Source organism: Salvelinus fontinalis, chromosome 8 (assembly GCF_029448725.1).
Source record: "Salvelinus fontinalis isolate EN_2023a chromosome 8, ASM2944872v1, whole genome shotgun sequence".
In the NCBI taxonomy this organism is placed as follows: domain Eukaryota; kingdom Metazoa; phylum Chordata; class Actinopteri; order Salmoniformes; family Salmonidae; genus Salvelinus; species Salvelinus fontinalis.
In genome coordinates this window covers 41,854,448-41,915,395 of record NC_074672.1, presented here as the reverse complement: position 1 = coordinate 41,915,395, position 60,948 = coordinate 41,854,448, and the positions used below count along the sequence as shown (strand labels likewise).

The 60,948-nt window shown below is 43.6% G+C and overlaps 3 protein-coding genes across 4 annotated transcripts; all 3 read right to left on the bottom strand.

Moving 5' to 3' along the window:
• Nucleotides 1-296: 296 nt before the first annotated feature.
• LOC129861265 (partitioning defective 6 homolog beta-like) lies at nucleotides 297-29,400 on the bottom strand. Its single transcript, XM_055932527.1, has 3 exons — nucleotides 28,810-29,400; nucleotides 23,529-23,751; nucleotides 297-4,113 (listed from the first exon to the last, which is right to left on the bottom strand). The coding sequence occupies exons 1-3, from the start codon at nucleotides 28,870-28,872 to the stop codon at nucleotides 3,233-3,235; spliced, it is 1,167 nt and encodes a 388-aa protein (XP_055788502.1). The 5' UTR covers nucleotides 28,873-29,400; the 3' UTR covers nucleotides 297-3,232.
• Nucleotides 29,401-32,489: 3,089 nt separating this feature from the next.
• Nucleotides 32,490-40,142, bottom strand: LOC129861259 (activity-dependent neuroprotector homeobox protein-like). Of its 2 annotated transcripts, none has more exons than XM_055932517.1 (4): nucleotides 39,724-40,142; nucleotides 37,230-37,346; nucleotides 36,838-36,936; nucleotides 32,490-36,628 (listed from the first exon to the last, which is right to left on the bottom strand). In XM_055932517.1, the coding sequence occupies exons 2-4, from the start codon at nucleotides 37,335-37,337 to the stop codon at nucleotides 33,563-33,565; spliced, it is 3,273 nt and encodes a 1,090-aa protein (XP_055788492.1). In that variant the 5' UTR covers nucleotides 37,338-37,346; nucleotides 39,724-40,142; the 3' UTR covers nucleotides 32,490-33,562. The 2 variants fall into 2 exon arrangements, with proteins under 2 accessions (XP_055788492.1, XP_055788493.1); XM_055932518.1 differs by lacking the exon at nucleotides 39,724-40,142 and adding an exon at nucleotides 39,168-39,338.
• Nucleotides 40,143-41,182: 1,040 nt separating this feature from the next.
• On the bottom strand, nucleotides 41,183-44,485 carry LOC129861261 (dolichol-phosphate mannosyltransferase subunit 1-like). Its single transcript, XM_055932522.1, has 9 exons — nucleotides 44,304-44,485; nucleotides 43,630-43,729; nucleotides 43,398-43,431; nucleotides 43,202-43,278; nucleotides 42,914-42,939; nucleotides 42,680-42,775; nucleotides 42,447-42,515; nucleotides 41,966-42,080; nucleotides 41,183-41,852 (listed from the first exon to the last, which is right to left on the bottom strand). Exons 1-9 carry the CDS (start codon nucleotides 44,432-44,434, stop codon nucleotides 41,748-41,750), a joined length of 753 nt encoding a protein of 250 aa, XP_055788497.1. The 5' UTR covers nucleotides 44,435-44,485; the 3' UTR covers nucleotides 41,183-41,747.
• Nucleotides 44,486-60,948: the final 16,463 nt, after the last annotated feature.

Sequence of the window (60,948 nt, the reverse complement as noted above, 5' to 3'; positions counted from 1 at the left end):
AACTTCTTCCTGGAGACTAGGTTCTATAACAGTCTCATCCATCCTGTCTGACTGGCTTCTGTAACATTAATCCCATCTAGCCTGTCTGACTGGGTTCTGTAACATTAGTCCCATCATACTCTGACTGATATACGAACTTACACATTTTCTGTTCATTTTGGTTGTTGAAAAATTTGTCAAGTTATTTAAATGCATGTTTTTGTATTTTCGAGTCATTAAACAAAACTTATAAAACAAACGCGGCAATCACTGAATATATTTCCAGCTCATGGAATCAACAATTATACAAGTGCATCTAAATTCATACATTTCTTTATTACTTTTTCATTAAAATGTGATAAAAATGTACATCATATACTATCAATAAGAAAATACTGACAATTTTCAGTACAAATCTATACCTTGATTTATCTGACAAACAAAAATCATTGCTCATTATCTGTCAAAACAAAGGTACAGACACAAAACAAATTCCGAAGCCTGTTTAGTGTTCTCTGAAACATGCAGGTCTCTCCCAGGAATAGAGAAATTCACAGTACAGGAAAAGTGTCATAATCTGCACCTCTAGAAGCTGCTTGTACAGAAAAAAAACAACAAAATCACTTTAAAAAAAAAGAAAAAAGGAACAGATTAGAAAATGAAATGAAACCATTAATTAACACAGTGGATCAGTTATAACGCATTAAAATGTTTACTGACTTAGCAATGAAAAGGAATATACTGAAACGTGATTATAAAATAAATAGTTGTTGTGGTTATGATCCCCATGTCCTGTGTAGTTAAAACAATAATAAATTAACATATATAAAAAGAAAAAATGTCCATTCTAAAATGTGACTCATCGTGCCGTGAATGTTCCAGAACTGTTTGGAATGAGAGGGAGAGAGAGAAAGCAATCCCAACTCTTCTACACCCTGTACCATAATAGAGAATAGAGTAGTACTGTACCTCACAGTATGAAAAGGAGGGGGAGTTGAGTTCCCATGATACCCTACTCTGAGTAGATGGCATGTCTGATAGGGAGAGGGGAGTTGAGTTCCCATGATACCCTACTCTGAGTAGACGGCATGTCTGATTACAGTGATCCAGTGTTTCTGATTTTCATCAGGTATTTCTGCAGGTAAGACCCATTGCAGTCAGACTGAGGAGGGGCGAGAGTGAGGCAACTGTTCCCAGTACATTTTGCTTCCCCATCAGAGTGTATTGCAAAAAGCAATAAGAGAAATGATGGACATCAATGCACTATCTGCTCTCAGTAGAGTCTGTTAGCTTCTATTAATGTTTACATGTTGAGTACAGACTTAGTCTAAATTCCCATTATACTTCACAACAGCTCCCTGTCAACTAAACACACAGAATAAAACTACAATCTATTGGAATGAGGATGTTCTGCAGTGCAGTACTATCCTGTCTAGTGTTTTGGGGAAGTCTGTTGACTCTACACTCCTGACATTCTAATGAACTTGCTGGTGTTGACCTTCCTGAACAGGTAGGTACAGTCATCAGGTGATATCATGTGACCAGGAACAAGTGGGAATAGACCTGTACTCACCTGATACAAGTCATAATGCATAGCACTAGACAAACTCCACCTTACTCAAACACAGAGACGGTATGTGTGAGAGCGTGTGCAAGACAAAATAATCTAACTTCTTCCTGCAGACAGGGATCTATAACAGTCCCATCCATCCTCGCTGGGTTCATTAGTGTCCTAGCTCTAAGTTACGTAACATCTGTGTCGTACTTAGTGTCACGGTCCAACTATTCATCTATACCAGTATCACATTCTGTTGAAGATCGGATTGAGGGTTACTCCAAAAAAATATACAATGAAATAGTGAATAAATACTGTACATGAAGTGAGGACACTCTTCAAATGTGAATGAGTCAGGCCACATCCAAGTGAACTCAGAGATGGAAAACTAGGAAAGCCACCATCTGTTGTTAAAGATACATCCTCCCAAACCAGACAGATGAGAGAGCCAGCGAGAGAGAGAGATAACATGCTGAGATGAGTGAAGCGTCATAGTTCTCAGGGAATCACATTTACAATCACATTCTGTCACACTATGTACACAAAGTGGGGAAATAGCCCTTGTCGTGAGGAAAGAGAAGTTCGATGAAAAATAAGACCGATCTTCATCCAGGCAGTGACAGCACACCTGTCAGATGAGGTGTTGGTCCGTGACGGTCAATTGAGATATTTATTTTCAACTAAATAAAAAAAAATCATACAGTGAAACAGTTTAGATTTAAATAAAACAGTAAAAGAAATCGCATGAAAATATTTAAAGCGGCAATCTGCGGTTCAAACAAAACTGACTCCCCGCCACTATCTTGGTAGATGGCTGAAGGATGGGGTTTAGAGAAATGAAACCACTCTCAAACCCATAGACAGATCTACGGATACAAGGAATGACAATCCATGATAACAAAATTATAGTTCTAACAATGGAGAGATTTTGCAAGTTCAGTTGCTTCGCATAAATTGCTTCTAGTTTTTTCTCTCGTGATTATCAACATTAAAAGCTTGGGGAGAGAACACAGGAATAGTGGTTAATCATGTCAAGGTCCATGAAGAGAGACCCATATATACATTGTTTCTCCTCAGACTAAAATCTGAGTATTATTGCAGGCCTCTACTCTGTTAGTTAGTATGGTAACATGTAGGATAGAAGCCATTACTTTTGTTCCCAAATCACAAGCTGTAATCGCCTAGGGGAGTGGTTGTTGTCATTTGCAAAGTGACAAGGCAAATGCAGATTGTGAAATGTAGTTTCCTCTATCAAACAAACCAGGGTAGAATAGCTAGGGAAAGGTCAGAACCTAAAGATATCTGCAATCATTCATTCATTTTGTTCAGTCATTAAAATCAGTATTTTCCTATGGTTCACAAAATTGAAAAAACAACAGTGTAGCATCTCATTGCTGCCCTCAAGTGGAAGACCATAGAAACACAGTCTCCACCTCACCAAATAGAAACAAGTGCTTTTTCTGGTTGTCAATGAGAAGTCGGAGGCCTTTCTCCGAGGCAGAGTCACTTTCCTCCTCCACACAAAACACCATGGTAATCAATGTGTCTGTCAGACAGCATAGGGAGGGCGGTGTCGATACTATGGCACGCATGTGTGGATGTTGTCGTTCTTTGTGTATGCATGAGGGTGCGCTTCAGTGTATGTAAGACTATGTGTTTGCGTTCCCGTAAATACTGTGCAACCTCGACAGCGTGTGTTTACAGTGTAATGACGGTGCCTTCCTCCTCTAAGCTCCTTCCCTCCAGGCCCCTGTCGGCAGTGCTGAGCGTGCCCAGTGAGCCGGAGCGGTTGTGGGAGGCCAGGGCTCCGTTGGTGGTGCGGAGGTCCAGATGAGGCACGTAGCGAGGAATGAAGGGTATGGTACAGCTGGCCGAGGAGGTCCGTGGGATGGGCATGGCCTCTCCGTCCACCTCTATCACCAGGTCCTCATCATCCTCATCACTCTCCAGCTCCTCTGGATGGAAGTTCTGGATGATGTGTGCCGGAGTCGTGGCCACGGCAGTGCCCGGGGAGGAGTAGCCGTAGAAACTGGTGCCGCTGTCGGACGAGTGCCCAGAGCTCCCGGACGCTGCCCCGCCCCCTCCGCCACTCCTTACAATGTTGTTGCGCTGGTTGGCCGGTTTCACAGTCACGATGAGGTTGTGGCTGTTGGCGATCATCATGTCTGTCACCTGGTCCAGAGACTTGCCTTGCACCTCGATGCCGTTGACCTCCAGAACCTCGTCGTTGACAGCCAGCAGGCCAGTGCTCTCAGCCAGGCCCCCAGGCACCATGCGGGAGATGAAGATCCCAGGAACCTTCTCCAGGCCCTGGGGCGTGACCCGGACGCTGGAGCCGTCTCGGATGTAGAAGCCCAGCGGTTTCTCCTGGCCGTGCTTGTAGAGGCGAACCCGGCGGTGTGTCTCAGGGAGGATATCCACATCAATGATGGAGGAGACGGGCCTGAAATCCCTGGGCAGGCTGATGATCACAAGGGGCTTCTTCCGGTTGGCATCAGGCCGTAGCAACATGGCCGCTAGGACCGTCTTCTTGGGACGGGTCAGAGAGTCCAGACCAAACGCAGAGTAGTCGGCTTCCTCTGGGGGAGGGAAGAGAACAATGCATCAGAACCCTATCAATATCACATGATACAGGATCTAATCTCATACCGTAAATGCGCACTGATCATTATGGTGGAACTATAAATCATTACTGACATTCTACCTCACACTATACTGTAGTTATGCAAAAGCGATGGTGTTGCTCCAAGCCTGAGGCCTAGGGTTTCTTTATCTTGTCTTATCTCCCTCGCCTTGTTACAGGGCTTTCCCCATCTCTTCCCTGGGCTTATTCTTCATGTGTAGTAAATGTTAACGTCGACTCCGGTCTCTCATGGTAGGGCTTTTGGAATTCTTCAGAGGCTTACTCACAGTAACTGTGCTGCTCTGAGACATACCTGGACTTTCACCTGAGCATGGCTTAGAGCAGGGACAGGGATCAAGACTCGATCAAAGGTCTAAGAGGAGCGAGAAGCAGGGCCATGGCTCTCTAATGGTTAACCACCAGCATACGGATGTCAAACATTAATATCATAACGTTCAATTCCCTCCTGGGTTGTGCCCCAGTCCCCCCCCGGTGTGTTGTAGTGTATGTATGTTCTAGAATGAATGACGTGTTCTCGTATCCCACAGTGTGTTGTAGTGTATGTATGTTCTAGAATGAATGACGTGTTCTCGTATCCCACGGTGTGTTGTAGTGTATGTATGTTCTAGAATGAATGACGTGTTCTCGTATCCCACAGTGTGTTGTAGTGTATGTATGTTCTAGAATGAATGACGTGTTCTCGTATCCCACAGTGTGTTGTAGTGTATGTATGCTCTAGAATGAATGACGTGTTCTCGTATCCCACGGTGTGTTGTAGTGTATGAATGTTCTAGAATGAATGACGTGTTCTCGTATCCCACAGTGTGTTGTAGTGTATGTATGTTCTAGAATGAATGACGTGTTCTCGTATCCCACGGTGTGTTGTAGTGTATGTATGCTCTAGAATGAATGACGTGTTCTCGTATCCCACGGTGTGTTGTAGTGTATGTATGTTCTAGAATGAATGACGTGTTCTCGTATCCCACAGTGTGTTGTAGTGTATGTATGTTCTAGAATGAATGACGTGTTCTCGTATCCCACAGTGTGTTGTAGTGTATGTATGCTCTAGAATGAATGACGTGTTCTCGTATCCCACGGTGTGTTGTAGTGTATGTATGTTCTAGAATGAATGACGTGTTCTCGTATCCCACGGTGTGTTGTAGTGTATGTATGTTCTAGAATGAATGACGTGTTCTCGTATCCCACGGTGTGTTGTAGTGTATGTATGTTCTAGAATGAATGACGTGTTCTCGTATCCCACGGTGTGTTGTAGTGTATGTATGTTCTAGAATGAATGACGTGTTCTCGTATCCCACGGTGTGTTGTAGTGTATGTATGTTCTAGAATGAATGACGTGTTCTCGTATCCCACGGTGTGTTGTAGTGTATGTATGTTCTAGAATGAATGACGTGTTCTCGTATCCCACGGTGTGTTGTAGTGTATGTATGTTCTAGAATGAATGACGTGTTCTCGTATCCCACGGTGTGTTGTAGTGTATGTATGTTCTAGAATGAATGACGTGTTCTCGTATCCCACAGTGTGTTGTAGTGTATGTATGTTCTAGAATGAATGACGTGTTCTCGTATCCCACAGTGTGTTGTAGTGTATGTATGTTCTAGAATGAATGACGTGTTCTCGTATCCCACGGTGTGTTGTAGTGTATGTATGTTCTAGAATGAATGACGTGTTCTCGTATCCCACAGTGTGTTGTAGTGTATGTATGTTCTAGAATGAATGACATTTTTATTTCACCTTTATTTAACCAGGTAGGACAGTTGAGAACAAGCTCTCATTTACAACTGCGACCTGGCTAAGATAAAGCAAAGCAGTGTGACACAAACAACAACACAGAGTTACACATTCGATAAACAAACGTATAGTCAATAACACAATAGAAAAATCTGTATACAGTGTGTGCAAATGTAGTAAGATTAGGGAGGTAAGGCAATAAATAGGCCATAGTGACAAAATAATTACAATTTAGCAATTGACACGAGTGATAAATGTGCAGATGATGAATGGGCAAGTAGAGATACTGGGGTGCAAAGGAGAATATATTATTTTTTTTACACAGGGATGAGGTAGTTGGGTGGGCTATTTACAGGTGCAATGATGGTTAAGCTGCTCTGACAGCTGATGCTTATAGTTAGTGAGGGAGATATGAGTCTCCAGCTTCATTGATTTTTACAATTCGTTCCAGTCATTGGCAGCAGAGAACTGGAAGTAAAGGTGGCCAAAGGAGGAGTTGGCTTTGAGGATGCCCAGTGAGATATACCTGCTGGAGCGCGTGCTACGAGTGCGTGCTGCTATGGTGACCAGTGAGCTGAGATAAGGCGGGGCTTTACCTAGCAAAGACTTGTAGATGACCTGGAGACAGTGGGTTTGGCGACGAATATGAAGCCAGGGCCAGCCAACGAGAACATACAGGTCGCAGTGGTGGGTAGTATATGGGGCTTTGGTGACCAAATGGATGGCACTGTGATAGACTGCATCCAATTTGCTAAATAGAGTGTTGGAGGCTATTTTGTAAATGACATCGCTGAAGTCAAGGATTGGTAGGATAGTCAGTTTTACGAGGGTATGTTTGGCAGCATGAGTGAAGGATGCTTTTGTTGCAAAATAGGAAGCCGATTCTAGATTTAATTTTGGATTGGAGATGCTTAATGTGAGTCTGGAAGGAGAGTTCACAGTCTAACCAGACACCTAGGTATTTATAGTTGTCCACATATTCTAAGTCAGAACCGTCCAGAGTAGTGATGCTGGACGGGCGGGCGGGTGCAGGCAGCAATAGTTTGAAGAGCATGCATTTAGTTTTACTTGCATTTAAGAGCAGTTGGAGGCCATGGAAGGAGTGTTGTATGGCACTGAAGCTCATCTGGAGGTTAGTTAACACAGTGTCCAAAGAAGGGCCAGAGGTATACAGAATGGTGTCGCCTGTGTAGAGGTGGATCAGAAAATCACCAGCAGCAAGAGCGACATCATTGATGTATACAGAGAAGAGAGTCGGTCTGAGAATTGAACCCTGTGGGCACCACTATAGAGACTGCTTGAGGTCCGGACAACAGGCCCTCCAATTTGACACACTGAACTCTATCAGAGAAGTAGTTTGTGAACCAGGCTAGGCAGTCATTTGAGAGACCAAGGCTATTGAGAGTCTGCCCGATGAGAATGCAGTGATTGATAGAGTCGAAAACCCTGGCCAGGTCGTGGTGTGTTGTAGTGTATGTACACACTGTGCAGTTTGCTCAGGTGATGTGGATAAACTCTTTGGACCTAAGCATCATCAGTAATTGTCTCTCTCTGTGTGTGTGTGTGTGTGTGTGTGTGTGTGTGTGTGTGTGTGTGTGTGTGTGTGTGTGTGTGTGTGTGTGTGTGTGTGTGTGTGTGTGTTCTGGGATAGGGTGCAGGCAGGTTGTCGATAAGGATTCCAGCCCTCAGGTTGACAGATATACCCCCCTCCCCTCAACCAGAAAAACAAAGGATCAAGTGTAGAGGAGTATCCCATTTCAGTTCTCATGAAACATAAGTTCATTGCCTCCTTACTGTCTGGACATTACAACTGTATGCATACAAAATATAGGTTTACATTTTCACAAAAACACACACTGATATGTTAATCCAAACTCAGCTAATCTGTATGATGTAATCACAGAGGAAGCCTGCAGGGCATTCATAAATTATCACACTGATTTGACTTTTCACACATTTTCTTGTGTTACGAAGTGGGATTCAAATGGATTTAATTGTAATTTTTTGGGGTCAAAGATTTACTGTGTCAAAGTGGAAGTAAAATTATAATATTTGTAAAAAAATGTATGTAAAATAAAAACACTAACATGTCTTGATTAGAGAAGTTTTCACACCCTTGAGTCAATACATGTTAGAATCACCTTTGGCAGCGATTACAGCTGTGAGTCTTTCTGGGTAATTCTCTAAGAGCTTTCCACACCTGGATTGTGCAACATTTTGCCATTATTATTAAAACAATTCTTCAAGCTCTGTCAAATTGGTTGTTGATCATTGCTAGCCAACCATTTTCCAGGTTTTGCAAAAGATTTTCAAGCAGATTTAAATTGAGACTAACTCGGCCACTCATGAACATTCACTGCCTTCTTGGTAAGCAACTCCAGTGTAGATTTGGCCTTGTGTTTGTTGGAAAGCAGACTGAACCAGGTTTTCCACTAGGATTTTGCCTATGCTTAGCTCCATTCTGTTTCATTTTTATCCTGAAAAACTCCCCAGTCCTTAACGATGACAAGCATACAGATAACATGATGCATCCACCACTATGCTTGAAAATATGTAGAGTGGTACTCAGTGATGTGTCGTGTTGGATTTGCCCCAAACATAACACCTTCTATTCAGGACAAAAAGTTAGTAGCTTTGCCTCATTCTTTTGAAGTTTTACTTTAGTGACTTGTTGCAAACAGGTCACTAAAGATACAAGATACAAACAATATTTGTATCTTGCACAGGCTCTCTTCTTTTCACTCTGTCAGTTAGGTTAGTATTGTGGAGTAACTACAATGTTGTTGATCCATCCTCAGATTTCTCCTATCACAGCTATTAAATTCTGACTGCTTTAAAGTCACCTTTGGCTCATGGCAACTGAGTCAGGAAAGACGCCTGTATCTTTGTAGTGACTGGGTGTATTGATACACCATCCAAAGTGTAATGAATTAATTCACCATGCTCAAAGGGATACTTGATTTTGACCCATCTACCAATCGGTGCCCTTCTTTGCGAGGCGTTGGAAAACCTCCCTTGTCTTTGTGGTTGAATCTGTTTGAAAATCACTGCTCGACTGAAGGACTTTACAGATAATTGTTTGAGTGTGGGTTACAGAGATGAGGTAGTCATTCAAAAATCATGTTAAACAACATTAATTCAACTTATGTGACTTGTTAAGCAAATTTTTACTCCTGAATCTATTTAGGCTTGCCATAATAAAGGGGTTGAATACTTATTGACTAAAGACATTTCAGATTTTCATTTTGGGGTATTGTGTGTTGGCCAGTGACAAAACAACATTTAATACATTCAGGCTATAGCAACAAAACGTGGAAAAGGGGAGTGAAAACTGGGTGGTAGCATAGCAGTTAAGAGGTTGGGGCAGTAACCGAAAGGTTGCTAGTTCCAATTCCAGAGCTAGGTGCAATCTGGTGATGTGCCCTTGAGCAAGGTTTTCAGTCTCATTAGAGCAGCTAGCAAGGTTTTCAGTCTCATTAGAGCAGCTAGCAAGGCTTTCAGTCTCAATACAGCAGCTAGCAAGGCTTTCAGTCTCATTAGAGCAGCTAGCAAGGCTTTCAGTCTCATTAGAGCAGCTAGCAAGGCTTTCAGTCTCATTAGAGCAGCTAGCAAGGCTTTCAGTCTCATTAGAGCAGCTAGCAAGGCTTTCAGTCTCATTAGAGCAGCTAGCAAGGCTTTCAGTCTCATTAGAGCAGCTAGCAAGGCTTTCAGTCTCATTAGAGCAGCTAGCAAGGCTTTCAGTCTCATTAGAGCAGCTAGCAAGGCTTTCAGTCTCATTAGAGCAGCTAGCAAGGCTTTCAGTCTCATTAGAGCAGCTAGCAAGGCTTTCAGTCTCATTAGAGCAGCTAGCAAGGCTTTCAGTCTCATTAGAGCAGCTAGCAAGGCTTTCAGTCTCATTAGAGCAGCTAGCAAGGCTTTCAGTCTCATTAGAGCAGCTAGCAAGGCTTTCAGTCTCATTAGAGCAGCTAGCAAGGCTTTCAGTCTCATTAGAGCAGCTAGCAAGGCTTTCAGTCTCAATACAGCAGCTAGCAAGGCTTTCAGTCTCATTAGAGCAGCTAGCAAGGCTTTCAGTCTCATTAGAGCAGCTAGCAAGGCTTTCAGTCTCATTAGAGCAGCTAGCAAGGCTTTCAGTCTCAATACAGCAGCTAGCAAGGCTTTCAGTCTCATTAGAGCAGCTAGCAAGGCTTTCAGTCTCATTAGAGCAGCTAGCAAGGCTTTCAGTCTCATTACAGCAGCTAGCAAGGCTTTCAGTCTCACAGTAGCTAGCAAGGCTTTCAGTCTCATTAGAGCAGCTAGCAAGGCTTTCAGTCTCATTAGAGCAGCTAGCAAGGCTTTCAGTCTCAATACAGCAGCTAGCAAGGCTTTCAGTCTCACAGTAGCTAGCAAGGCTTTCAGTCTCATTAGAGCAGCTAGCAAGGCTTTCAGTCTCACAGTAGCTAGCAAGGCTTTCAGTCTCAATACAGCAGCTAGCAAGGCTTTCAGTCTCAATACAGCAGCTAGCAAGGCTTTCAGTCTCACAGTAGCTAGCAAGGCTTTCAGTCTCATTAGAGCAGCTAGCAAGGCTTTCAGTCTCATTAGAGCAGCTAGCAAGGCTTTCTGTCTCATTAGAGCAGCTAGCAAGGCTTTAAAGTGTAATTTCTAATCTTTTACACACACACACACCCCTGATCAAAAAGTAGACCTTCCCTAAATGTTATCCCTCCAACCCGCCACCACGGGTTTCCTATGGTCGATAAAGCAAGCGTAAATAGTCAATACTATGGAGCTAATGCCTCAGGACCCAGACTAATAATCTGTGACTGTCTTGGTGTGTCCCTTTGGGGGTCAGTGTCATAATATCACAGTTACCTCTGGGCCGGGCCACCGGGGTCACCATCACACTCTGTGTCTTGAGACAGTTGATCAGTCTCTCCACATTTTGTTCAACGGTTGGCTGATAAACTACACATCTCACCTGTATATATGAGTTCACCTTTATGCTCAAGGTGACTCAAACTTCAGTAATGCAATTGAGTAAGTTAGCATATGCGAGTTAATAATTAATCCAACCAATCAGTGATAACTGTGTAGGAAGTAAACCCTCTCACCAGGGTGAGAGTTAGGGTCGGGTACAAGTCCCCCAGGGTGAGAGTTAGGGTCGGGTACAAGGCCCCCAGGGTGAGAGTTAGGGTCGGGTACAAGGCCCCCAGGGTGAGAGTTAGGGTCGGGTACAAGGCCTCCAGGGTGAGAGTTATGTGTATGTGACCAATAGCATCTGCTAGCCGCGTGACCAATAGCATCTGCTAGCCGCGTGACCAATAGCATCTGCTAGCCGCGTGACCAATAGCATCTGCTAGCCGCGTGACCAATAGCATCTGCTAGCCGCGTGACCAATAGCATCTGCTAGCCGCGTGACCAATAGCATCTGCTAGCCGCGTGACCAATAGCATCTGCTAGCCGCGTGACCAATAGCATCTGCTAGCCGCGTGACCAATAGCATCTGCTAGCCGCGTGACCAATAGCATCTGCTAGCCGCGTGACCAATAGCATCTGCTAGCCGCGTGACCAATAACATCTGCTAGCCGCGTGACCAATAACATCTGCTAGCCATGTGTCTGTGACCAATAACATCTGCTAGCCATGTGTATGTGACCAATAACATCTGCTAGCCACGTGACCAATAACATCTGCTAGCCATGTGTCTGTGACCAATAACATCTGCTAGCCATGTGTATGTGACCAATAACATCTGCTAGCCATGTGTATGTGACCAATAACATCTGCTAGCCATGTGTATGTGACCAATAACATCTGCTAGCCATGTGTATGTGACCAATAACATCTGCTAGCCATGTGTATGTGACCAATAACATCTGCTAGCCATGTGTATGTGACCAATAACATCTGCTAGCCATGTGTATGTGACCAATAACATCTGCTAGCCATGTGTATGTGACCAATAACATCTGCTAGCCATGTGTATGTGACCAATAACATCTGCTAGCCATGTGTATGTGACCAATAACATCTGCTAGCCATGTGTATGTGACCAATAACATCTGATTTGAATAGTCAGTAGAGAAAGGATGGTAAAGACAGGAGCAGAATGAACACACATGTACTGTGAACGGAATATACTATTGCATTTCCAACCCCCACAGGGTGTTTAAAGTAGGGACTCTGCTCTCAGTTCAGGAGTTCAAACTCAGTCCACCTCCATTCCCCAACCGACCACGTGGTCTGTTCTACCCAAACACATAAAACCTACTGACCACAGTCTGTTCTACCCAAACACATAAAACCTACTGACCGCACGGTCTGTTGTACCCAAACACATAAAACCTACTGACCACGTGGTCTGTTGTACCCAAACACATAAAACCTACTGACCACGTGGTCTGTTGTACCCAAACACACAAAACCTACTGACCACGGTCTGTTCTACCCAAACACATAAAACCTACTGACCACGGTCTGTTCTACCCAAACACATAAAACCTACTGACCGCACGGTCTGTTCTACCCAAACACATAAAACCTACTGACCACGTGGTCTGTTGTACCCAAACACACAAAACCTACTGACCACGGTCTGTTCTACCCAAACACATAAAACCTACTGACCGCACGGTCTGTTCTACCCAAACACATAAAACCTACTGACGACGGTCTGTTCCACCCAAACACATAAAACCTACTGACCACAGTCTGTTCTACCCAAACACATAAAACCTACTGACCGCACGGTCTGTTCTACCCAAAGACACAAAACGTAATGACTGCATGGTCTGTTCTACCCAAACACATAAACTCACTATTTAGGTCAAAATCCTCTCAGAGTAGAAATGCTGAGTTGGAATCAATTTAGCCTGTCAGACAATAAGATTATATGGACAGGATAATAGATCAGCACTCCTACTGTACTCTGAGGCGCTTCATAAATACGGGGCCAGGAGTGTTTATCCTAAATCAGGTCATGTGATCAGCTCCTAGCCCTTAGATAGGGCCTTGTGTTTTGAGCAAACTAGTGACATGCCCGGATTTAAACATGTTATTTAAATCTTTTTCATCAAACTGTCCCATTTTCATTTGATGTCAGATGGTCCAGCAACATCCTTAGACAATTGCTCAAAATTTTTGTGTAATTCAAATTTCTGGATGATGCTTAAAGTACAGGATAACATTTTGCTATGTCACATGATTGCGCAAAACACAGGGCCCTATGTCAGTCAGATATTAAGTCTAAATCGTATTTCCAAAAAGCTACCGTTACAATATCTATATCTCAGGAAAAGGAGGGTCCTAGCACTGAACACCGCGCTGCCCAGTGACATTATCCCTGGAGGAGCCATCGGACATCCTGTGTGTTGCTAGGTCACAGACAAAGCAGAGGGCCATGTCAGAGTTAATGGGACACCATGATCAGGTGACAACAAATACCTTCACATAACAACAGGACTGTCAATCACCCAGAGCCCAGAGCCATACATTCTAAATCTACTGTTCTGTCATGACCATCAGAACATTGGGAGTTAATGAAGCTAAAACAACCAATGTGTCAGGCATCCAAATGTAGATCTGGAATAAGGATGCAGTGACTGCGCACGTCAGTGAGGATGCAGTGACTGCGCACGTCAGTGAGGATGCAGTGACTGCGCACGTCAGTGAGGATGCAGTGACTGCGCACGTCAATGAGGATGCAGTGACTGTGCACGTCAATGAGGATGCAGTGACTGTACACGTCAATGAGGATGCAGTGACTGTACACGTCAATGAGGATGCAGTGACTGTACACGTCAATGAGGATGCAGTGACTGTACACGTCAATGAGGATGCAGTGACTGTACACGTCAATGAGGATGCAGTGACTGTACACGTCAATGAGGATGCAGTGACTGTACACGTCAATGAGGATGCAGTGACTGTACACGTCAATGAGGATGCAGTGACTGTACACGTCAGTGAGGATGCAGTGACTGTACACGTCAGTGAGGATGCAGTGACTGTACACGTCAGTGAGGATGCAGTGACTGTACACGTCAGTGAGGATGCAGTGACTGTACACGTCAGTGAGGATGCAGTGACTGTACACGTCAGTGAGGATGCAGTGACTGTACACGTCAATGAGGATGCAGTGACTGTACACGTCAATGAGGATGCAGTGACTGTACACGTCAATGAGGATGCAGTGACTGTACACGTCAATGAGGATGCAGTGACTGTACACGTCAATGAGGATGCAGTGACTGTACACATCAATGAGGATATAGTGACTGTACATTTTAATATTGTATGACTAGGTTTGTGTTGAACTCTAGGGAATAATGTTCTGTATCTGTTCTGCTCTGGACTGAATGTTGCTCAAAAATAACTGCTCTGGAAACGGTCTCATAAGTTGACGACAGGCCTGGATATCCCACACATGGTGAGTACCATGGTGTTCCAGGCACAAAGCGATAAAAACGGGGGAGGGAGTGCGTGGGGATGAGGGAGGGACGGTGCTTATTAAAATAATGAAAAGAAGGGGGAGGGGTGAAAAAAAGTGTTTATATTCTGTGAGTAATGAACATACCTCCCTGGTACAGCTGAGATATAATGAGTGGTACGCTGATAAGAGAGGGAACAGAGAACAGGAGAGAAGAGGGAAGAGGAGAGAAGAGGGAACAGGAGAGAAGAGGAGAGAAGAGGGAAGAGGAGAGAAGAGGGAAGAGGAGAGAAGAGGGAAGAGGAGAGAAGAGGGAACAGGAGAGAACAGGAGAGGGAAAGGGGATACTCTAAGCATTAAATGTAAATGTGTCTTCTGCATTTAACCCAACCCCTCAATCAGAGGTGCGGGGGGCTGCACTAATCAAAGTTCTCCATATCGGCGCCTTGGGAGCAGTTGTTGGGGGTTAACTGTCTTGCTCAAGGGCAGAACGGATGTTATTTCCACCTTGCCGGCTTTCGGTTACTGGCTCAATGCTCTTAACCGCGAGGCTACCTGCCCCTCCAGGGGAGAGTGTGTGAGAGGGGGGGGGGGAGCAATGGGGAGAATGAGAGGGAGAGAGCAAGAGAGGGGGAAGCCAGGTCTATGGCAAAGGGAAGTAGGGAGCACAGACCAGAGGATGGACAAAATAACACTGACTAAGCTTAAGCTCCAATGATATATTTCATATCATGTTGTACAACAACACATTCATGAGCCAAAAGTTGCCCAGTAACATTCACAAACTCCAAATGAATCTTAAATCAATTAGCAGGTCATCACTCTTCAACTGTTCACATCTCCAGCATTATTACAGTACTGTAGTGTAGAGTGATCTTTCTGCACTGCTTAGTCTTCTAAGAGGTGCACAGGCAATGCATTCCGTTCTTTAATTAGACTTTATTGTGTAAGACAGACTGACAAAGAACAGACTTTCTCCCTCTGTCCCTTGTTATCACTGTAACATACTGTACTTCATTAATTTCACTTCTGCTGACCAAGCTCCCTCCCTCTCCACCCCACTGCCCCTTTCTCTCTGTCCTTCCCTCAGTCTCGCCCTGCCTCTTGCTGTCTCTGCTTCGCCCTCTGTCCCCTTTCATGCAGACTGGCTTGGTTCTCTCTGCCCTGTCTCTCTCCGCTGTCTGATGGGGACTGATGATGATGCTGCTGCTGGGCCATGCCTGTGCTGAATTTCAGCTTCCTGCTGCGGCCTGTACACACAGCCTCCAAGGCGAGGGGTAAGGAGGGGGGAGACAGAAGGGAGGAAGGGGGGGAGGAGCAGGCACGTGGGCTCGTAATTCCCTTCCCTATCCGGGCAACCCTGTCGCTCATTCTCCTGAACAAAGACTTTACTGGTGATGCAGCCTGGCTCAGAACACCTCGGTCTCCCTCACGACATCGCTCATCCTCCTGGGGTTCTGCAGAGACAGGGAGCCCAGTTGTCACTTTGATCTGGGCTCTGAGGGACAGGTTAGTGTATAAATCACATAAACATTTTATACTGCAGACAAATATCCCTGTCACATCCTGGATAACAATATGATGAATGTGACCAAGTCAATTAGCATTTATCTATATGAATAAGGTGTATTCCTATGTGACCATGGTCATGTGGCACATCAACAGCCTCCATTTGATAAGATTAGCTCCAAACTTAACTTCACCATGGTAGTCTGCAGTATGTGGAGAAAAAGTGTCAATATCAGGAAATGATGAAATCATATTTCCAACATTCATATCACGATGAGGATAAGGCCCAGCCCTACAGCGAGATAATGTCAGCTAGGAGGAAATCTCTCATCACTAAGTTACAGTAGTACAACGCATAAAAGGCATTGCCCTTTGACCAACATGGTAAACAATACCACCTGTACGTCCCTTTGGCATTTTGTTTCCCGTTCCCTCCCTCCTTCCTGCTGTCTTCCCCCTCTCCACTGGCCCTCAGTAGCTCAGCACTAGTTCCCCCTCTCTCCCTCGTCCCTTTATCTCCCTCTCCCCTGCTGTCTTCCCCCTCTCCACTGGCCCTCAGTAGGTCAGCACTAGTTCCCCCCCTCGTCCCTTTATCTCCCTCTGCCCTGCTGTCTTCCCCCTCTCCACTGGCCCTCAGTAGGTCAGCACTAGTTCCCTCTCTCTCCCTCGTCCCTTTATCTCCCTCTGCCCTGCTGTCTTCCCCCTCTCCACTGGCCCTCAGTAGGTCAGCACTAGTTCCCCCTCTCTCCCTCGTCCCTTTATCTCCCTCTCCCCTGCTGTCTTCCCCCTCTCCACTGGCCCTCAGTAGGTCAGCACTAGTTCCCTCTCTTCGTCCCTGGCGGGGCAGCCCAGCTAACTTCTGGCCCATGACTCCAGTGTTGTGTGGCCTACTGTCCAGTTTAATCTACCCAGCAGCGGTGATCAGAGGCTAGCCACATTCCACTCAATGAAACCCCCTCCTCCAGCTCCCCATCCCCCATCTAGGGCCTCACTCTGCATTCTTCACTCTCTTCCGTTACGTCTCCCTGCCTCAATATCATGACGTCTACTCGGTAACTCTTAAAACCCACAGTTATCGTGCTTCAAATGATTGCTTTACTGTGTGGGTAGAGAGGATGGCTTACTAAAACACTATGTGGTGCTGTTCTCCCTTTATGAGGCACGGTTACTAATTCTATTCGCCCTCATAAAAACACTTGTGCTTTTCACAACTGAAACTATGACGGTGATGACATCATTAGATCAACAAAACACACCCACCCAGATTCCCTGACTAACGACTGGGTTCAATCAGTATTTAAACCCTGGACAGTCTCATGCTGCGAGGAGGTGGAGGAGGGAGGAGTGTTCTGCTCTGTATGACAGATACCAGTTAAGATGATGTCATACCACAACGGAATTCTCTTTTGACAAACCCTGTGTTCCACTTGTCCAACACACGTCACCTGTACACCACACCATCCACGTGACAACACGCCTTACCCGCTGTACCTGAGAGGAGTAGAATTGATGAGAACAGCTCTCATTCTCTGGCTGACCACAATAAACAGCGTGTTACACTGACCTCAGCAGAACCCGTGTGCCTGTGGGGCATGGGGGAGGTACGGGAAAAGGCACAGTGCTCTCGTGCTCGTCCCATTCAGTACAACTAAATAAAAACAAATGAATTTAGAGCATACTGCACTGGGACCAGATGCAGCAGATAGACAACTGGACTTTGCAAACAGCAACCAAGATGTCACGCGAAGGAGAAACACAGTGCATCATTCAGAACACTTGAAGTTCACACATTGAGTAAACCTCAAAACCAAAAAGGTTTAAAACTATTGTTTGTGTGTGTGTGTGGGGGGGGGGGGGTATTTCCCCCCGCAGGCTTTGCAGCTCCCATCAGCCCTAAACAATACCCATTAAACCAATGGGCCTCTTCAGGGCTACCATGGTAACAGGTAAACAGGCGTGGGACTGGTGGCACTGCCCTGCAGCCATCCAGACATTGTGTTTGTGTCCAAATGATTTCAGTGTGACAAACTACTGATAGAGAAATTACCTAGTGATTCACACACACACACACACACACACACACACAGCCCGAAATGCTGTCAAACATAGGACTGGCATAATTACTGTGGAATCGTGTAACCGACAATAATGGGGGAACACCTTCATTAAAATAAACGTACATGTATTTATTTTTTGGAACGAACAGGTGACTGAAGATTTGAAGGCCGTGCGTTTCAGTGGTAACGTGGACTATTTACAACGTGAAACTTGACGCCCTTTGCTGAAACAAGCAAGGTGTTGTAGCAAACGATGCTGGTTGCCTGGGCAACTCCCCTCTTCCTGCAGTCAGGAGCAGAGGAGAAAACTGTGCATCTTAAAAATAAACTATATATATATATATATATATTTAAAAAAATAACTCTTCAAACGATTATATTGGTGACCGCAGTCATTTGGCTGACCAATAACTTGCATTCAAAATTTCACAGCTCGTCACAGCTCTAGTCATACATTACCATCAGCAGTGACAACTATCTTGTCCAAAAACAAATATTTCCCACATCATGACACCCACAGAAGGGGCACGTGTACACAAAGAGCATGTTTCATTCAGATTATGTGAATACCACTGCGTGTTTAGCAGAAGTGCGTTGCCAATGTATTGAGTCCATACACAGTCCACAGAAGATGTACAATATTCCACATCAACAGATTATCAGTAAAGCATTCCACACAGCAATACCATGACAACTGTATTCTTCAAATCTGCCCATGGAGAAAGATAACTTTAGGCCTACTTCCACAGGGACAATGTCAGCCATGGCTGGAGGGAAAACATTCTTGTTAAACACATATAGCGTTCTTCACCTCTCAAACAAACGTATAAAATCTAGACACAAATCTGCAGAACACAACAGATAGGAAGTAAAGACAGGGACAAGCTGGTTTTTACATTCTAAAAACAGGAAGAACCCTGACACCATTTAGCCTAACTCTACATAACCCATTAGTACAAGGAGACAATATGTGTACCCACATCAAGACAAGTCCCTAAGGCTAGGCAGTTAGAGCTAACTGCTCCCGACACTTTTGTGGAAAGGTAGCGGGTAAAAATGTAAAGTGTGTGTGTGGTTGGAAGGGGGGGGGGGGCTGCAGCCACAGAGACCCAGCATGACGTTAGTGTCTAGCGTGTAATTGAAACCCAGGACCTACACGGTGTTACACAGAGACCCAGCATGACGTTAGTGTCTAGCGTGTAATTGAAACCCAGGACCTACACGGTGTTACACAGAGACCCAGCATGACGTTAGTGTCTAGCGTGTAATTGAAACCCAGGACCTACACGGTGTTACACAGAGACCCAGCATGACGTTAGTGTGTAGCGTGTAATTGAAACCCAGGACCTACACGGTGTTACACAGAGACCCAGCATGACGTTAGTGTGTAGCGTGTAATTGAAACCCAGGACCTACACGGTGTTACACAGAGACCCAGCATGACGTTAGTGTGTAATTGAAACCCAGGACCTACACGGTGTTACACAGAGACCACTGTAATCCCCTCCTGACAAAGTGGCTTAGCATCTATAGGTCATACGGCACAGCAAGACAGCTTAGACTCACAGACAACAGCCCAGTGCCTTTGGATTCAACAGATCGCACTAAACATTTAATAAAGAACGGGGCATTTGAAACTATTTAACTATTCAAATAATGTCATGCCATTTTTTCAGATATTCAAGATACTCTAAAATAAATATTGTTATTGTCGGAATTAGTATTTATATATATATTTTTTTAGACTTGGTCAAATAACAAGCATATATTGGTCACTTCTTTTCTAATTTTGCACACAAACTAGAGGCTGTGACGTGAGTAACTTGGTCAAAAATAATGGCAACAATTGGCCAATAGGGGCCACTGTTATAAGCAGTCTCAATTAAACCCTCATATCCGTCCACTTCAAAATAACACCAAATTGTAGGCATACAGGCTAATCGGAATGGCCGATTAATTAGGGGCGATTTCAAGTTTTCATAACAAAAGGAAATCTGTATTTTTGGACACCGATTTGGCCCATTTTTTTTACACCTATATTTGACTAGGCAAGTCAGTTTAGAACAAATTCTTATTTTCAATGACGGCCTAGGAACAGTGGGTTAACTGCCTTGTTCAGGGGCAGAACGACAGATTTTTACCTTGTCAGCTCGGGGATTCAATCTTGCAACCTTACGGTTAACTAGTCCAACGCTCTAACCACCTACTTTACATTGCACTCCACGAGGAGCCCGCCTGATACGCGAATGCACTAAGAAGCCAAGGTAAGTTGCTAGCTAGCATTAAATTTATAAAAAACAATCAATCATAATCACTAGTTAACTACACATGGTTGATGATATTACTAATTTATATAGCGTGTCCTGCCTGCCGTATAATCGATGCGGTGCTCATTCGCGAAAAAGGACTGTCGTTGCTCCAACATGTACCTAACCATAAACATCTATGCCTTTCTTAAAATCAATACACAAGTATATATTTTTAAACCTGCATATTTAGTTAATATTGCCTGCTAACATGATTTTTTTTTTTTACTAGGAAAAATGTGTAACTTCTCTTGCAACAGAGTCAGGGTATATGCAGCAGTTTGGGCCGCCTGGCTCGTTGCTAACTGTGTGAAGACTATTTCTTCCTAACAAAGACAACCAACGTCGCCAAACGGGGGATGATTTAACAAAAGCGCATTTGCGAAAAAAAACAATCGTTACACGACTGTACCTAACCATAAACATCAATGCCTTTCTTAAAATCAATACACAGAAGTATATATTTTTAAACCTGCATATTTAGCTAAAAGAAATCCAGGTTAGCAGGCAATATTAACCAGGTGAAATTGTGTCATTTCTCTTGCGTTCATTGCACGCAGAGTCAGGGTAAATGCAACAGTTTGGGCTGCCTGGCTCGTTGCGAACTAATTTGCCAGAATTATGACATAACATTGAAGGTTGTGCAATGTAACAGGAATATGTAGACTTATGGATGCCACCCGTTAGATAAAATACGGAACGGTTCCGTATTTCACTGAAAGAATAAACGTTTTGTTTGAGATTATAGTTTCCGGATTCGACCATATTAATGACCTAAGGCTCGTATTTGTGTGTTATTATGTTATAATTAAGTCTATGATTTGATAGAGCAGTCTGACTGAGCGATGGTAGGCACCAGCAGGCTCGTAAGCATTCATACAAACAGCACTTTCGTGCGTTTTGCCAGCAGCTCTTCGCAATGCTTAAAGCATTGCGCTGTTTATGACTTCAAGCCTATCAACTCCCGAGATTAGGCTGGTGTAACCGATGTGAAATGGCTAGCTAGTTAGCGGGATGCGCGCTAATAGCGTTTCAAACATCACTCGCTCTGAGACTTGGAGTAGTTATTCCCCTTGCTCTGCAAGGGCAGCGGCTTTTGTGGAGCGATGGGTAACGCTGCTTCGAGGGTGGCTGTTGTCGATGTGTTCCTGGTTCAAGCCCAGGTAAGAGCGAGGAGAGGGACGGAAGCTATACTGTTACACTGGCAATACTAAAGTGCCTATAAGAACATCCAATAGTCAAAGGTATATGAAATACAAATCGTGTAGAGAGAAATAGTCCTATAATTACAACCTAAAACTTCTTACCTGGGAATATTGAAGACTCATGTTAAAAGGAACCACCATGTTCTGAGCAAGGGACCTAAATGTTATCTTTCTCACATAGCACTTTTACTTTCTTCTCCAACACTTTGTTTTTGCATTATTTAAACCAAATTTAACATTTATTATTTGAGGCTAAATTGATTTTATTGATGTATTATATTAAGTTAAAATATGTGTTCATTCAGTATGGTTGTAATTGTCATTATTACAAATAAATCAAATAAAAATATTATTTAAAAAAATAATAATAATAAATACATTAAAAAAAAATTTTAAAAAAAATCTGCCGACTATTCGGTATCGGCATTGAAAAATCATAATCGGTCAACCTCCAATACAGGCCCATGGTGTATCTCTTAATTTGAGAAAAGCTAAGGAATTTGTTAAGAGATGGCAGAGTTATTGATAAATAAGGAAATCAGATTGTACGTGTAAAATTAAACCCTTTGTAAATTCACTCCACAATGGCCTATCAACGTTAAACTGGGTCCTTGAAGACATTACCATTGATATGTGCAGAAATAGTGCAGCAGTAGCTTGACGCAACATTACAGAAGAGTTACTGAACGGGATCACACACAACTAAGGCTAAAATCACTGCTCAACAACTATCAACTATGTCTAGGATGCTACAGTACCGCAGTGAGACAGTAGGCTAAATCTAATAGTCCCTGTGCAGTCTGAACACGATCTAGGCAGTAGCTTGATATGTGTTCTGTAAATAGGCCTGTTGTCATACTTAAACAATCCAGAAAGTATAGGCTATTACAATAGCAGACGGCAATGACCATATAGAGTGTGGAAAAGGACACTTGGAAAAGAAGGAAACCTCAGAGATAGTTTAGGAAATGGAGGAAAGACTGGAATTACACACGGCTAGAATCTTCCATGTGACTGAAAGCTGGTATAAGTAAAAACAAGCTAACTCACATGAACACCTGTGTAACTAAGCAATTAAGAAATCCACTACAATCACCTTGACCTCCATCAGCAGCAGATTTTAATTTAGAACGGAAAAATGAATGCGTTTATGCAACAAATGTTAACGCATTGAAACGTGTCATATCGCATCAACTCGTTCTCTAATCAAACCGAATGGTGTGAAACTAAAAAATATCGTTCCTGTAAGGTATCAGGGCCAAGGTATCGACACTGAACAAAAATATGAACGCAACCATTTCAAAAGATTTTTACTGAGTTACAGTTCATTAAAGGAAATCGGTCAACTGAAATAAATTCCTTCGGCCCTAATCTATGGATTTCACCTGACTGGGAACACATATGCATGTGTTGGACACAGATAGCTTTTACAATAAATAAAACATTTAATTAAAAGTTGTGCGATTGGCTGTGCAATGTTGCTGGATATTGGCGGGAACCGGAACACGCTTTCGTACACGTAGATCCAGAGCATCCCAAACATGCTCAATGGGTTACATGTCTGGTCAGTATGCAGGCCATGGAAGAACTGGGACATTTTCAGCACCCAGGAATTGTGTACAGATACTTGCGACATGGGGAGGTGTATTATTATGCTGGAACATGAGGTGATGACCGTGGATGAATGGCACGACAATGGGCCTCAGGATCTCGTCACGCTATCTCTGTGCATCGAAATTGCCATCGATTAAAATGCAAATGTATTTGTTGTCCACCCCACCGCGACCTTGGGGCATTCTGTTCACAATGTTGACATCAGCAAACTGCTCACCTACACAACACCATACACGTGGTCTACACTTTACATGTTGCGGTTATATTTTTTGTTTCAGGACACATGTATCCTTCCTTACCTTTCAGTCTGACCACATTATCCACACGGAGGATTACTGCACTGTTGGCGCTAAAAACATAAGCATTTCCCTGCAAAATGTGTACTCAACCAATAAAATGTAAGTTGATCAATTAGCAACAGTATGAAGATATCATGAAGATGATAGTATGAAGATATCATACTAAAATGGAGGGATAAAAATTAAAACATCCAAAATTATACAAATTGCCCTGAGGCTAGGTTGTACCTTTCCTCTGTAGGAAGAGACGTAGCACGGGGTCAGCCACAGAGATGGCTTTGCGGTAGTTGTCATCGTTGTTGATTGGCAGCAGGTCACCGTGGACGTCAGCGTAGCCCACCAGCAGGTCCACGTTTGGGATCCGGTGCATGTGCTGTAGGAGCCTATAGAACTCATCAAACCGGCCCGGCTTAGACCGGTCCAGGGAGAACCGGCGGAATTCAGCCCCAAACTGGGACACACAGGAGAACGCACAGACAGACAGAGAGACAGAGAAATGTGACACACACTTTGGATTGGAGAAATGATAATGACCTTGGTGTTTGTAGAAAAAAATTAGCAGCAAACAGTTAACAAACCAGAAAGACATTACACAGTGGTTGACATAGGCAAATTGCCTGTTTGTTTAAGCAGTAGGCCTCGTCTTCCAGAGGACACAGCTCTAAAACAATTAACTCACAACTGCAGAGTTCAAACAGGCAGGAGATTTTATTTGTTCCCCCTAAGTTCTCAGCCACAAACATGTTTTTGTTGAAATTTCATTGTCAGACATAAGACTAAAATCACCACGAAATCAGCTCAGTGATTTTAATTTAGGAAATCTGTTCCCAAGTATTCCCACGCATAAATAGAGAAACAAACCGTATGTGATCACATCCCCATGTAATCAAGGTTTGAATTGATTCTGTTTTTGTCAAATACTATCTGTTTGGGCTTCTTGCGGTCAATTAGCAGTGTACAAATTATTTCTAATTATGTTACACACGGGCCCCCCATCTGCGCAAGAAAAAATTGTCCGCAGCTGAATGTAGTTGGGGACTAGGGGTGTGCTGGTCAACTGTTTGTTCATGCGCAACCACCCGACTAGATGTGAAAATCTGAGGCCTGCACTCGACCCTGACCCGCTAATATAGAAAATCTCGCTGTAGGCTACAGTCAGAGACGGCAGAACGATGTTTTGACCGTGGGTGCAGGATGTTTTGACCGTGGGTGCAGGATGTTTTGACCGTGGGTGCAGGATGTTTTTTTGCCTCTTTTAGATATGTTTCTGCTTGTAATTTCCAACATTTCTGTAGGCTATTTGTTAGTCAACTTGTCTATAATCAGATTCATGCAGCTTCTCTTCTGTCATTATACGTTGCCCTAGAAGACTAAACAAACCATTGATCAACAGAATAATGTCATAGAAGCATTTATTCTATCAATCTATCTAGTGGACATAGGTAAAGTTCTCTGTCATCTTTAGCAGAGCAAATAGGTATAGGGACCGAGGAGAAAATACAATAACAAACAAAAAAATGGGGGGAAGATTTTCTGTAAAAAAAATAAAAAAAATGTCCAAATGACATCAGTTTGACCGGTTGCAAGGAAATAGACAATTGTGAAAATGACCCAAGGTGTTTCTGATAAGACTTAAGTTCGGCTTCGATGCATAATTTGTGTGGTTGAAATGCAGCTTTTATGATGAAGACAGCACCTCTACATGAGCACTGCGTTCTCTCAAGATGCAGAAAGAAAGAAATCATATTTCTCCACTCCTGTTCCCAAGTGCAAATTTTGCCTAAATTTAGTGGATCAAGAAATGGTTAATTCTGCAGGAGTTAATATTATGGCTCTGTGAGAGGTTATAGACCTACAGTCAGTGTTCAGATTTCCCGTTCCATTTAACCCATCTGAACAGAAGGCTACAGTTCCCTTGACGTGAAATAGGCCTATTTGAAGTCCTGTCTTGTTACTGTCAAACGTGTACAGCGCCTCACAATCATCATACATAACAACATACCACCGCTATCATCCTCTTTAAAACCACTTCACCTGACCTTTACCAAACATGACCTTTCTGGTCCTCCATTCTATTCATTGTCACCTCTCCTTCAGCAGCTTCTGTCTTGTTGAAGTAAACTTCGACAATGACCTTTTTGCCTCCGTGGATTGAGGTTAACCTTGCCTGCCCATTCCCAAAAGCATTATTTGGCGATTGGCTGTGTACGCCATTTGGCACAGTTAAGACTTAAAGTTTAGGCCTATGCACTAATAGCAGATGAGCTTTTCTTAAATTATTTTAGCCTAACGTAGCTTATAGATATAAATTACATAAGAAAGATACATATAGAATTTAAGGCATATTTTTTCCTTTAGGGGGTAGATCAGCTTTAATATTGCAGATAGATTGTAGCTTCCATCAATGTAATTGTCTGCATCACACAACCCTCCATATATTTTTGTCGTTGTAAATATATATATATTTTTTTTAAATCTATCTATTTTTTTATATATATTTTCCCCTAACCCTTTCACCCCTCCCCTAATTGGAGTAAACTAATGGACAACACTTAGGCTTCTACATACTATATGCATTTTACGGACACAATTTATTTTACAATAATTATCTTGTTTGTTTTTAAAATGGCATCCTTCAGCTCCCCTCAACCCCCCCTACCATCTCTCTCTGAAAAACATCCACTTTCATTTCTATTTGCCATATATTTTTTTAACTGTGCTGTTTCACAAAAGTTCTGAACCTACATACATTTTACAGAGACAGTATATTTTACATTAGGTATTGTTTCTCTTTATTCAACCAGCCAGCCACCCACCCGTCCCTCAGCCACACAATATTGAATAACCCTAACCCCGTTCTGAGTCAACCTGTGCATCACTATCGGGGTGTCTAGAAGCCCAGAGCGTTAATGATGATTATGTGTCCTTGGCTTGTTAGTGTAAAAGATGAGTACAATCTGTGCGTCAGTGAGAATGTTTGATATGCATCTGTGGGTGTGCCTGTAGTGTGTCACCTGTACTAACACAGCAGCAGTGGACCAGCAGATCCACATTTTTTATGTAATGCCTTCCTGGTCGAATTGTTGCAAAGAAACCACTACTAAAGTACACCAATAAGAATTAGAGAATTGCTTGGTCCAAGAAACATGAGCAATGGACATTAGACATGGAAATCTGTCTTTTGATCTGATGAGTCCAAAATGTGAGATATTTGGTTCCAACCCACCATGTCTTTGTGAGACGCAGAGTAGGTGAACGGATGATCTCCGCATGTGTGGTTCCCACCATGTCTTTGTGAGACGCAGAGTAGGTGAACGGATGATCTCCGCATGTGTGGTTCCCACCATGTCTTTGTGAGACGCAGAGTAGGTGAACGGATGATCTCCGCATGTGTGGTTCCCACCATGTCTTTGTGAGACGCAGAGTAGGTGAACGGATGATCTCCGCATGTGTGGTTCCCACCATGCCTTTGTGAGACGCAGAGTAGGTGAACGGATGATCTCCGCATGTGTGGTTCCCACCATGCCTTTGTGAGACGCAGAGTAGGTGAACGGATGATCTCCGCATGTGTGGTTCCCACCGTGTCTTTGTGAGACGCAGAGTAGGTGAACGGATGATCTCCGCATGTGTGGTTCCCACCGTGTCTTTGTGAGACGCAGAGTAGGTGAACGGATGATCTCCGCATGTGTGGTTCCCACCATGCCTTTGTGAGACGCAGAGTAGGTGAACGGATGATCTCCGCATGTGTGGTTCCCACCATGTCTTTGTGAGACGCAGAGTAGGTGAACGGATGATCTCCGCATGTGTGGTTCCCACCGTGTCTTTGTGAGACGCAGAGTAGGTGAACGGATGATCTCCGCATGTGTGGTTCCCACCATGTCTTTGTGAGACGCAGAGTAGGTGAACGGATGATCTCCGCATGTGTGGTTCCCACCGTGAAGCAAGGAGGACGAGGTGGTGTGATGGTGCTTTGCTGGTGACACTAATTGATTTATATAGAATTCAAGGCACACTTAACCAGCATGGTGCTGTTGGAAAAGCATTCCAGGTGAAGCTGGTTGAGAGAATGCCAAGAGCTATCAAAGGCAAAGGGTGGTTACTTTGAAGAATCTCAAATATAAAAATTTTTTTTTTTTAAATTACACTTTTTTGGTTACTACTTGATTCAATATGTGTTATTTCATAGTTTTGATGTCTTCACTAATATACTGCAATGTAGAAAATAGTTAAAATAATGAAAAACTCTTGACTGAGTAGGCGTGTCCAAACTCGACTGGTAATGTGCATGTTGGCCTAGGCCACTGAAAAATCACTATGCTGTTTATTGTCCCTTGCGCAGGGACAATATATATCAAACACACATATATAGCTCTGCAAAGGTGCACTTTTAAATGGATAGCCGTTGACTAAACGCTGTGATGGCACCCACAGCGACAAGCAGTGTTGTGGTTACTGCTACACAGTGTGGGGGACTGAGTTTGTACGGTTGATTAGTGACCCCTTGTCTAACCAGGCTAAAGAAAACAAGCACATTTTATTATTCTTTTTCTGCACTTGGGAAACTAAAGATTGGTACTATTGTCATCCTTTTCATGTCTAGTCTCGAAAGCATCTCATTATTGACGAGTGCTGATTGATAAAGATAAGTTAGTACTTGGAAGTAACCCTGAATTATTATTATGTGACAGTGCAATAGTGATATAGTGATACTGGCAATAGTGATACTGGCTATTCATTGAGGATATCGCAATCAAGGAAACTGTAGTTAATAAGTATGAAATATGTACGCAAACAGCGAAACTTGTGTTTACTACAAGCGATCCATTGCGGAAGGAACCGAGATCAACTGTGACACCTGGACAAGGGACAATAAACAGCACAGTGAATTATCAGCGTCCGAGGCCAACAATCTTCATACCAGATTCATTAACAACCAGTCAGTAGGCCATACATACAATCTGTGTCTCGGATGCTTTTGAATCTTATTGTTCTATCATTTCAAACTTAAAATAGTTTGTAATCATAAATATATAACCAAACACATCCTATGTAATTGTGTAACATACTGTTCAACCTCAATTGATCAACCACAGCAATGTCTGGTTTGCTGACATGTATTCGCTCATTATGTGCCTGGCTGGGTAGTCACAACATTGCCTAATCCCACCGCAAACTAATAATAGAATTCGTACAAATAGAACGTGATTAAACATTGATCCCAAGCATTGGCTACCAAACACATGCCTTCCTCACACCAATCCACATTTGACACTTGTTCATTCACTGGCTAGATAATGTTAACGGACTGGCCAACTAGTTCGCTTTCTAGATAGTTTTCTAGATAGTTTGCAAACTGGCGCAGACGAGATAATTACAACATGACAAGCGAATAAGCAGGTACATTTAGCCAAGTAGGTGTTGGGAGACTTCGATAACTCATACATACAATAGTTATATAGCTAGCTGTTTTGTGTTGGCAACTAGCTAGCTAATTTTGCAAGCAACGCACCTTGCTCTTCACCTCCACGGCGCCCAGAGTTCGGTTGCTCGGCACTCGGTGGTTCTTGTTCATCTTTCGCTAGCAGGACCGCCACAGCACACTTGCCCTCACGGGGCTGCCTTCGTCTGCTCGCACTGCCCTATATCCCAAATTATATCAACAGGTTACTCCAGTTAGCTGTGTGTCCTTATAAAATACTTAAATTCCCTCGTTTGGATTGTCTTCCTCCAAGAACGCGACAACGCCTGCCAACCAACCTGCTCTAAACTTATCTTCTCAAACTCGCGGTCACGTCGCCAGCTAACCACTTCAACGCTGTCCTGTGTGACGCTCCTAACGCACCCAGGAAACGGCTCCTGCCTCGTTCCCAACACGCACACTCCGGCTAGTGTCAGAATCAGTCATTGGTCAGAATCAAGTAAAACTTATCTTGATCACTTTTAAGGTCCTGTACAATTATTTTGATAATGACGCAACCGAAAAGTCAATAAATGTTTGTCTTTTGTCCACATAAACATTTTAAAAAACGTAGACAAGATTATTTGCATGTCCTATATTGTGAATACATGTCTAAAATGCCGTGTAAAGTATTTAAAGTACGAAGAAAGTAAAGCATAAGGAAATGCGCTAGGTTTTCTGTCACTGTCGTGTACATCGAATATAAACCTTTACAATTCACCTTGGCCAAAGTGAGGTCCTTTCCCGAACTGCTCGATGTTTGTATGTTGTTAAATTGCGCCATCTGTTGTTAGCGCAGACAGTTTCCTTGAAAATATGTAATTCAGCAAATACAATGAAATATAATTTTATTTGTCACATGCTTCGTAAACAACAAGTGTAGACTAACAATGAAATGCTTCCTTACGAGTCCTTTTCCAACAACTCAGAGTTAAATATAAAACATATATAAAATATAGTGACACGAGGAATAAATACACACTGAATAATGAATAACAAGAGTAAAATACCATGGCTATATACAGGCAGAGTAAAATACCATGGCTATATACAGGCAGGAGAATATAGCACGGCTATATACAGAGAGTACCCGTTTCAATTTGACATACAAAATGTCAACCAGTAGCGTAGCCTGAAATTCTTGGTAGGTGGGCCTGCTGAAATTTGGGTGGGCCCCAACATTTTTATAAAACAATTGTTTTGGGAAAACCGAAAACTTCCTGCAATTCTACACATTTTGCTATGGGTCAAAGATAAAAATGTGCAGTTTTATAGCTAATCTCATGTTATTTTACACATGTTGCCATGCATTTTTTAAGCTAATTAAAACTAAAATATAGGTGCTGAGAAACATCTTTGCATTTTTTAAGCTAATTAAAGCTAAAATATAGGTGTGTTGACACTTGTTTGCTAATTGAACAAATGAAGTAGGCAGTGTCAGTGCACATAGCCATAGAAGCCCAGTGACATATGCCTCAATGCAGTCACTCTCGTGTCTTCTTTGCAGTGTGGCTTTCAGTTAGTTATTTTTGGACCACCCATCTCATGAGAGTGAAAATCATTCCAGTTCATCTGAATGTTATTTCAGTGCACTGCTTGCTATGAATGATATCTGATGGTGTTTGCATGTTTAGATAAAAAGACAAATAATGTCCCGTTTTGGAACACTGACAATTAGAGAGCATTAAAACATTATTTTGATTTTTTTTTGCTCAATCTGATTGGGATGTCCACATCAACTAATATGAATAATCCTAGAATATTTATGATTTATCTGGTGTCTTCCAATACTGTGTTTGACACATTGACGACAGATGGTATTGTTCCCTTTAATACTCCTGGTGTATCATTTCCATTAAAGCGCTTCACAGTTGGCTATTTCATAGGTCATTGCCTCTAAAGCTCCTGTTGAATATGATGTGCTCTGGCTATTTCCCTGGAGTTTTATATTTTCTTAACAAGATCACAGTTTGGTCAACAAATTGGACAACAGCCACGCCACGATGACACCATTGAACCATCAATATGAAATCACCCTGCCGAAATAGATGCAACACAGACAGGTAAAAACTCATCCCAAATACTGTGCTGACTGTTCCTAACCTTTGGTGCTCTTGTTGACGCCATACTTACAGTGTATTGTGTTTAACACTAGAGACAGTACAGAGACACTCTAACTCCAGGGGGCACCAGTAGGAGCTTCAATTCCTCACTGCCTCACTCCATTCCCCTCCCCCTCTACTCCCTTTCTTACTTCACCCCCTTCCCTCCTCTCCCTAATCTCCCCTCTCCCTCCTCTCCCCTCCCTCCCTCCCTCCCTTTTTGCTTTCGTTCTCCATATCCCTCCCCTTTCTCCCATCCCCCTCTCGGTCTCCCTTCCCCCATCTCCCCCACCCTCTCTTTCCTCCTCTCCACGTCTTCCTTTCTCCCATTCCATTCCCTCCTCGCCTGCCTCCCTCCCTCGCCTTCTGCCCCTCCTCCCTTTCTCTCCCATTCTCCCTTTCCCCGTCTCCCCCACCCTCTCTTTCCTCCTCTCCACGTCTTCCTTTCTCCCATTCCATTCCCTCCTCGCCTGCCTCCCTCCCTCGCCTTCTGACCCCTCCTCCCTTTCTCTCCCATTCTCCCTTTCCCCGTCTTCCTTTCTCCCATTCTATTCCCTACTTGCCTGCCTCCCTCGCCTTCTCTGCCCCCCCTATCCCTTTCTCTCCCGGTCTCCCTTCCCCCCCTCCCTCTCTTGTTCTCCCATCCCCCTCTATCTGCCTTCCCCCTTTCTCTCCCTCGGTCTCCCTTCCCCCTTCCTTTCTCTGTCTCCCCCACCCTCTCTTTCCTCTGCCAGTCTTCCTTTCTCCCATTACATTCCCTCCTCACCTGCCTGCCTCCCCTTCTGTCTCTTTCCCCCCTCTCTCTCCCCTTTCCCTCACCCTTTCTCCCCTCAGTCCCCCCCCCCCCCCAGTCTCCCTTCCCCCCCAGTCTGCTTAGCACTCCTGCTGCTCACAACACTGCAGATGAGGCCTCCACATCTCCCAGTCTGCTAGGCCTCTCTTTCAGCCTCCCCCTGCCACTCCCTCCCTCCCTCTCCTCATACCAGCATAGCAACACTGAGCAAGCCAGCAAGGGGGAGGATGCGCTCTCGCAGAGGGGCAATTTCCCTCCATTTTATATCATTCTTACCAGGAGGCTAGAGACTATCAGACTATCTATGGTATGGAACATAAGCACAAAACACATTTGTAGCATAATGAATAACTCGTGTATATAAAATCATCACTATAAAACAATCAAAGAGTCAATATGGGACTGTCATTATATTTTTGGGGTTTGGCACCAGATTAATACACACTAGAGCAGATTAGCCTCAAAGAGTTAATGCAATCTACTGTTGATTTCTCATCAACATCGCAACCAGTAGTGGGTCCACTAAGTCCCAGACGCCTCACGCTCCAGTCTGACAGAATAGCATAGCTCACATGGACTACACTCATGAACCCCTTGTTTTACACACCGAAAACCTTGTTAATTTGTTGTAATTTACTGTCAAAATGAACTGTAATAATACAGGAGACAATAGTATTTGTACCACCAGGGACTGTTTACAGCTAGCTCATGGGTTACGTTTGGGAAAACCTAACTTGTGGTGCTACTTCTTAGGACAAACCATATCTAGTCTCCATTTTAAAAAAGGGTGTGTCACAGAGCATAAGACGTAGGAAAAGAGGTTAGACTAGGAGAAGCACAATGCAACACTTTATTGTTCATAGATGCTCAAGTTAAAAACAAAAACAAATCAAATTGAAGATCACAAATTAAAACATACACACAGAAACGTCATATTAATAATAGCGAATGCTCTCTGTTTCAAAGGCGACAGCAAACGTCTATTCTCGGTGGTAAAATAAGGAATAGGTGAGTGAAGAGAAGAAAGTACAGTCTAGACTACAGAGATCAGTCGAAATGGCCCTTCACTTTCACTAACGGGGAGAAGGATATGAGGAACTCTTTCAATAGAACCAATTATTACTGCAAATTAAAAAAAGTATAATCAATCATAGTAAACAAACAATGAAAAAAACAAAAGCAATCCATTAAGTTCATTTAAAATTTGCATTTATATATATATATATATATATATAGATATATTATTTAGCAAAAACGCTATGGTTTTGTTAAAAAAATAAAAATAACAAAACATACAGAAAATACCAGTCACCAAAGCAACATCTAGCGAACCAATGTAGAACATACACAGCTAGCTTGTACACAGAAAGAAAAGAAAATATTTCATGAGTACATCTATAGCAACTTCTCTCCAAACAGATCTAAAAGACTGTACAAATATACACTAGCTATTCCTGCATACCTGCAACGAAAAATGTGGGATTCTCTAGTTTCTCTTAAAAGCTAGTAAATCGTAATAACTCAAGTTTTTTTGCCACAGTGAAACTCATCGCCAAATGGACAAGAATAAGTACTCATCTGAATTTTCTAGTAAAGTAAATAGAAGGCAAATCATTTCAGGGTTCTCTTACTCCCTGGAGGTAAAGTATAAACTTTGTTCACAAATCTTACATCACTCATAGCTACTTTAGGACTTCAGAGCAGCTTTAATTGGCCTTTGACATGACTTGTTTAAACATCATTGGATGGCTTGTGGAAGTGAAAAGGAAAGAGACTCTCCTTCTCACCTCGTCTCCTTCATGACACCATTGACCATTTCTAGCTCTTAAGTTCTGGTGAGGCAGAGTTGTTGGCATGGATCAAATGAAACGTCTCTGTGTGCGTCGTGTCATTTGTTTGTGTCAATTGGTCAGACCTGATGCTTGCCGAGTTGGGCCCTAGTTTTTCCACTTCCCGATTGACCCAGTTTGGCAACAGCTTCCTTCCCTTTAGCCTGCCTTTCCAGCAGCGTTGAGCCATATCCATTCTCTACATGACCCTCTTCTTCCTCTTCCATGTCCTCTAGGTCTGGGCTGGAGTGGGCCCCTGTCCCTACCACCTCTCCCTCTCTCCCTGCAGCCAGCCTGTCATTACCCATGGAATTCACTTCTACTGCTCCCGTTTCATCATCCTCCTTCTCCTCTTCCATGTCCTCTAGGTCTGGGCTGGAGTGGGCCCCTGTCCCTACCACCTCTCCCTCTCTCCCTGCAGCCAGCCTGTCATTACCCATGGAATTCACTTCTACTGCTCCAGTTTCATCACCTTCCTTCTCCTCCTCCTCACCATCATCCATTTCATCCTCATCGCTATCTGAGTCAATAGCGATGGGTTCTGAGAGATACTGAGGCCCCCTCTGTTTTAAGGTGCTTCCGATAGTCTTGTTTTGGTCGCTCTTGGCCCCACAGTTGGGCTGGGTTGTGGCCCTGGCCTCACTGCCAGACCCTGTTGAAATACCCTGCTGGAGAGTAGCACCACCGTTAGCCACAGCCCTCTCCTCCATGCGCCGAATGGCCTGCTCAGACCGCCCGAGGCACGTCCTAGATGTCCGCCTCTCCACCGTCTCTCCACGGTCTCCTTTGCCCTCAAACAAGCACTCAGAGTCAAAGGTCAGTTCGTGGCTGAGCTGGCTGATGTCCTGCATGTTGAAGCCCAGCAGCACCTCAGCCTTCTGGGTCTCACAGTCCCGCGTGCATTTCCTCCTGCGGTTGGTGAAGTGGCTGGAGATATCAGACTTCCACAACCACAGACTTGCGGCTAGTTTTTCCACCTCCCTACGCGTTGGGTAGGGCTCGCGGTTGAAGTACTGCGAAAGGAAGGCTTTCCGCGCCTCGTACGACTCATCCTCGTGACCTTTGGGGTCAAGGACCAGGTTGACAGGGTCATCTGGATTCTCTACAAAAGCGGCGGGGCTCTCTGGCTCTCCAGGCGGCAGCTTACGTCGCTTTGGGTCGTTTGGGTCACAGTTTTCAAAGCCGGCCCGTTTGAGGCTAGTGCCCTGAGCCTGGGAGACCCTGGGAGAGGGTGCAGGCCTGCTGTCCTGCCCGTTCTGGGTCTTTCCCACACCACGGCAGTGCACCAGGTGCAGTGTGATGGTGGAGGCAGTCATGTTGCTTGTGTACACACCCAAGCAGTGGATACATTTGTAGGTTAGTTTTTTCTCCACCGGGTGCACGGTTTGGATAACCTGATGCCTCTCTCTCAGATGGTGTGCCAGTGCATCAGAGATGGGGCCCTTGAGGATGGAGAAGCACAGCGGGCACAGAGTCTTGCCCACGTCTTTCTTGTACGGTACGGCCGCCTGAGGTGCACTCTTGGCAGGCGAGCCGTCTTCTGAATCAGAGGGCATCTTTGGGGGTTGGCTGGGCACGGTCCTCTTGCCCGTCTGTGTGGACGACGAGGCACTCTGGGCATGGAGGGCCATGGACTCCTGTGGTGCGTCTCTCATGTTGTAGGTGGTGACAATCAGCTGGACATTCTTGGGGTTGCCCTGCTGCAGAGTGAGGTCGAAAGTCAGAGGGGAATCGGTGCGTGGCCCCACCGTCTCGTCCGGGTGGGACTGACGCATGTGCGAAACCATCTTCTCCACGTCGTTGAAGGTGGCACGGCAGTGCGGGCAGGACAGGCCATGGATCAGCATGTGGTTGAGGAGTGTGTCACTGGGCAGGTAGCGGTTGCAGTACAGACACTTGCTGGTGAAGTTGTGGATCTTCATGATGTAGTTGGCCACGGCAGGTACTTTCTCCGCCTTGTGCTCCTTCTCAAAGTGCGAGCTGTACACATTCTCAGGGAAGAGCTCGTTGCAAATGGTACAGATTTTCCACTTCTGTGTGTATGACGTGCCCAGGACAGAGCTACCCCCCTTCCCCTTGGCCGTGACCGAGGCCACCGTGGCGGCAGCCGCCTGGACCCGGGAGTTGAGCGTAGACGAGGAGGAACTCACCACTATGGGGCTCCGCAAACCACCAGTGAGGTTCTGTTTGGCTGCTTGAGAGTGCTGGGGCACAGACACCTTTGCGTTGCCAGGCAGAGTGATTCTCACCTGCTGCCCGCCTATAGAGAAGGATTGGGTAGTCCCACTTTTTAACCCAAACGCCCCTTGCTTCAGGTGAACCCCAGACAGGAGTCCCGTTGAACTCAGGCCTGACTTAGGGATGACGATCCTGCTGAGGTTCTGGGTAGAAACGGAGCGGACTCCCCCCACTGTGGTGGTCACTAGCTGACCTTTAGGTCCTACCCCGATGACAGTCTTCTCTCCCGTCTTCGGGGATACCACAATGACAGGTTTGGCGCGAGGTACCACCACGTTTGTGTGACCAATCATGGCGGTCACCTGGTAACCGATTCGCTCGTGGTCCTCAATAACATGCTGCACCAGTGCCTCATAGGTGCGTGGCAAAAAGAGGCAGCGCTTGCAGTGGATGGTGTTGCTGTTGGCGTTAGCATTGGTATTAGTATTGCTGCTGCGGTCTGTGTTCCCTGTGCCCGTGGTGGTACCTGCTGCGGCACCGTTGGGCATGGTCTTTTCCTCAAGCTTAACCAGGTAGGGCTTGGCCACATGCTGAAAGTGTTCTCGGTAGATATGCTTGCGCACCACGTTGTAAAGAGGGTCCCTGTAGGTACACTTCTTGCAGTAGTACACCGCCTGCTCGATGTTCTCTCCAGGCCTCTTGCCCAGCTGCATGCTGTCCTTCATCCCACCCACTGCCCCCTGCATGCCCCCGGGGCCCTGGTGAATCACGTTGTTGGGCATGTGGAACAGCTTGATGTGTGTCTCCAGAGTCTTCTTGTTCCCATTGTAGGTGCAGTAGGGGCAGTTGAGCAGAATTCGACTCTCAAAGTCCTCACTGTGGACATTGCGGAAGTGGCTCTTGTATGCTGAGAAAAATTTGGAGGAAAAGGGGCAGCCGGAACAGCAGAAAGGCTTTGATCTGTAGTCCTGGGAGACAGGGGGGGGGGGGGGGGGGGGGGGGGGATAGAGACAGTGGTCAGTCGTGTGATGACATTTACTCTATGTAAATAAAACGTTATTTATTGAAAATAAACAGACAATAACCCAGTTAAAAGCTTTTAAGAGACAAAAGAGCAACAACGCTAAAATACAAGGTGTTCCGGTGTGCCCCTCCAGGCAGGCAGTGAGCCACTCACCTGGGCTTTGGTCAGTGAAGGATCCCACACACATACATCATCCCAGGTGGTGTGCTTGATGTAGAACTCGTTATTATCAGGGACATAGTCTTTGTAATCCTAAGGGGAGAGAAATACACGATTAATCACAATTCATATAGAATCAATACAAAACGTCAAGTCTGATAGAGATGATTTGCTAGGAGTCGACGACGACCTATTATAGTTGCGGACTGGGCTCATTTATTATAACCTCAAACAGACATGAGAAATTTGAGGCCTCCTAAGTTGATGGCTGAAATGTTTCTAGACTGATTAATTAATTTGCGCTATTATCTCTTTAGTGTGATAATGTGTATCAAGGGCATGCTCACACATGGATAGCATTGCAGATCAAACTATGTGCTGCTCACCTCAATGTGGTCTTTACAAAACTCCAGGCCAATGTCTCCCAGAACCCGCTTGACATTTCTCCTGGCTTTCCGTAAGCTGCCCAGGTTGTTGACCGGGAGCTGGAACATTCTGCCCACCTGGAGAAGGGAGGGACACAGGTAGGTGGACAGGGGAGAGCAACAGGTGAGGTCAGGGGGCGTATTCATTAGACGAAGACCGTAGTAAACAGTTGCTAAATGTTTTGCAATGGAAAACATTTACTCCAAATGGAAAACGTTTCGCAATGAAAACAAATTCATGTAGGTCCCGCCCGTTTCATTTGGTTTGCTTCCATTTAGTTCCTAGTGAATACACCCCAGGTCAACATATGAACTGATCATTGTTGTAGAGAGCAGCGTTCAGCAGACCCAAAACAAAAACCCTGGGTGATGGAAACACACTTCCCAAATAACACTAGAGCTAATATCCACTTCAGTGATTGTTACTCTACTGCCCCTATGGAACAATGAAGAATACCTGCTGCCTGTCACTCACCTTTCATCAAAAATCCATCAGTGGTTTACCTCAGCAGCATCACTCAAGTCTATCCTTTATGACCTTACTATTACCACCTTTATGCATCTGTCTGTCTGGTTTGTTATATTCCAGTCAATGCTGCACAATGGTAACACTATAGATTGATTCTCTATTCAGGTCAGAGGTCAGGACAAGATGCTTTGGCAACAAGCAGTACAAGGCCAAACACTCTTCATCCATCCATCCATCCACCCACCCACTGATGCCATAGCTCTTGTTGTATGTTCCAGAAGATGGAACATTGCTGCTGAGCTGAATGTTGTCTGGCTGCCTGACTACCTTTCTGGCTGGGCTTACTCCTGCCGATGCTTTCTCCCATGGCTTGTAGATGGCGCTAGAGGACAGCTCTACCTCCATTATGTAAGGCCTCCATTGCTCTGCCTGCCCCCTTTTCTGCAATCACGGAATGGCGCCTCCTATTGAGTCAGCAGCAGAGCCCAACATCTACAATGTGTCTACAGGGGAGTGGGGGCTGGGTGGGTAGCTGGCAGAGAATAGCCACTCTCAACAGCTGACGAGAGGAAGATAGTAGTAAGTCTATATTTTACCCATAAACCTTATGTCCTATCGCTAATATACAACAGAGCTTTGTCTGTCCTAAGAATCAATGATGACATTTGCTCTGGTCACCTCTGATCATCCAAACTCACATTGCTTACCAAAACAAAAGTTGATTGTATCAGGCATATCCTGTCAGCAAAGGGTCATCTATGACCATAAACACCACAGAAAGAGAGTGGGCATTTAAGTAGAACACCTAGCATAAATGACCAAAAGGTTCAAATCGGGTTCACCACCAGTCTTCCTCCTGATTGCCCTCACACGCGGGGACCATGTGAACAGAGGGTTGAATCAATAGAGTACTCAACTAACCTCCTAGACAATGTTGACACCGTACATTAAAAAAAAAGCTGGAACATTGTATCACATAGCAATTGTGATAGTTGCGTGACGTGAATAAAGGAGGCGAGACTACTTTTTCATATGACATCACGACAGTCAAAATCAAACCTCTTGCGACGTGCGGATAATAACCCCGTGTCACCCAGTCTCTCAAGTTGCTGAATGAATCTGGTAACGTTACCAGACTTGATTATAAATCCCGGTTCACTTTTTTAATATATATTTTCTTCCATATATATATAATGGAAGAAAATACGGTTACATTTGATAAGAGAAGGGACCTAATATAGGTCAAATGTGACTAGTAATAAATAGGCGAGTAGGAGAGGTTATTCACGAGCTTTCACCATCTCCCCTCTTATTGATGTGGTTATGGCTTTGATTGAAGTCAATGATTGATATTGTTTAATGTCTTACATCTGGTTGACCAATGAAAGAGGATACAAATAGTTCTAACACGATTACTACATGCATCTTACCTCGTGGTTTTACGCCAAAATAACATCTGATCTGGTAATATTTTCACTAACGTCAGATCGATAGCAGATAGTAGCTTGCTAGCAGTAGCTAGTGTAGTAGTGAGCCACCACAAAGGGAAGCGCACGTAAAACACGGCGAACTAGCGCGCTAACGTTAGCTAGCAGCTGCTAACTGAGTATTAGAAAAGGTGCCCCGCACAAGCTCTTTAGTCGGTGCTGATTTTGAGCGCCACTCAGTGCCCAAGTTTAGCGAGCCAAAAGCGGTGTCATGTTCACCGACAACTTATGATATACGCTATCATAATTGTATTTCAAAATTGATTGTACCTTTATTTAACTATTATATCATAATACTCCACGTTGTTTCATTTGTTATCCTCAAGTATCAACCCATGTCATGTTAAGAGTATATATATTTTCTTCTTCTTCCCGACCGTAACTATGAACGAACAACGCATCATCATTACGTTACCGTAGCTAAACCTAGTTAGCTGTAACGTTAGCTGTGTATCCTAACTAGCTTGGTTGTCTGAAAAGCGGAGTATGACGTGTTTACCTGGTTTGAAATCCGGTGCTCCTGTTGTAGTAAATGATATCACTTCAGAGAAACAATGCGTTAGGCACTCTCGCGTCCCCTCCTATTGCTCCAAATAAGCAGCCGGGGCTAACCGCCTTGCCGTATTCTCTCCAAGCGGTCACACCACACCGAGAGAGGGAGCTCGACTCCTCTCACTACTGTCCGACACAGACTATCCTTCTCGTCTACCGGGTATGAAGTGCCGTTGAAACTCATTTAGTTAGATAAACACCTGGAACGCCCATTGTAGGAACATATAGTGTGGCTAGCGTTGTAGTAAATATTACGAGGAACCCCTCATCCAAAAATGTGTTAACTCTGTAACTGTTCACTGATAACGCACTCCCATCTCTTCCTATAGAGACAATACACCCCTAGCAGCCTGGAAACTGCCCTATCCAAAATGGCGCGATTGAAAGGGCGGAAGTGACATAGGTGTTTGATTAGCATAAAAAAACTCATTGTGATATCCATGAGTCGAGCCTTATTAAACAACTCAATTAGTGTGTTAATCAATTAGCTTTATATGCTCTTGCCTTTCAAGACAGGCCTCAGATGTTGTCCTAGGTCGTTCTTCAACGTCTGTCAGGGGTCGGTAGTTTCTAGGCCTGAGGGACTGGGGTAAACAAGCTCGAGCTGCATTTGCCAGATTTAACCAACAGCTGGCGCTCTCTAGTTTAGCATGGCATGAACGCATGCGTTATAGGACTACATCTGGCTTCCTACATTGCAGAGGGTCGGATGTATACAGTGCCTCAGTACTCACAGTGCCTTTGCACTTGCCCAACGTCAGAGTGCCATGAGAACAGTAGGTGGCGCTGTTCTATGCTACGATCCCTTTACACTAAACTCACCGGGACTACTTTCCTGAGTCTGGGGCATTTCCCAAGCCTGAGTGCAAATTGTTCTCTGCCCATCTTGGCATGGGCCCCTGGGAGATTGGGGTGTTGGGGGGGATGGAGGGACCATATCATGTGAACACTGGATTTAAATTAATGGGTGATTAGTTATGGTCTCCTTCAAGGTCTCATCTTTTTTATGCTTAAGGATTATTTCTTCCAAGGCAGCAAAGGCAAGGCCCATTGAAGGCCATCGTTGACTTCTCCCCATTGCACCATGTTCTGGTCATTACATTCCAAACTAATATCATCCTCTCGATATTGAAACATGCAGGAGCCTAATCATCCTGCTATATTGTGTTTGATCTGCATTTTACATATTTTGTGAGAACTTCAGATCACTGGGTAAAGAAAGAAAATACTTTCACACTCACTGTTGTTAGTGTAGGAAGCCAGATTAACAAAGTGCAGGTTAAACAATGCGGCCAATTAGCACACAAACAATGTGTATTGTGTTTGTTGCTGCCTATGCACATTTGACAGTTTACATAGATTCCAATAAAGCAACCATGCAGCAACCAATTCAAAATAATAGGAAATAAGGTAAACAATTTATTAGCATAGATTTTTTTTTACAACAATCACAGGTCTCTCAGTTTAGGGTGAATACAAATCTTTGAAAAATGTGAAAATAAGTTCATCCATCTATAAGTATACATAAGGATCTTGTGACCTGGAATTATGCTTCAAAATCTGTCTGTTTAGAGCACAGGAGGTTGGTGGCACCTTAACCAGGGAGGACGGGCTCGTGGTAATCTCTGGAGCGTAATAGGTGGAATGGTATTAAATACATCAAAACACATGGTTTGGATGCCATTCCATTTGCTCTGTTCCAGCCATTATTATAAGCCATCCTCCCCTCAGCAGCCTCCACTGGTTTGGAGATACATCTAGACTAGAGGGAGAGGAGATTAATTCTTCTAATTAATTACCATCTGTGCTTTTCTTGTCAATAATCAACAATTCATAAAAAAGGGCATAGTCTGTCATTTTCCATACTCTTATTTTGATGTTGGCTAATTACTGCACTAAACGCCCTGACTAAATGAAAAAAAAAACATCATATAAGCAGTGCTGCTGAGTCCAAACCTATAGCATCATAAATCATGTTGTCGCAAAGAGAGTAAGCAGTCCTTTCAGGAACGATACTATTTCATTTCCTCCCAGTTTTGACTCCCCATAAACACGATCCACAAACGAAATTGGAACCTGTTTGGAAGACGGGAAAAATATATAGTTTAACTTACATACAACCTTTTGACATGACAAGCGTTCAAAATGGTACAACGACACAAAACACACAAAGGATTGAAAGGCCTCACCTCTCCAATAGTGTAGTTCCCCTGTCTAGCACGGACAATCATCTCCATCTGAAAGACGTAGCCTTTGGACACACACCGCTCCACCAGACTCTCCAGTACTTCCTTCTTGTAGAGCCTATTGTTATCATGCATTAGAACAAACACAGTGTGAGATAACACCCACTACGTTGCTGACGAATGAAAACCTCCCATCTCCTAAACAGAAACTTTTCAGGAAATTGAAGAAAAAAAAACTGCCATATTTTCCCATTAACAAACATATAATTACGAAACTTTAGAAGCTATTTTGAATTAACTTTATTGGTCCTGTTTATAGTACTGCTTTCAATACATGTAAAACATTGTTTATTTTTTATTGACATAAATGGAGTTACAAGGTTTTCATCCAACAATAGTTCACAGATAGAGGTTGATGTACCTATATGCAGGTGTGGTAACTGTACCTACTGTTCTTCAAACTTATTTACATTTTGCCACTTACCTGAAGCTGCCAGTCAGGTCTGATGCCCCAGGTCTCAGCAGCACCTGTGTGACATAGTTAGCTCCCCGACTGTAAGAGATAGGGAGGGAGGGAAGGACAGAAAGATATGAGGAAAATGTAATATTTAATTAAACTCTCATTAGAGTTTGGTGGTTGCTTTGTGTGCTAGCACAAGCTGGTGAAATGACAGCCAACAGTCTTAATGTAACAGAAGTGAGCGCCACTGCAGTTACCTGATGAGCTTCCTGCGCAGGTCCCAACCGTATACGCCACCGTCTCCTCTGTACCGGGTGCCTGACACCAGATCATACCCGCCTTCCCTCTGTTTCCTTGGAGACAAACACATTCACATCAGCTATTTGGCAACTGACGATCATATGGTAGAGATGCATCGTATTAGTGAATGTGTGCATTTCAGAAAAATACACACGTTCACATTTTGGGATAAATTCAAATAGATTACTTACTCTATGAATTCTGGAATAAATTTAGGCTGCAAACAAAGATAAAACGGATGTATTTTAGCATGGATGAATTCAAAGGATTTCAAAAGAAATTCTGTCTATGAAGCATTCGTATAGGCCTATTCAACCAAGCAAGTTTTATAACACCACAAGTTACCTCCTGAATAGTAAAATGAACTAAATATAGTATTGGACTAAAACATATTGAATGTACAGCGTCCATAGCCACTATCCCACCCTGTTCGTCTGCTATTGTATTGTCCCCGTCAGATATACAGGAGATCCACTCACATGATGGGAGAGGTCTGCGTCCATTATGAAAACATAGTTCCCTGTAGCATGTTTAATGCCATGGATGTAGGCAGTACCTGAACGAAGAATCAAATGACATTATCAGACGTGTGTGCAGTGTGTCTGAGATATTGTGCTAAAATACAGATGCAACACTGTGTTTGTTCACTTTGATGAATGAGTATGTGACACTTGCCTAGCCCTAGTTTCCTTGCTCTTGGTCGAAGGAGCTGAGGAAAAAAATCCAGAAAGAATGTGTATTGTCAGCAGGTATGTGAATGTCAAATTACAACTACTAATATACTGTTCAAAAAAATAAAGGGAACACTAAAATAACACATCCTAGATCTGAATGAATGAAATATTATTGTGTTGTTTAAGTGTTCCCTTTATTCTTTTGAGCAGTGTATATTCCAATCCAACCTTACTATCTTGTCTTCTCCGTATATCTTCTGCAGTTGTTCTGCCACCTCAAGTGTCCCATCCGGACTTCCATCATCAATTACAATAATCTCATAGTTATATCCACTGTAAATAACAAGCAAACAGATGTTTCAACTCAGCACACAAAAAATAAAATGCTAATCTGACAACTGATTATAACAGGGACTTTACAATTAACTCTATCATTGCTCCAGTTATATCTTCAGTACAAAATGTCTTACAAACGTGCAAGATCTGTTCAAATTGAGTTAGTTAACTTACAAGAATTACTCTTTTAAAAAGGTGCAACATGTAAAATGTGATTGCAGTCTTTGATGTCTATGGCGTACAATGTTTCATGTTTAAATAGTTTTGACTGGCCCACCCACAACTTCCTTGAGTTGTTATGAAGAGGTAAGGCATTTGTAATACGCTCATTAGGGTATTTATAAGTCATATTGTATAGGAAATAAAAATTTAAAAAACAGGGTATTTCATAAAATTATATTACAAATGACTGGCTGAAAATGTCAGCAGCAGATTGTTTAAAGTAAGCCATTGGCTGTCCTCTAGCAAATCAGCTTTTTAGTGACAGCTCATCGCCAATTCTGGGCTACAGATCTTGTCATTCACTCTGGGCTACAGCTAGTGTAGCTAATGACTTGAAACTAATACTAACCTTTCACCGAAGTATTTCACCAGTAGCCACACAATAAGAGGTAGATTCTCACGTTCATTGTAAGTTGGCAACAACACCGAATATTTATCACCCTTTCCCCGGGTCTGATGTGAACCTTTTCGGCTTGCCATGTTGGAATGTTGATCCGGATGCGGGTGCTCTCAGAAATATCCACCCTTGCAACAAATTCTTAAAATAATGGTTCCTAGCAATATAGCTACCACAAGGTGGCGCTCTTGCAACAAAGAATACGTCTCTTGATTTTAGATATGGAATAATACTGATCATACACAACTGCCAATGTTATTCCCCAGAAACAGTAGCCTATTTAATAGTACTGTCTTGCAATAACTACATAATATAATCATTATCTCATAGAAGTAAAAACTTGCCCACTGTTTGGGGATTAGGAAAGTTAGAACCAGCCAGTGCACTTTTATAGGTTGTGTTACACTTCATTGTCATCCTGCTGTAGAAATAGTAAGACTTTTTTCTGTAAAAGCCAGTCTCATGGTCAAATGCTGCGCATGCATACACAAACAGTGCATGAAAACATAAAACGTGGATCGTATTAATAGACATACAGACATTTTCAGTGTGAAGTTGGGAACATACATCAGTTAACTACTACTACAAATACTTTCTAACAAAATATCCACCAGCTTCCATTAAAATGTTGGCTTATACAATATGTTAGAAAGTTTGTTAACACACTTGGTTGACTTATTCAAATATTTACAAATGTACATTTAATTATTTTCTATGTCAGAGAAAACACTTGAAACGTTTGTGTTACATGAGAAGAGGAAGAGGTGAGGAGCATGCACCAGGTCAACTTTATTTCCCCCTTTATAGTGAAGTATGTGTCTCTGAGTCACCGAATAGCTCCAATGCACCAAATACGCTCTATTGTGGTGCTTCGTCAGCCCCTGGCTGTCCATCAGGTTCAATGGCATAAGTGCTCTTTGGCACTTAAAATTGTTTTACTTATAATGAAGGAGATGATAGGAGATGGATCCCAATGTCTCAAGAAAATCCATCTTTCAAGTGTGCTCAAGGCTGATATATAAAACATATGGGTCCTCTGTGCAATTAGATGCAGATGAAAGCATGAACAGATAAGGGGCCATAGCACCTGGTAGCCTAGAGGTTAGAGCGTTGGGCCAGTAACTGAAAGGTTGCTGGATCAAATCCCTGAGCTGACAAGGTAAAAATCTGTCTTCCCGAGCAAGGCAGTTAACCCACTATTCCCCAGGTGCTGAAGATGTGGATGTTAATAATTAAGGCATTTCAGTTGAAGGCATTCAGTTGTACAGGTATCTAGGTATCCCCCTTTCACCAAACACAATTTTTAAATAGTAAAATCAATTGGATGTTGAAATGTTATGATCATAGCTTGTCACATGGTACTGGATATGGCTGTTGTACCTGCTTGTGGTTGAGCACCTCTATGACAGCCACTGCTGGGGACCGATCTCTCCCGTCTGTCCGACAGCTCCTGCGATGCCTGGAGGTCCCATCTGTCCGACAGCTCCTGCGATGCCTGGAGGTCCCGTCTGTCCATCCTCTCCTCCTGGTAGACATGGGAGACCTTCACAGACACAAAATCCTAAATGGTCAGTAAGCAGCAATGAACCTTTTTGTATATATTTTTTTAAATGTTATACTCTAGGCTGCGATTACCAGTTCTGATATTTTGCAAATAATTGGTCTATTCACCAATCAGATTAGATATTTTGCTAATAACTGGGTAAAAGATCAGAATGGGCTTCCTGTGTAAACGCAGCCATAGAAAGACAGGTGCTGAAGGTACCTGCAAGTCCTTTGATCCCCTGGTGTCCCTGGACGTTGGTCCCTAAGCGGTCTTTTTCCCCGGGGGCACTAATCACTGTTTTCGATTTGGTTTTCGATTCTTTTTTTGGACATTAAATGCACTACGCATTATGTTGGTTGAATGCTGTAACAACACAGAATAAAACAATTCATAAAAATTCCATGATGGTAGTGACTTCCCATTACTGCTTATCACCTATTAACCATCATTTATTCACATTACTTTAATAAAATATTTGTATTATACAATGACTTTCATTCCAAGTCATAATACTAACTATCAATCACTAAGATCATATATTTTAAGGTAGAGATACCTCCCACAGTAACTGCTTTCTATCCCTTTCGCACGTTCTTTCTTCTCTCTGTCAACGAGGTCTCTGTGTCTGCTCCACACAGACTGGACAAGCTGGCGCGCAATGGATCATGGTCATTGTACACTGAACAAAAATATAAACGCAACATGTAAAGTAAAGTTGGTTCTATGTTTCTTGACATGAAATAAAAAATCCCAGAAATTGTCCATTATTTCTCTAAAATTTTGTGTACACATTTGTTTACTTCCCTGTTATTGAGCATTTCTCCTTTGCCAAGAGAATCCATCCACCTGACTGGTGTGTCATATCAAGAAGCGGATTAAACAGCATGGTCATTACATAGGTGCACCTTGTGCTGGGGACAATAAAAGGCCACTCTAAAATGTGCAGTTTTGTCACACAGCACAATGCCACAGGTGTCTAAAGGTCTGAGGGAGCATACAATTGGCATGCTGACTGCAGGAATGTCCACCAGAGCTGTTGTCAGAAAATTAAATGTTAATTTATCTACCATAAGCTGCCTCCAACGTTATTTTAAAGAACTTGCCAGTACGTCCAACCGGCCTCACAAAAGCAGACCACGTGTAACCACGCCAGCCCAGGACCTCCACATCTGGCTTCTTCACCTGCGGGATCATCTGAGACCAGCCACCCGGACAGCTGATGAAACTGAGGAGTATTTACTGTCTGTAATACTCTTTAGGGAAAACTCATTTTGACTGGCTGGGCCTGGCTCCCCAGTGGGTGGGCCTGTCCTCCTATACCTCCCAGGCCCACCCATGGCTGCCCATTCATGTGAAATCCATAAAATAGGGCCCTAATACATTTATTTCAATTGACTGATTTCCTTTTATGAACTGTAACTCAGTAAGATCGTAGGAATTGTTGCATGTTGCGTTTATATTTCTGTTCAGTATACAAAACTATGGGAAGGCTTATGCTGTGAATGTATGATGATACGTACTGTGCACCAGTTGCTCACAGGCCTGTGTGACTAGCTGGAAGATCATTGACATGGACTGAGACTCTCCCTAAAACACAGAGCATGTCTGTCAATCAATGGGTCAACAAGAGAGCACTGGCCATCTGAAAGTCAGGTGTTACAGGGCATACGCTGGAAACCCTGGAAACACAGATGGATGTTCGGTATGGATGGATGGATGAGGGGGGGGGGGGGGGGGGATAGAGAGATAGATCCCCAGAGATAATCCATTCTTACTCTAGGTCCAGTCATCGCCTGGTCTACCCATGTTCCCCTCAACTCCCCTGGTGCCTTGAAAAACACCAGGAAAAGATAAAGGTCAGGGTCAGAGGTCAGAGCCGTTTCAGACTGATCCAAATACATTAGAGGAGTTACACAAACACAATACATGGTCTGCTGAACACTAGCCACTGTTGTGATGTGGACATGGACAATAATGTATAAATAGGTTTTTAAAGGGAGTTCGAATTGGGACCAGGTGGACCCGGTAAACCCTACAGAAACACAGGGAGTAGGATGGAGGATGAGAGGAACCAGAGGGAATTAAATGGGAGGAGAAGGAAGATGGAGGGAACAATGAAGAACATTGAACTATAATTACAATTCACAGCATAGTTAATCAAATGATGGGGGACAGGTAAGGATAATGTCCTGTTCTCTTAATTATATGGGACCGTTGTTATTCAGACACACCTGGCCCCTGTTGGCCCAACGTCGTCCAGGTTAGGGTTTGGCCGGAGTAGGCCGTCAGTTAACCCACTGATTCTAGGCCATCATTGCAAATAAGAATTTGTTCTTAACTGACTTGTCTTGTTAAATAAAAATAAAATACAATTCTCTCCCCTAGAGGTCCCTGTTTAGACACAGAACAGACAGAGAGGTCATAGTGATCTACAATGTTGTAATTGCATAATTACCACGAGCACAACAATGTACACTATCACAATAAAAACTACCACGAGCACAACAATGTACACACTCACAAAAAAAACTACCACGAGCACAACAATGTACACTATCAAAATAAAAACTACCTCTCAGAATGGCTGAAACCAACACCATCCCTCTCCTCAGACTCGAGGTCCACTGCCACACCCATCTTGGGCTGGAAGTTGTTGTCAGTGAGCTGTCAGAGAGCTACGGCCTTCCTGCAGCAGACAGAACACTATACTGATGGTGAGGCCTGCTGGGTGGATGAACCTGTGGATAGGAGGGACAATATAGGACGGCTAAGTAAGAGGATGTATGTGTGTGTGTGTGTGTGTGTGTGTGTGTGTGTGTGTTTTTGCCTGTGTGTGAATGTCTCACCCTGTGCTCTGGGCCTGTTGGACGTCTCTGTACACAGTATAGGTGGGTAGAGTACTGAAGACAAAAAGGCTTGGCTGCAAGACCCTCCATAGATGAATGAGTCCTCTGGGTCAGACCAAAAGCCTCCATCATATCAAAGCCTGGTGCAGAAACACACACACTGACTGTCACAAACACATCATATATGACAGAAGCTCTTTACTTTACAAACATAATTTCCTTACCTTTCACAATAGTGTTTCTGATGGTCACCTCAGGACACACTGTAACAGGAGAGGGCCTCTATCCACTGAGGATATATCAAGAGGATTTTACCCCAGTGACCTGTGGCCTGTGGGGTGGAGAATGGAGACTGCGACTCCCTCTACAGTGTCGAGGCAGAAGTGCACACTGATGAGGTACACAGTCTCAGGCTCCAGGTCAGAGAAAGAGTGACTGCTGGTCGATGCATCCACTATCTCCTGCTTGGTCTGCTTGTCTCGGCTCCCAAACACAGTACGGACACAGAGGAAAACACACACACACACACACACACACACACACACACACACACACACACACACACACACACACACACACACACAGACAGACAGTTTAAGTACACTAGTGCATGTGTGCTCTTACATCCCAGGTGATAGTGAATGACTATTACAGTGTGAGACAGCCTCACTGGTCTTGTCCTGTGCCGAGGCACTCCCTCCCACTCGGTTGCGATACTCTGCAGTGACCAAGATGCTGTAGCGTGCATCAGGTAGCAGAGTCTGCAGTACCGCCTGTCTCTCACTGCCTGGAACTGATCCCTGCAGAGGCCATAACCACTGTAACAACCTGACCCATTCTCGTATGTGTGTGCATTTGTGTGTTTTTGTGAGTATGTGTGTGTGTGTGTGTGTGTGTGTGTGTGTGTGTGTGTGTGTGTGTGTGTGTGTGTGTGTGTGTGTGTGTGTGTGTGTGTGTGTGTGTGTGTGTGTGTGTGTGTGTGTGTGTGTGTGTGTGTGTGTGTGTGTGTGTGCCACTCACAGTACTGATAGGGGGTAGCATTTTCACTTTTGCATGAAATGCATGCCCAGAGTAAACTGCCTGCTACTCTGTCCCAGATGCTAATATATGCATAGTATTAGTAGTATTGGATAAAAACACTCTGGAGTTTCTTAAACTGTTTGAATGATGTCTGTGAGTATAACAGAACTCATATGGCAGGCAAAAACCTGAGAAAAATCTAACCAGGAAGTGGGAAATCTGAGATTTGTAGTTTTTCAAAGCTTGGCCTACCGAATACACAGTGTCTATGGGGTTAAGTTGCACTTCCTAAGGCTTCCACTAGATGTCAACCGTCTTTATAAACTTGTTTCAGGCTTCTGCTATAAAGGAGGGGCTCATGAGACCTGTTTGAGTCAAAGGTCTGGCAGAGTCTCAGGCTCGTGACGCGCGCTCCCGACAGAGTTACCTCTCGTTCCAGTGCTTTGCTACAGACGATGGAATTCTCCGGTTGGAACATTATTGATGATTTATGTTAAAAACATCCTAAAGATTGATTCCATACATCGTTTGATATGTTTCTACGACCTGTAACAGAACTTTGAGTTTTGTCTGGACCTAGTGCTCATGAAGATGGATTACTGGGCTGAACACGCTAACAACTAGTGGCTATTTGGACATAAATGATGGACTTTATGGAACAAATCAGTCATTTATTGTTGAACTGGGATTCCTGCGAGTGCATTCTGATGAAGATCATCAAAGGTAAGTGAATATTTATCATGTTATTTCTAACTTCTGTTGACTCCAACATGGTGGAAATGTCTTTGGCTGGATTGGGCTCTGAGCGCCGTACTCAGATTATGCTTTTTCCGTAAAGTTTTTTTAAAATCTGACACAGCGGTTGCATTAAGGAGAAGTCTATCTTTAATTCTGTGAATAACACTTGTATCTTTTATTGATGTTTATTATGAGCAATTCTGGGATTTCTGTGGCTATCTGCAAGATCACCGAATGTTTTGGAATCAAAACATTACTGCACGTAACGCGACAATGTAAACTGAGATTCTTGGATATAAATATGCACATTATCGAACAAAACATGTATTGTGTAACACGATGTCCTATGAGTGTCATCTGATGAAGATCAAAGGTTAGTGATTCATCTTATCTATATTTCTGCTTTTACTCCTATCTTTGGCTGGAAAATGGCTGTGTGTTTTTTTGACTTGGCTCTGAACTAACATAACCATATGTTGTGCTTTCGCTGTAAAGCCTTTTTGAAATCGGACATGATGGGTAGATTAAAAAGATGTTTATCTTTCATTTGCTGTATTGGACTTGTTAATGTGTGAAAGTTACATATTTCCCAAAATATTTTTGAATTTCCCGCGCTGCCTTTTCAGCGGAATATTGTCGAGGGGTTCCGCTAGCGGAACGCCTGCGCTAGAAAGGTTAACAAAGAACATTCCTTGGTGGATTTTAAGAGGGAGAGAGTCTTCTTCTACCTTAAATTTACAACAGGGCGTGAGGTGTCAAAACCCCCACACCAGTTCCCTCCTCCCGTCTTCTGTTGGTGAGAGAAGGTCTGGTTATTTTCAACCATTGCCAAGCTGATTTGACCCATTGTGATCCTCACAGGACAGTCATGACTGTGGAAAGAAATTTAATCGAAGGCAGACGTCAGTAGGTTGAAGTCGCCCAGTACGAAGAGCAGTGAGCCATCGTCAGGAAATTAGCTTTTCAAGTTGTCAAGCTCATTGAGGAACTCTCGAAGGGCACCTGAGGGGCGATAGATGACAATGTTAAGCTTGAGTGGACAGTGACAGCATGGAATTCAAATTAGGAGATGGACAGGTGAGAGAGAGAGAAAATAGATCATCTCCATGTAGGAGAAATGAGTAGCCCTGTTCTACCACCGCAATGACCAGATGCTCTCAGACACATCAGACAGTCTTTTAGCTGCAGCTGGGTCACCTCTTTAGGACAGATATATCAACACATCAGACAGTCTATCAGCTGCAGCTGGGTCACCTCTTTAGGACAGATATATCAACACATCAGACAGTCTATCAGCTGCAGCTGGGTCACCTCTTTAGGACAGATATATCAACACATCAGACAGTCTATCAGATTGTCACAGAAGTGAGAAAGCTGCTGGCAGACACACAGACAGCTGACAGACAGACAGACTCCTCCCCTTCGTATTGGTCCCTCCTCCCCTTCATATTGGTCCCTCCTCCGCTTCGTATTGGTCCATCCTCCGCTTCGTATTGGTCCCTCCTCCCCTTCGTATTGGTCCCTCCTCCCCTTCGTATTGGTCCCCTTTTCTCCTCTTCATAATGGTCCCTCCTCCCTTTTCTCTGTTCCCTCTCTCCTCATCTCCCTCTCTCCAGAGAGCTGCAGATTAGGCATGCATGTCTCATGTCTATTTTCAGGCATACTGTTTCTGAGCAAAATTCTAACAGACCTGCCTGGATTCAGCTACAACAGAGAGAATATGTGATAAGAGAGGATATGACATAAATCATGATAATTTGAAGAAAGGAGAGCTGTAGTTATATTTAGCGGGCTTTTATCACCCTGGCTCCAGAGTTCATGGAATTTAGCATGGATGGCAGCTTCACTGTGAGCAGTACAGGAAGCGGAGTGGATAAATGTACTGTTCTGGAAAATCCTTTTAAAACAAGCAAAGAAAAGAAATGCAACAATGGAAAATAATTTCTGAGGCACTTACCTAGAATTATTTGGCTGTACTTTGGATAATTATACTGTTCATGCTGAAAGCCCTCTAGACCAGTTTGTGCTTTTTAATCAAACTCTAGCAAGACACAATGATCCAAAAGTGTCAACTCTTAGTTAGAATCAACTCTCCTCACTCTCACAACTCTTAGTTAGAATCAACTCTCCTCACAGTCAACTCTTAGTTAGAATCAATTCTCCTCACTCTCACAGTCCACAGCAGTGGCTCTCACCTAAGATGGTCTTCACGTGGACCTTGTATCCCTGGACCGGCCCATCTGACTCCTTCCATTTCATCTGCAGCCGATCCTCAGGTAGCACTGTCAGCTTCAGATGCCCTGCAGTATAGCCGACATGCACACACACACAATACTCTGAAAAGAAAATCTAGTTGTTTCAACTCATTTTTATTCAGTAGCTGGTTCCACAGGCTTTTTTAAGTTGTCTCAACTTTACTCAACTTCTCAAGGTGTTACATCATCAACAACAAATATTTTATCCAAAATAAGCGCCAACATTTTAAAACGTAGGCAAAAATGTATTATGTGTTTACTCAAATTGTCTCATATTCAACTAGAAATTATTATTTGGCATCTTATCTAAACAAAATGACTGTGGAACAACTTACAGTGCTTTTAACACAATGTTTTCAACGTACATATTTGACACGCTTTTATGCTGCTCATGTTCACTTACACAGTCATTAATATTCAACATGTCCTCACCTGGGATTTGAACTCCCAACCTCTTGCTTCACAGCATTCCAATCTTCCATGTCTGTGTAAATGTCAATGTTGTACTTCAAAGTCAATCTCAGCTCTGTTAAATGTTAACTCAAGAAAAACGATTTTATTTATCTTAGTGATATAAGAAGTAACATTAAAATAGAATAATACGTCCCACCACATTAGAGAACTAAACAGGAAACTAAACTTGCTGAAATAATTCCATCATGAGAGAATATTGAGATGACAAGTCATTGACACATATATGGTGACGTACACAGACAAGAGCATAGTCACAACACTAGACGCTAAAAGGTAGACTCAGCAAAATGACGTTTCCACGTGCAGCACTGCAGATATTGAGATGCAAGTCTTCTCTCTCACACAGTCACACACAGCATCTGCGCATTTGCTAGGGCTGGGAATTTCCAGGGACCCCACAATATGATATTATCACAATACTTACTGTAGGTGCCGATACGATTTTATCACAAATACTTACTGTAGGTGCCGATACGATATTATCACAAATACTTACTGTAGGTGCCGATACGATATTATCACAAATACTTACTGTAGGTGCCGATACGATATTATCACAAATACTTACTGTAGGTGCCGATATGATATTATCACAAATACTTACTGTAGGTGCCGATACGATATTATCACAAATACTTACTGTAGGTGCCGATACGATATTATCACAAATACTTACTGTAGGTGCCGATACGATATTATCACAAATACTTACTGTAGGTGCCGATACGATATTATCACAAATACTTACTGTAGGTGCCGATATGATATTATCACAAATACTTACTGTAGGTGCCGATACGATATTATCACAAATACTTACTGTAGGTGCCGATACGATATTATCACAAATACTTACTGTAGGTGCCGATACGATATTATCACAAATACTTACTGTAGGTGCCGATATGAATTGCGATTCTCATTATTGTAAATGTACTGCGATTCGATATTGCGATTCGATGAACCAAATATATTGCTCAGCATATGTCTGCTGCAGTGGAACGAGAGAGAGAGAGAGAGCCATGAGAAAATGAGTTTGATCAGTGATGGAAACAAAAGTGCTGAAAACAAACTTTCTCCCTATTTAAAAAGATGAAGAACAAGCTATGAAGGGAAAAAATACTGGCGTTTTGCTGCAGGTACAGCCATCTAGCATCAACATTTTTTATTGCGATATTGTCAAAATGATACCATATATTGTCAAAAAGAATTTCCTAATATGTAACTGTATACATTCCCCCCCCCCCATCCCTAATATGCATGGGTTAACTTCACACTGTAACAGCCTGGTAGCCAGGGCATCAAAACAGCAGAGAAGTTGAGCCTCGCACTTCAATGCTCTTAGTTATTGCTGAAATTGACCCACTATGCAGTTTCATTTCTGCATCTATGTCATATCGCTGAATCTATCTTTAAAACATGAAAGTCTATTGCAGTGATTGGTTGTTGTGAGAGACCAACTGAGCTGTGTTGGCAGATCTGTGGATGTGCATTTTTTGTGTAGGTTTTTGAGTAGGTTGTAAAACGTTTTCAGGCCTCCAGTTAAGGAAAAGGAGCCTCCCCTCCCTCTTCCTCCTTCCCCAATCAAATCTGTCTCTTGTTTTTGTCTCATCGCCAGAATTTCCATTGGGGACTTCCTAACAATCCTCTTCTTTCATGTGTCTCTCTCTCTGTTCTCCTCTCAAGCTGTCGCGGTCAGCTCAAAGCAAGCCCTGTGTTTTCTCCACTGCGATAGTCAGAGGGACTGGAAATCCGTTTAAGGCCAGGGGTCGAAGGTCAGTTTGAAGGCACCATATGCGCATGACGTCATGACCCGAACAGCACTGTGTGGCAGGAGAGTGCAGACATGAATCACAGCACTCACTGTTGATGCCTGACTTTAGACATCGTGTCATTCAGAGAGGTGAGGGCTGGGACAAGGGTAAGGGGCAAGGGTCTCTGTTCATATGGAAACGCTGAAGTAGTGTCCCTGCTTCTTGTTCAGAGGATCAGAGTGGAGCGGGGAACTGAAGGTCAACGCCCCACACTCCCATGAATAACAACAACCCAAAGACCCAGAAAGCATCAGCCATCACTGCACTGGGTGCTCTGAGAGGAAGCACTGTTGCACACTGATAATAAAACATCAAAACAGCACACAACGTTTGTGCATTTTGCTAACATGAGGAATTAATTTAGCTGACATGAGTCTGCATGTCAGACAGACATCTACATGTCAGTCTGGAGCGAAGGCACAACGCCAGGGGCTCTGTATGCTTCTACAGCTGAAGCCCAGGGGGTTTGTCTAGTCAGCACATCTAGACCTACATTATATCAACCTGCTATCAATGAGGGAACTGGAATTATTCATAACACAATCTGCCTTGAGCAGCCAAATATCCACTACTACAGTCACATGGTAGTGAAGGCTGCTACATGATCTGATACATAGGCGTGATGTATTTGTAATTAAGTACGTGGTACCTTGGCTGTGAACCCAAGAGGTGAGCAGCAGGAAGAGGAGAAGGACCAGGTAAGACCCCATCAACACTGGGAAGAGGTGAGCAGCAGGAAGAGGAGAAGGAACAGGTAAAGCCCCATCAACACTGGGAAGAGGTGAGCAGCAGGAAGAGGAGAAGGACCAGGTAAAGCCCCATCAACACTGGGAAGAGGTGAGCAGCAGGAAGAGGAGAAGGACCAGGTAAAGCCCCATCAACACTGGGAAGAGGTGAGCAGCAGGACCAGGTAAAGCCCCATCAACACTGGGAAGAGGTGAGCAGCAGCACCAGGTAAAGCCCCATCAACACTGGGAAGAGGTGAATCGCAGCACCAGGTAAAGCCCCATCAACACTGGGAAGAGGTGAGCAGCAGCACCAGGTAAAGCCCCATCAGCACTGGGAAGAGGTGAGCAGCAGGAAGAGGAGAAGGACCAGGTAAAGCCCCATCAACACTGGGAAGAGGTGAGCAGCAGCACCAGGTAAAGCCCCATCAACACTGGGAAGAGGTGAGCAGCAGCACCAGGTAAAGCCCCATCAGCACTGGGAAGAGGTGAGCAGCAGCACCAGGTAAAGCCCCATCAACACTGGGAAGAGGTGGGAAGAGGTGAGCAGCAGCACCAGGTAAAGCCCCATCAACACTGGGAAGAGGTGAGCAGCAGCACCAGGTAAAGCCCCATCAGCACTGGGAAGAGGTGAGCAGCAGCACTAGGTAAAGCCCCATCAACACTGGGAATAGGTGAGCAGCAGCACCAGGTAAAGCCCCATCAACACTGGGAAGAGGTGGGAAGAGGTGAGCAGCAGCACCAGGTAAAGCCCCATTAGCACTGGGAAGAGGTGAGCAGCAGCACCAGGTAAAGCCCCATCAACACTGGGAAGCCAGGTCGGAGGCAGTTAAGAGGCATGATAAACCTGGAGACCAGAAAACAAAGGTTATGACAGCAGTTAATAGCATAGTTCCTCATTATTGTCATTACCAGTGCATGAACTAGGTGAAGCAGTAGGACTATGCACTGCAGATTAGGAGCATAGTTCCCCTTTTCAGACAGGCTGCATGTAACAAGTTACCTGGGAAACAATGGGGCAACTGTCAGATTAGTGTATGAAAGCCAGGAAAGGAAACGTAAATAAGTTTTGTTTTCTGAACAAGCTTGAATAATATTTCTTACACAAAATATGAATTGTGTAGAAACTAGAGCTGCATTTTCTTACATTGCCATTGCCTAGTCAAAGTAAATAAACATTTACTGGACCAAAACCCAAACCACCAATGACAGCAGTAAATGGCAAAGGCTAAAGTGAATAGTCAAATAAAAAGTATATATATATTTTTTTTTGAGCTAAACATTCTTATTCATGTTCTCTAGTTACAAACCCAATACAGATGTCAGTGTTACCACATTTCCATTTTGTCAGTCAGAGGCAGACTGGCCATAGGGTAGTTCAGGGAAATAACAGGTCCATCTTTGGCTCAGTGGGTCTGTCTAAATTGGGGGTTTTGCACAGAATGCTCATTATTTGGCTAATAATGGGAGCCTTGGGAGAAAAAAATGGGCAGGTGTGGGGACCTCGAGGAAAATAATGGGCCTTTGAGTTAGAATTGCCCGGGATGATTTCTCGTCCCAGTCTTCCCGTTGTCAGTGTCACCACATATCCAAACTCACAGTGACTGGTCGTGTCTCCGTCCACCTGGGGGAATTGAGGAAGTGCTCACATGACCACAAGTTTTATAAGTTAAGCCAACTAAATCAGGTTTCAGAGGGAGGTGTCTCCACAGGTTTTATATGTTAAGCCAACTAAATCAGGTTTATGAGAGCGACGTATCTCCACATGAAATTAGATTCCAAATTAGAAAATCTAATAAAAGTGGCTGAAGGGCTGGCGTCTAGCAGTGCACATGAGAAAGAGACGTTAAATGTGATTACATGGTTGGCCAGACGGTGTGAGCACCACTTAGCACACGCTGAGTGCCGCTATGGGAAAGACTTTGGTGAAGAAATTATTCATAATGGGCTGAATAATTGTGCACTTTTTTTTACTTAATTTAAAGTAAGATCATCCAGCACATTGTAGCATAAACAAAAACACAGTTTATTCAATCTCAAATCACACCCCTTTCCCCAGTACAAATTACAACCAATTTGTTTTAACTCAGTAGTTAAATAAATCAATCATTTGCATTTAAAAAAATGTATTGAACATCAGTAGTCCTTCATTCCTAGTAAACCTTTCCATCATTATTAAGGTTACCTGAGGTTTGGTCACTTCACATATTATAAGGTTAAAACTCCTGTTTCACATCACTGACAGCAACAGTATATGCATTTGATACAGTTTAGGGTGTCTGTCCGTTTTACCGCTGGTAAAACTCTGCGATAGGTTTTGAACAAAAGCTGAAGAGAATGTTGGCTGTAGAAGAGCGTAAGAATCCTTCCCTTCTGTTCCTCTGTGGCATCGCTGAAACATGACAGTTAGTCCACCATTTTGTTTGATTCAGAGTAGAATCTCCTGCTCTTCGTCATCGTCCTCAGTAGCTGTCTCCTCCCCCTCGTCTTCCTTTTGACGTTTTAATGGTAGTTCCAGGTCTGGGCTGTTTTTGATGGGCAGCAGACTCAACGAGTGAACTTTACCTGGAAGTCATTAGAAAAAGAATACAGAATTACTGTATGTGAAGGCTAGCTAGTTGAAATACTGTACCTTGGAACCGTCGGCAGAGCTGGCTTCGTTAACAAGCAATTACAATATACCTCACATACCGACTACACCAGGAACAGATTAACAACAATTTGCTTCGTTTTACAGTGTACGGTACCACATATAGCTTACTTAGGGAATAGTAGGTTTTCAGTCCCAGGTGTAAGGAGATACCAGACACACAGACAGCGGAACCCATCCAGTTCAGTCCACTCATCCTGTCCCCCATCAGGCCTTCTGCCAGCAGCAGGGTACACACCTCCTACAGGGAGTGTACATTAGGGAGAGATGAAAAGCCTACTTTGACTAAAGAGAGTAGTGGAGGTGAAACCAGGATTGTTTGTGAGACAGAGGGAGAGATGGTGTATGTGAAAATAACCAATTCAAGTGAGGGATCAGGTGTGTGCAGAGCAGGGTTTGGGAACCGGTTCAGGGAACAGAACAGAACATTTGTCAAGGAACAGAATCAGAAACAAAAGTGATCTATACTGTTCCGGAAACAGAAACGTTATATTAAAAACATGGGAACAGGGTAATAACATTATTTTACTTTCTGGTCATTTTTTCCAGTCCACACACACAAAAAACAAATCAGTGCCTATGAAATGCCCTCACCCTTTTACTCAAACGCATTCCTCTGTCTGTATGCCAGATGGAAATCTTTACCAATGTGTGTGCATGTGTAGGTAACCTGCCCCTTCCCCCCTCCGAAGTATTGTCAAGTATTCTACGGACTTTACAAGCGTGATTCTGAAATTAGGGAGAGAGATGGATGGACCTTTTCAATGCGAGTTAAGGATACTATAGTTATCCCGTTTCACATTGGAATTATTAACTACAAAAAAGGTAAGATGTGTTTTATTTTAATTCTGGTGCTGCTCTGCACACACAAGCTTCAAGCCTGGTCCAACGTGAAGCCAACACTCTGAAGTGCAAAGACATTCAAAGTTCCTTCATAGAAGTCGCTCCTCCGTAGGTATAATTAAGTTCTGGATAAACAGGGGGACTTGGGGAGAGGGGGGGGTCAGAACAGAAGCCGATCAGGTATGGGTTCTGGAGAAACAGGGGGACTTGGAGGGGGGGGGGGTTCAGAACAGAAGGCGATCAGGTATAGGTTCTGGAGAATCTAGAGGCACAATAAACGCACACCTTTTTAGGCGAGGTGCTGGCTAGAGGAGTGGAAAAATATTTATGTCCAACGTTTTGACAGACAAGCTGTCTTCATCAGGGTATAATGACAAACACTGCGGGATGACTCATTTATATAGTGTCAAAAGACACACACAGGCGTCTGTAATCATGGCCGGGTGTGGCCTGATGTCATTGGTTAATTCTCATATATTAAAATAGCATACAAAAACCCTAAATGGATAGCGTACGATCATACAATTTGGCTAAATAAGCCTACATACATTTACAATAGCAAAGTCACAATAATCACAAGAATGGCTTCAGATCAAAGTCTACGTTGAGACCGAAGGAGCAAGGGTCTTTAAATTAAAGATCCAAGCAGCCTCTCGTTTTAACAATTAATTGTCGAGGAGAGGCCTAAGGAGGGTGACTTGTTTGATGCCAATATAACGTAGAGACGAAATCGAGTGGTTTTCTTCCAAAATGTGGGCCGCAACTGGGTAAGTCCAGTTTTTGCACCTAATGGTGCTACGATGCTCCGAGATACGTACTTTTGTTTTACCCACATATTTTTTTACCACAAGGACAAGTTATAAGATAAATAACTGCCTTAGTGGAGCACGTGATAACACCTTTGATTGGGATCTGTTTCCCTGTTTGTGGGTGTTTGAAGGATCTACATTTATAAGAGCCATTACATTTGTAGTTTCCATCCAGTAGTGACGCAAATAGACGCTGTGCAGGAATATCTTGGGGTGGTAAATCAGAGTCTACCAATTGGTCTCTGAGATTTCTGCCCCGGGAAAATATGAAGAAGGGAAGGTCCGAAAACACATTACCGAGATTATCATCGGATCTTAGAATGTGCCAATGTTTGTGAAGATTCCCTTAATTTGTTCAGAGCACTTTGAATAGCAGGTAGTTAGAACGCAAGAATGGTTATTTTTGCGAGAATGACCTTAAAAAAGGTAATGTCTCGTTTTGTTTTGATTTTTCTCAATGGCAGAATTAACTTTGACCATTTTTGTACCCCCTCTCCTTGAATTTTCTTTGTGACTCAGCCATGTTTCTGTTGAAATCTGATTGTTTTTTACAAATTCTTTTGATTCGACAGAATTGGCTGTAGGGCAAACTGTTTTTCAAGGGAAGTGGGTGACAACTATCAGCCCTCAACAAACTGTTACGATCAGTAGGTTTCCTGTAAAGATCAGTGTATAGAACATTACACAAGATCAGAAGATCAAGAAAACTGATTTGACGTGTATCAGATTGCATAGTAAATCTCAGATGCTCAGGACAGGAGTTAAGAAAAGCATGGAACACCTGGAGCTGTTTTGCATCACCCCTCCACAGAAAAAAAATATCATCAATATACCGTTTCCAAATAATGATGTTAGGCAAGAAAATATATTTGAGAGG

What these genes read in the sequence shown, in the direction of transcription:
- LOC129861259 (XM_055932517.1), bottom strand. Translation starts at nt 37,337, where the DNA reads ATGTTCCAGCTCCCGGTCAACAACCTGGGCAGCTTACGGAAAGCCAGG. An exon ending in TTTGTAAAGACCACATTGAG is followed by an intron (nt 36,937 to 37,229) that starts GTGAGCAGCACA and finishes CTCTCCCCTTAG; the next exon opens with GATTACAAAGACTATGTCCC. An exon ending in CTTCACTGACCAAAGCCCAG is followed by an intron (nt 36,629 to 36,837) that starts GTGAGTGGCTCA and finishes CCTGTCTCCCAG; the next exon opens with GACTACAGATCAAAGCCTTT.
- LOC129861265 (XM_055932527.1), bottom strand. Translation starts at nt 28,872, where the DNA reads ATGAACAAGAACCACCGAGTGCCGAGCAACCGAACTCTGGGCGCCGTG. An exon ending in CCGTGGAGGTGAAGAGCAAG is followed by an intron (nt 23,752 to 28,809) that starts GTGCGTTGCTTG and finishes TGTGTGTCCCAG; the next exon opens with TTTGGGGCTGAATTCCGCCG. An exon ending in TCTCTTCCTACAGAGGAAAG is followed by an intron (nt 4,114 to 23,528) that starts GTACAACCTAGC and finishes TCCCTCCCCCAG; the next exon opens with AGGAAGCCGACTACTCTGCG.
- LOC129861261 (XM_055932522.1), bottom strand. Translation starts at nt 44,434, where the DNA reads ATGGCAAGCCGAAAAGGTTCACATCAGACCCGGGGAAAGGGTGATAAA. An exon ending in ACGCAGACCTCTCCCATCAT is followed by an intron (nt 42,940 to 43,201) that starts GTGAGTGGATCT and finishes CTTTGTTTGCAG; the next exon opens with CCTAAATTTATTCCAGAATT. An exon ending in TTTATTCCAGAATTCATAGA is followed by an intron (nt 42,776 to 42,913) that starts GTAAGTAATCTA and finishes TTTGTCTCCAAG; the next exon opens with GAAACAGAGGGAAGGCGGGT.